Raw genomic sequence first — 72089 nt, forward strand, 5'->3', positions numbered from 1 at the left:
AAGCTTTGCGAAGTTTTATTGTATTAACAAATTAGAATAGGGAAACGCCGTAACCTTTATAGAATGCTCAAAATCAAAAGAAAAATGTCTTAATATGACCCTTTGTCGTAAGTCTAGCGGTTGTTTTAGTCTTCATATATCTTGTCATTACATAAAAATGTTTTTATATCCATATATATATGTGATATAATTTACAATTAGGCTTGATAAAACTTTATTTGTAACGTGTTTGCTTCGAAAACGATTTTTTTTTTAAACTTGTTACTGAGCTCTATGCTTCAAAGTTAGTTATTATTATATTCCTACGAACTATTTTCCCGTTAATACTTTATTACTAGAACATTTAAAACAATTGACATTTTAAATACTTTATACATATTATTTTTATAATAATTTCATTGTGTATGTTTTCTGAGATATAAGTAATAAGATGTTAAATCTTAGAAGTCGATACAAGAAGAGCCCATTGGAAAGTCAAAAAACTACTTTTATACGCTAAAACTTAATTGCATTACGGCGTTACGCTACTCATAAAGTATAAACAGCTCTACCAAGTTTTTTGCTTTTGACTTTGTAGAGTTTTACAACTTTATGAGCAGCGGAACAGTGTAAGTAAATTAAGTATTAAGTCTTGATTTAAATTGTTGATCAATACAAATTTTCTTGAGCTTTACGCTCTTATCTTCTGTATGTAGTAATAATTAAACAATATTTAATTTTTCTACAAATCTCTAACAAAACTTTTTAAGGTATTAGTACAATGTGGTTTTATACTTTACGACCAAAATGTTAAGAATTTGATCGTTATCGATTTAAGTAGTAAAGCTTGTGGAAATTTTGTGTAGACTTAAAAAGACGTTTATATATTTAAGCTACTGTATTGAAATGAAATTTTGTTTTTTTTATGCAATATCAGTACTGGATAAAATAAAAACATTTTTATGTAAAGAATTTTTTTTTTAATACTAAAAACAATTGATGCCAGCCGTATATTTAGAAGATAAACTTATAATAGTTATTACGAATAACAACTGTTTCTATAAGAAAATAAAAGTTATAAACATTATAAACTACTAATCACAATGGCATTGAAAAAAATTAAAATTTGTTTTATTACAGCTCTTATTTTTAAGCCTAACTTTATGTTTTAGTAGACATTTACTACCGTTTAATTTGTGTTTGTTTTTACAAAATCATACTTTTAACCCGACCATATCATTTATAACCAAGTAAATAATTTAAATAAGGTTTGTATTTAGCATAAAATTTTGTATTATAGCAAGTGATTCCGACCTTTTTTATAAACTACGCATCTTTATTTTAGAGTATTATATATTTTTTTGAATTGTAAAGTATAGTTTCATTATAGTACAAATTTTGTAGTTAACTACAAGTTGTATAGAAGCAAAAAAACAATACTTATTGTGTATTTATATATAGTTTAGTACGAGAATTTTTTTTTCTGTAATAATTGTTAAACTATTCTGATAACAGAACATATCCTCAGCCAGTTTATTAAAATATAATGAAACATCATTCAAAATGTAAATGCAAAACCAGGGGTCGGCAGCATTTTGTAACTCGCGAGCCAATTTTCCTATTAGAAATTTCTCATGGGCCGCACCAAGGGCACCACAAGCAGCAAAGGGGCCAAATAGGAGGCTATGAGCAATTAAGGGACCACAAGGGGGCCATTAGGTCATAATTTACTAGATATTCTGGAGTTAAAGTTAAAGAGCGAAATAAAAAAAAGGTCTTAGATGTTTTTAATTGGAGTTTTGAAACTTACACTAGATATTCTGGAGTTGAAGAACAAAAAGGAAAAAGGTCGGCAGTTTTTTGAGTCATCTTTTTGGAGGGGGCTTTTTTAATTTCTTTAAATGGGGCCTTTTGAAAAAATTTGGGAAACCCTGATATAGTGTTTACATACTTTAAATTATCTTAAAAACATTGAACGGTTGTGCAATTTCGTTGTGCTTAGTTTTTAAACTAATAAATTTACTAACGTAAAAATGATTAAAATTTTAAGTTATGTTTAGCATTTTTGTTTTGACTTATACTTGTATTTGAATTTTGACTTCATTTTATTTTAATAAACTGCTCAGGATCTGTTCTGTTCATCATAACAGGGAAACAATTGTTTTTGAAAAACATAGTGATGTAATAAGATATACGGCTTTGAAATTTGTTGTACAAAACTATCATTGTTTATATATTTCAAAAATTTCTTTGCTAAAAGTGTTTTACAACATTTTCTAGCTTTATAGCTTAGTTTTTAACACTTACACTTTTGGCAAATATAAGTGCTGTTATACAGTGCAGGGTTTCTCAAATTTGGTAAGATGACCCCCTTTGGGTGCCATTTTGAATTTTATGGGGTAGTAAGCTGGGGGAAATGTGAACAGAAAATGGGTCATTCAGGTTATAATTTAAAACTTACACTAAATATCCTTGAGTTGATGATGGTGATAAAAAAAGTCTTAGGTGTATTTAAGTATTATTTGTAAAACTTGTACTAGATATTACGGAAACATTTAATACTTACATTAGATCGGGTTTCTCAAAGTGGGCCATTGCTTTTTTATTTCTCCAGGGGGCCTAATTATAAAAATTGGGAAACACTGATATAGTGTATATATTTTACCATAAGCTAGTTCTTATCCTACAATTTTACAAGTATTCTTGATAAAACTCTTAAGTTAAGTGTTTAAACCTAGTTTTTAATGTTTTTTACTTATCTTTATAGTTTTTTCGTAACTATTTGTAACAAGTGAATTTTGCATGCTTTTAATCGTTTATAAGTACGTTAATCTCCGGAAAACTGTTTATATTTTATGAATGTAATCAAAAAAAAAAATTGAAAATGTTATAAAGGGGTATTAAAGTAAATTTAACGCTCGTGTCGTATTATTGAATAACAAAAAAAAGGGCTTAAATAATTGGTCCTAGGTTAGTAGTTATATTAGGGGCTTTAAAATTTAACAGATGTTCTAATAGGATTTAGGACCTGAATCAGGTCACTAATGTAATTGTAAATTTACAGGTCACCTGATGTACAAAATAAAACTTTTTGGTTATCGAGTCGTAGACCACTTGGATCAAGCTTAACTTTTTGTCCAGGACAATTATTACTAACCTCACAGAAATACCAAATGTGCTAAATATTTAAAAATAAACACTTTAAAACTTATTAATAACTAAATCAAAAAGTTTTTATTCTAAAAAACAAAATACTAATTGACTTTAAAAATAAGTTATTAGTCACCTTAAAATAAATAAAAAGTTTCAGAAGTGTTTAGATTTTAGAATTGAACTATCTTAATTTAAATTATGCTTCTTATAAGAATAAAAAATTTTTAGTAAACTTTTTTTTATTTTCGTTGAAATTAATTCGAACACTTCTTTAGTAGATTAAAAAAAGCGGTTAAAAATAAATTGTTTTGGCAGCTTTAAATGTATAACATAATCTAAAACAAAGTTAAAACTCAAACAGAATTAAAGCAAATGTATATATTTAAAGAGTGTTTTGTTAAACAAAGATTGTGTACTTTAGTAAAGAGCACATTCTGTGTATATATTTAAATGTGTTGAAATTTTATCTATTGAGAAAGGTTACTGAAGTTTCAGAATTTTAAATCAGTTGACTGTAATTATATGTATTTTATATTTAAATAAAAAATGTCCATAAGCAAAAAAATATGTGAAAGCTTAAAGTCATAAGTAATTATGAGTATCATAAAGTCAGTTGATTTTTTGATAAAATATTTTTAACTGTCAAGCTACACACTATTTACTTTATAAACACATAAAAGTATTATTGGAAAGCTAATGTTAACTGTAGAAACTATGATTAAAATGCCACTGTATATTTAATATTAGTATAGTAAGGGAAAGTGATAATATAACTAAAAACCAACTATTTTGTAAAACATAATACTGTTATAAACCCCTTTTTTTTCTCAAATAGAGTCCATATCAAATCTTACATAATCATATCATATATTGTGTGCAATAGTTCAATACTAAATAAAAAATACTACTCATATCCAGTGAGTAGGAGTCCAACAATTATCTTCATTATTATTTTTTTTTATGGTAGAAAAACATCAGACTTACTCTTCCCTCTACAAAAATAAACATTTTTTGAAGGTCAAGCGAGCAGTTTGTCATCACCCAACTAACCAAAAAAATAACCAAAAAAAAAAAAATATCTATTTAACAGAGAAAAAATCCCTTCGTGACACTCATTTGGCAAACACTCACAAGGTTAAAGCCTCAACACAAAAAAACACAAAATGTAGGAAAATCATGAAGCTCAAATCCCAAAATAAGCATCCACTACAACAAAAAACACATCAATAATCCAATCATGTGATCACTGCCACCAGTGTGAACTCACAATCAGCTGTTGCAAACTCAAATAAACCAATATCTAATTGAAAGTAAAGTGCTTACCACTTATCCGGACTTCACTTATCTGGATACTCACTTATCCCGGACAGTTTTGGTCAAAAGAAAATTCAAAAAATTTTCAATATTAAACACTAAAATTTTTGTTTGATACAAATATTTAAGCTTTCATGCTGTAAGAAAATTTTATTGATTTTATAAATTCTGAAAAACATAAGAAAATTTTTATTTTTTTAATATTTAATTTTCAAATAAAATATAAAACAGACGTCTATTCTTTCTTATTTTAATAAAACTTCTAACCAAAACTAGTATGTTAGGAGTGATATTTTTGATATGTTAGGAGTATTGACTTTAAACTTAGTCAAAGTTTTTCATTTTTCTTTATGTCTGTTTTTTTTTTTCTTTGTTGAAAAGTTTTCACAATTACTATGTATTTTTTACCATAACACTTTTATTATGCATTGCATTATATGCAGCAGTTATATTATGAAAAAAATATTTTTTGTACTTATCTGGAATTTTGGTTATCTGGACATGTTTACAGAAAAATCTTGCCCAAGTGTCCAGATAAGTAAGCACTGTATTAAGTTCAATAAAAAAAAAACTAGAATAAAGAAATGCTGTAAGTAGAAAAAAATGTAATACTGTTTGTATTTAAAATAAATGTACATCAATAATAATATCAATAAAATAATAAGTATTATAAAAATTTGTTAGTATTAACTTGACATAAAACTGAAAAAAAAAATTGGGTTATGATTAACTTTAGGTGGGCACCAATATCGAAGTATAATTCAATATACAGGAAATTTTCAGTTTTATTTTGAAAGTATACTTATACTACTAAATGTAATTTTAGGTGACTCTTCAACTGTATATAACAGTGTCATTTCAACAATGCGACTTTAAACTATTTTTTATTCTTTTAGTATTATGGTTTATGTAGGTTAAATACTACTGTGAATTAATTATAAAAATAAAGTTGGTCTTTAGGCCTTATTTAAATCTAACTATAGTGTCATTACAACCAAGTGTCATTACAACTAAGCAATATGTAACCTACATAAACATTTTACATTATCTATTAATGTAAAATATAATTTGAAATGACACTTAGTTGAAATGACACTATCATTAGATTTAAATAAGGCCTAAAAACCGACTTAATTTTTATAATTAATTCACAGCAATATGTAACCTACATAAATCATAACACTAAAAGAATAAAAAATAGCTTAAAAGTCGCAATGTTGAAATGACACTGTTAAAGAGTTGAAGAGTCATCTAAAATTATAGATTAGTATAGTATTATATTATACAGTTGAAGAGTCATCTAAAGTTGCATTAAGTAGTATAAGTACATAAGCAGGGCGAAACAAAACTGAAAATTATTTAAAATAAATCTGAAAAATTCCTGTACATTGAATTTCACTTCGATATTGGTGCCCACCTAAAGTTAATCATAACCAAAAATTGTAACATTTTTATACTTTTACCTCTAATTTCTAATAAAATGTAAAAATAAAAAATTAAGCAAATAAAATTAACTATCTTAATCTGAAACAGTAACAAAAAGATAACAAAAAAATAATTTACCAATAAATATAATTTATTTCAATAATTTAAAACAATCACTCTTTCATTACAAGGACATTCATAAAATAAAAGACCCAAACATCACAATCTGATGCCCATATAACATGAATTAAATTTCAACACAAACAAAACATACATACAGAAGCACTCTAGATCTAGTCCTTGTAGTTATTAAACAAAAAGTAATTATATATAAATTTATAAATAAGCTTTTTTGTATTTGAAAATTTTAGTATAGCTTTGTCTGAAACAGTAGTTAATTAGATTTGTTTTTGGACCCCGGAGTACGGCTTATCTGTTTTCTTATAAATAAATTTAAAATAATCTTTTTTTAATTTTTTAAAAGTTTCAGGGACACTAGACCAAAACTTGGGACCCAAGTTTAGGCCAAGTCTTGTTCTAGGTCTTTGGTTAAAAAATTCATTTTCTTTGAAAACCATTTGTTGTGTGAGTGAAAAGAGCTAGCAAGTGTAAATCTATTATGCTCTACATCAAACTCTGTAATAGTATTAGGTATCAATTTACAATTATCTATCTTATCAACTTACAATTATCTATTAAACTATCAATTAAAGATATAAAAACTATTAGTAATAGATATTAGTTTTTTCTTTAGTATAAATACTTTAAAGTTAAACTTTATCTATAAAGTTATTAAATTCTTAGTAATATTTTTTTATCTGTCAACCACTCAGTTTTGTTCTTGTAACATTCAACTCAGAGAATTTTTAAATCTGTCATTAGGACCCTTATGCCATCGGCCAACACATATTTCTGTTAGTCCAAATAGTATTCCTTGAAAGTAGCACTGATATTTAAACTTAATGAACATTTACTCACCCTTCCCCAACTGGGCCAACACAGCAAACCATAGCTTACATGACAAAAAAAAGTTAATAAAAAAAGATTTATTTTCAGTTTAAATAACTACTTGCCTTATACAGGGTTAATAGACTTCAGGCTGATTACATTTTTATAATTGTTCTTTTATCAGAAAATTTAAATTTGTACATTCCAAAAATTAGTTTTAGCATTAAAGATCATGCATCTAGTTTTATAAATAGTCAGTTTAGTCTGTTAATATCATAGGAGATAAAGCACCTTTTTACAAGTTGATATTATTTTAAAGATCATAAATTTAGCTAGCAGTTGCTGTAAATAAAATTCATATTTTATAAAATAAATAGACAAATAGACAAATAAATTCTGACATATTAGAGTACAGAGTCTGTGATCTTAACAGGTTTCTTATGGAAGGAAGAAAAAAGACGATTTCATTAAAAATCAATTTTCTCTTACTGCTTTTAAAAGCAACTGTTCTCAAACGTTATCAGTCTAATCAAAACTTAAGACATATATAGCAAATTAAAGACAGAAAGTGCAATATGTTTCTTATAGGAGGATAAGCCTTAATCTATAAATAAAAATAACAAATAAAAATCTATCTCCTATATTTATTAAAAAAAGCATAAATTTTTTAGAAAATGTTCTTTGCGATTGTTTATAAGAAGTTGTCATAATAATTTTTTATTACAATTTTATACCCAAAAAATTACAACAAGTCTGTTTTATTAAAAATAAAAAATAATCAAAATTTTCAACTACATAAAAATAAGTTATAAATGTTGCAAGGAACAATTTCTAAAAATTTGAAGTGATTGTCTCAAAAATATAAGGAGATAAAATTTTAGTGTACTTATTTATTTACTGACTTGGTTTTCTACTCCTATTAAAAATCTGTTGTACTACCTGACTTTAACCTGCTACATTTTGAAAATTATTTTAAATATGAAAAATCAATTTTTAGCTTGGCTAGAGCTCTACAAATTAAAATCAAATTGTAAATAAATTATTTTGTCTCCTTATGGTTTTAATCAGGAATTGGCAGCCTTTTCAATTTGCCGGCCAGTTTTTTTAGAAAATTGCTTGGAGCAGCACTGTATAAAAGTGTAATTTGTGTGCCACAGTTATTTAAAATATTTCAAGTAATCAATATGAAAATACTGTTTTAAACAAAAATAAGTTAAAATGAGCAAACATATAGCTCTAATAATGACTAGTTTCTAAATTAAGAGCCTATTATCTGTAAGAATTTTTCTTATATTTGGATTTAAAATGGTATGTTTTATGTTAAAAACTACTTGTGGGTTGCAGATTTTGCTTTAAAGACCATATTTGGCATGCGGGCCAAAGTTTGCTGAACACTGAATAAAAATAACACTGTAGGATTAATTAAAAACAATTGAGTAAATGTTATTTTAAACAAAAAAAGAAAGGCCATTGTTTTTTAAACTTTTGTTTAAAAAGTGCATATTTCTATTTTTTTGTTGTTAAATATTTTTTTTTTCTTATAACTCAAAGACCACTTCCTAACCTAACAATGTGATGTAAATTTATGAATATCGTTAATCCAATAAACTTGATATAGTGTTTTAAAGTATTTGCCATTATCACTAAAATCAAAAAAAAAGTGTTAAATATTTGAAAGCAAAGTAGGCTTTCATGCATACTTATTGGTGTTGTATAGTTATTTGGTATTTAGACCTAAAGTAATTCTATAAGAGTAAAAATGTAGAACAATTAATCTGTATGGTAACAATACTAAAGTAATATTTCCAATATATAGAAAAATAACCAATTGTAAATATGACTAAATCTGTATATTTTTTAGTATTTAAAAGCAGCTTTTATTAATTTTACTAGGCTATATTTACAAGGATTTTTTAATTTAAATATCAGTTAAATTTTGAATTTTTATTTCCAGTTTTGATTAAAATATTTTTTGATGGTCTTGTTTCTTCTTAGATGTAGTTTTTTTTTTCCTTTTAAAAGAAATCAAAGTTATTTAACATTCTAATTCCAATGTGTTTTATATTATTGTAACAAAGTGAAGTTTAAATATTTCAATGAAAACTTTATTCCAGTTTAGTGCTTTTAGAATGTTTTAAACAAATCTAGTTGCATTAAATAAAAAACAGTCATATACTTAGTTGTAATCATTTTTTAGAAAGTTTCATAGTATTTAAAATAACTGTTTTCAGAGAGTAGATTTAAATGAAAGGAAGAATTGTTGTATACACTTTAACTGGTTGCCCTCATTGCAAGAGAGCCAAGGCAAAACTCAAAGAACTAGGCCTTGAGTACAGTGAGATTGATGTTTCAATTTACAAGGACCGCAGAGATGAAATGATAGAAAGAACTGGTGTTCACACCCTTCCACAAATTTTTTTCAACGAGGTTTTTGTTGGAGGAAACTCAGAGTTTCAAAGCTTGAGTGAAGATGAGTTAAATGTTATGATAGAGAAAGTAAATAATGAGCCTTCACCTTCAAATGCTCCTCAACCTATTCCTGAAAGTCAAAAAATAAGCAGTTCTACTCATTTAAAGGACATGCCCAATGAAGAATACAGTGAACTAATTCCTAAAATAAGAGCTAGTCAAGTTGTAAAAAGCCACAGCCGTAAAGTTATACACAGTTTTGCCAAATCATTTACAGGAGCAGATCTTGTTCAGTATCTTGTAAGTAATGAGGATATGTCAACAGATAAAGCTATGGAAATAGGTAGATACTTTGTTGAAAATCTCATTGTTTTTTCTGTACACCCTGAAAAGTTTTTACCTTTTAAAAATGATTCTATTAATTTATATCGTTTCATTGAAGATAGTGAATCCAAGGCCCTAAATGCAAAAAAACCTTCATATAAAAAATTTTATTCACCGTCTGCTGTTGGTCTTATGGTAAGAAATAGTATCTTGCATTTATATGATGAGTTTTTGTCTGAAGATGGTCTAAGTGTAGATTATGATGGAATAAAAAACAGTGAAAAGTTTGAAGAGTTTGTTAATATATCTGCTTTGTTACAACGTGTAAACCCTAAAACTATGACACTTGAAGAAAAACTGTCATTTTTTATAAACATTTACAATGCTTTAGTAATACATTCAAATATAATCAATGGCTTTCCCAAAGGTCAGGTCCAAAGGTATAAGTTTTTTAATAATACCAAGTACATAATCGGTGCTATTGATTACTCACTCCAAGATATAGAAAATGGAGTTCTGAGAGCAAATAGAAAAGGAGTTGGTCAGCTTACCCGTCCGTTCGGTAAATCTGACCCCCGCTTGGAAGTTGCACTTGAAAATCATGAGCCATTTATTCATTTTGCTTTGGTTTGCGGTGCTAAAAGCTGTCCGGCAATCAAAACTTACACTTCTCATTTTGTTATGAAAGAACTAAAAATTGCAGCAGCTGGTTTTCTGGATGCTGAAGAAAATGTGTTTGTTGATGGAAACAATGTCAAGCTCAGTATGATTTTTAAATGGTACGCACCTGACTTTGGTAAAGACGAGGCTGAGTTGCTTCAATTTATTTCTACTCACATGACTAATGAGGACAGACAAGAACAAATTAAAAGTTTGGTAGAAAAAAAGTCATTTAAAGTTTCATACTTTCCTTACAATTGGTCTACCAATAAGTAGAAAACAGAACTATGCTTTGTTTTTTTGCAAATATATGTTTTTCTAAGTTTTGTGATTTTCTTATTTAGCACCTCACTCAGCATTTAAAAAATTTGTACGCGATTTATTAAATGAATCTTTGTAACTTATTAGAATTTATTTTTTTATTGCTAAAGCATAAGTTGTACTTTTATAAATTTCCTTTTATTTTAATCTGTCAGTTATTGTTAATAGATTTTTGGTTTTTGAACAAATGCTTAAATGCTTTTTGGTATTCACTAGTTGTTGAAGTTCCCAGATCTATGTTCAAGTCTCGCTTTTAGGTATAAAAAATTTTACGAATGAATTTTAATTGTACTGGATTCGTTTAAAAAAGATTGAACTAAAAGTATTTAACAGTTTAGTTCCCTTAAATCAATTGTTTTTGTAATTAAATGTGTCCTTCATTAAAATTCCAAAAATGTTTTATGAAAAATTTATAGTAAAAAAGTTTCACTCTGAAATACTATTGGTTTATGCAAGTTCTTTTTTTGTGCAATTGCTTTGTATATAAAATCATCATTATAATAATAATTGGTTTCTAATTCTTTATTCGAATTAGAGTACTCTCTTTGTTTTATGTTTTGTTAATTGTTTCTTAAGTTTTCAATTTTCAGGTTAAAAAAAAAATGTAATAAAAATACTTTTAATTTAACTTTTGTGATGAGTATTTTACAGTTTAATAAATGATTGGTTTACGATTAACATTTCTCTATTTTCAATTAAAAGAAAGTATGTCTATAAAATACTTAATTAGAGTTGTAAATTGTTTTACAGAATCTATGAGAACTTTTAAATCTTTTCTGGTTTGTGGTAAAGTTTTACAAACTCTTAGTGTCACCACCATAAAAACGCATGCAGGCTTAACTAGACCGTGTTTTCAAAGAAGTCTTAGGCTTTTCCATGTTTCTACAACACACTTAAAAAAGGTTTATTGATTTTAAACAACTAAAATCTGCAATATTTTTTTTAATAATATAAGTTTGTTTGTTTTGGTTACATGACAATTCAAATTCGGACAACTCAAATTCCAACAATTCAAATTATTAAAAAATATATTTAAAAGACTATATCTCAATAAGTAATATAAATTTGAAAAAAAAAAAAATATTGTAGATCTTATTGATATCTACAAGCCACTTCTTTATTTTTGCAAAGCCTTAAGTATTTTTCAAGATATTTTAAATTTACTAAAAGTAACTATGTTTTTTACTTTGTTGAAGCCATATCTCAAAAAATATTTAATGTTTTGCAAAAATAAAAAATGGCTTGTAGATATTAATAGGACCTAAATAAAAACAAGTTTTATAGTAGTCTTCCTTTGTTGTACCAACATATTTTCTGTGTATTAACGAATCAAAACACTTCAACTGGGTTCTGTAAAAATATAATTACTGTAATGAAAGAATAGAAACATAAAATAAAGTAGGTGTATTCATGTTTTCATTAAAATTAAAATAAAATAGTTTCTACAGATTTTTACAGGTTTATATTTAATAATAGGTAAAATACTTAATATTAAATCCGACTGTTATAGTTAATATTAAGTATTTTACCTATTATTAACTATTAACCTGTAAAAATCTGTAGAAACTATTTATATTTTAATGAAAATATGTATACACCTACTTTATTCTATGCTTCTATTCTTTCACTACAGTAATTATATTTTTACAGAACCCAGTTGAAGTGTGTTGATTCGTTAACACATAGAAACATATGTTGGTACAATAAAGAAGGATAACTGTATAATTTGTTTTTATTTATATTCCAGTGAACTTGTTTCACTAGGATCTTTTGTTAGCGAACGATTAAATCTATATTTTGAACAGTTAGGACCTAAATATGTATTTTTTACATTTGACAAATATACATTACTTTTTTAGTAGTGGCCCTTTCAATTTTTTTTTAGGAATTTTAATTGTCCGAATTTGAATACTCAAGCACACGTTTATTGTATACCAACGTACAATTTTAAGTTTTATTGTAGCTATTTTTGTATGAAAAGTAAGTTATAATTATCGTAAAGAACAAAACTTACATGATCTATTGTTTTCTTTATACCTTAAGCATATGTCGCTCTACTTTATCTATTAAGTATAGATCACTTTAAACCAAATTTAATAAAACAACTTATTGTCAAAGAAGTAAATTGTATTTTAACTGTTAGAAAATTCACATTATTGTAGGGTTTGCTTAAGCCGTATTAGAGTTTTTATTTAAAATTAGTATTTAATTTTTTGTCAAGTTATTTTATTTAAATCACCTCGGTTTAAAAGTCATTTAATTCAGTTAAGGTGATGAAAAGTCATAAGTTTTAAGCAATTACTTGTTAAAATGCATTAAAATACCTTAACTTTTTACTAGTTTCTTAAGTTCTCGCTTTTGTAATTACACTGTATACTACTCGAAAAAATCATACAAAATTAAATTTTAATTTTTAGTCTAATTATAATTATTTTGCATAGCTAAATACCAATAAGGGTTTACAAAAGTCATACAGCTGTGTTTTGTTTAGTCAACAACATTTTGTTGTTATAAGGAACCAGGAAAATTTTAGCAGATTGAAACGCGTTTTTATTTTTATTGAGAAAAACATGTTTAAGCTAGTTTATATTATTCTAATCGAAAACTGATTTTAAAGTTTTGTATTTTTTAAAATTATGTTTTTGAAAACTAGTATTTAGTCTCTTAAGCAAACAAGTAAATACTAGTTTATAAGTTATCATAAGATATTATTTCACATCAAAACAAATTAAAGTTGTAATCACAACCTTGTTTTCAACAAATCCCTGTGAAGTGGTTGCTTAATAACATAATTAAAGTTCAACGCAAACAACCTATTTAAAAGATGAAGTTTACTATTTAGTGAAAATGTAAAATACGATATGTTTTTTTTTATGGCTTATAATATAGGTAATATTGAAAGTCCTGATTAGTAGTGTAGCTTAAATTACTTGATATTTATTTAAATACACTGTTTTGTCTAACTTCTAACGATGTCTAAAAATTTTATTTGTTAATGTTTTTATTTATTTATAAAGTTTCTATTACCGGTAAAAAGTTTAATATCGAGACTTGCTTATCAAAACAAATGACTTATAATTTTTAATTTTGTCGTAATATGTTTATACCTACGATCATTTAAACATACTTCAGTTTTTTAATATAATATTAAGTTTACATATATAATTATTATTATTAGATTGATTTTTTTTGTTTATACATGAGGCATTTTTACGACAAAAAGAGTAAATGTTCAACAAACGCTTTAAGTTTATACTGTACACTTACTAAATACACGCAAACAGCATTATATATACCAGCATTAATCTCTTTAAACATTTTATGCAAACCTAAAATCTTTTTTTTTGAGTAAGTTTAAGTAATATATTTTTTTTCTAACTTTAAAGTACTGGATATTATCAACAAAAAACATTGTACTTTTAACCTTTTTCTTACAATTACAAATCCATATCTTCAATAAACTTGTTTGGCAAAAAAAAAAAAATTGATTATATTTTCAGTCGAATTTCTACGAGGCTCCGGAAGATTTTGATGAAGAAGAAGCTGATGAGGAGCCGAAATTTGCACCAAATGCCCAGCATCCCGACCACGAGGACATCAAGTTTAATTTCTGCGATCGGAAGGCGCTCACTGTTGCTGGGAAAACTTTCAGAATAAACCCGAAAATTTTAGAAGACTTGTTTTATAACGCCTCTGTCAGAAAAAATCACAAACGAATCAAGAGTAAAGACACATTGGTAGTTTTTTGATAGATAATATTTATTTATGTTTAAATTTTATAATTAAAAGTAACAATTGTGGACAGCTTATAATTTAAAAAAATTCACATGTGATTGTTTAAAATATAAATCCAAGGAAAGTGTATTTAAATTTAATTTAATTCTCAATTAATGTAAAAGTGTACATTGCAACTTTTTTGAAAATAATATAATATAGAGTATTCAAAAACATATCCAAACATACTGTATTTAAATATATATAAATTGCTCTTTTTTAGTTTTAGTCCGACTAATAACTGTATTGAATTAATCACACAGCTAGTATTTGTATATAAAATGCCGAACAACATTGAGCATATTAGCTATAAGAAAAACAAAAGTTTCTAGTATATAATTTAGTTATTTATTTTTTTTAATTAGTTAACAAGCTCTCTAATGTTAGATGTTTTTAAAATATTACTTACGATAACTAAGTTTTAGTCATTATATTTTTAGTATTCTATTTCATTTATAAATTTAACTATATTGATATATGACATTATCAGATTTATACTTGTATTCTAATTATATTATCAATTTGTTAATTTTTTTTTTTGTAATAAATCTGATTTTTAATTGATTTCTGCTTGTATTTTTTTCTGAAAGTTTTATAAGTGCCATATAATTTATTTCAAAGCAAAATGAAAACTTTTGTTAAGTTTTTAATCCTAGTGTAAAATAACCAGTGTTTTTTTTACACAATTAACAATTAGTTTTTTTATAATGGTTTATGTAAGTATGATTTGCTTGTAAAGTTTCAGAACATGTTTGCTTATTTTTTGAAGTTTTGTAGCATCTTTATATATTTTAAGTTATAGTACATCTGGACCAAATTCAAAACTGTATTGTTTTTTAATTTTCCTTAAGAAAAGACCAAGGCTACATTTTTTTAGGGATTTAAATCCGTTTGTTTCAAAACTATAAATTATTGACGAAAAAATTAAAAACTGCAATTAAAAATATACAATTTATAAGGAAAGATGAGTAAATTTTTATTTTCGATATCAAAAATCCGCAGTAAATATAATAATGTTTAAATAAAAAATGTATATTTTCATAACATAAACTAAAAGGCTTTAAATATTGACTGTATAACTTTTCAGTTAAAAGTAGAAAAAGATGTGTTTGACATCGTTCTAAATTACAACGATGACTGGGTTGAACTGAAAAGAGTTCAAATTCTGGCTTGTAACAACGAACCACCAGCTAGCATGTGGGTGAGAAAATGGGACCTTCTAAAGCTTCCTAGAATAAAAGTTTGCTTGTAATTCATTTTTTTTTTAGTATTAAAATACTTTAAACTTTAAGCCTGGGATCGGCAGCCTAAAACTCACGGGCAACTGTAGTTTTTTCTTAAGACACAAACTTCTAGTTAGATTGTCTTTAAATTATATCAAGGTTTTTCTATTAATTAAGTAAGATTAATATTGATTTTTTAGAATATTAAATTTAATTGTTTTGCACATGTTTTTTTGAGCAAAAAGTTGTTTTTCACAAACTTCTGTTATGCAGTTTGCAGTTTTTCGACCCATGGTTAAAAACTATAACTTAAAATAGTTTTGAGCTTTTTAAATTTAATAATGATTATTTTTGTTCTACAATAAGTTATTATTAGTTTCATAATGAAATAACATTAATTAAAAAAAAAGATATTTTAGTTCCACTTAAGTTAGTATGAAGTCTGAAATAAATACTTTATTTTGAAGTAATTAGTTTTTTTACATAAATTAAAGAACTTGTTGAATAGTTTTCTTATTTATCAACTAAATATAGATGATTTTTTTTTACAGGAAGAAAACTGATTTTGACAAAAGTACAGGTATGACTATAAAGAAAGTTCAATCAAGTGCTACGTTTAAAAAATATAGTGTTCAAACTATAGAGTGCTATAAACAATTAAATTTTCCTGTATACTATAAATGTTAGTGAATTGAAATTTTAGTTAAAAGGGTAACATTGATTTGCAAATTGTTTTTTTAGTCTATCTGTTTCAACAGTAATATAGTTGTAAAAACTAGATAAATTTTTGTAACAAAAACTTGATTTTTTCTGGCTTTGTAGTAGACTTAAAGAAAATCTTGGAAAAAAAGTCTAATGTCAAGCACTAAGACATTATTATCTATTAACTGTTCTGGAAAAAACTAATTCTTAAGTAAAAACTTTTTTATAAGTTGTTTTTAATTAAATTATGTAGCATATTTTAAAAAGTCTGTTAGCTGCTATTTTGTTATTTAATAAAACTCATCAATTTTTGTGTTTTTTGTATATATAGCGAAATCATCATAGCGAAATCATATGTTTTTGAAATCATCAAAGTTCGAAAACTATTTTAAAATGTTTTGTAATCAATATAATATTAACAATAAGAATGATTAAGATTCACTTGTACTTAAAAATATTTTCTATGTATTTTGTATTTGGTTAAAATTTTTTATTCAATATTGAGTGGTTTCAAAAAACGTTTTTTTTTTTGACAATTAAAGTTGTAAGGTTTCAATTTAAAAATATAGAAATCATTGAGATCTAATTAGTTTACTTTAGTAACTTTTATTAACTCTGATAGGAATTATAAAATCATTGGAAATCTGAAAGTTATTCACAATTAAAATTTTACATAAGGGTTGATCATGCCAATTCGATCATCAGTCTACCGAAAGCTTGTGGTCTGATGATCGAACTGGTATGGTCAACCCTTATGTTAAAATTGAGCTTGTCTCACGGCATGCAAAAGTCCAGGCTTCTGCTCTGCTGACTTTCGCCGATGTTTTTGTTGATTGTATTAAAAGTTTTACACTAAAACTATTTAAATTAGTTTTATATATCGCTATAAGTTTAGGCATGTTGTTCTATTGGCAATTTATTTTAAAGAAGAAAAAGTATTAAGTAGTTTGTACACTTGAAAGTATGGTAAAGAAAATAACTATTCGAAAGTATAAATTTAAGCGTTTGTTAACATAGATCCGAGCGAAACAAGTTCACTGGAATATATAATAATAACAAACCAAACAGTATTTTTTATTACACTAAGACATGTTTGTGTGTGTAAACGGGTTAACACACTTTAACGGAACTATGATGATAAAGAAAATATTCATTTTAATTTCAAATGTATAAATAGATCATTAAAAAACTAGTTATGAAAGAAAGGTTTTTAGTATAAGATACTCAAGTTTCGAGTAAAAGTAAACTTAGTATTGAATTAAAACAACAATTTTCAGTGAAAAATGTTTCAAGTAGATACTTTAGTACTGAAAATATGAATTAATTTTACTACTTTTATTGGTATTTCTTATATTCGCTTGAGGCTGTTTACTTCTTTTGAACTAGAGTTTAAAACTAATATAGTTATAAATAGTTTTTATGGGTTTTAAATACGTATATACTAGTAGTGATTAAGTATGTGTTTTGCAATATGATTGGTAATATATTACCATCCACTTAGCTAAAGATATTTTAGAAGATAGTTACATGATTTTAGCTATTACAAATATATTATATTTTGAAGTGCTGTATCTGACATATATTATTTTACTTAATAATTCTACCGAACTATATATGAGTAACTATTCAAATCTAACGAGAACAATATTAAATATATCTTAATTCTTAGTCCAGCTAGTCTTTTATAAGTAGCGGGTCACGTTTAATAGGATTAGTATTTCCCATTCTTGTTTTTCAATTTTAACAAGAATGTTTTAAGTCATGTAATAAATGATCACTTAATAAACACTAGTGTTAAATGAAAACCAAGTTAAAATTATTCTTTGTAAACATAATTTTTTTAAGCACTAGTTTTTAATTTTATTTGTAAACTTGCCACAAGCTATGCTTAGCTGATTCCTGATCAATTCAATGCTTTTTTATTATAGTCTAAATTTATAATAATTACTTTACTCCCTTCCATTTTAAAAGGTGCAAAATAGTTATAAAGCTTTATGCTAAGATAGAAATTGTAGACTTGTTTAATTTAAACAATAGTTTTAGTTAAAAATACTAAGAAAATAAGTAAGTTAACTATTGTACTGGTATTATATTATCAATAATAATAATGATGTTTCAGTTTTATTTGCTGTTCTTATTATGTTATCTTAGTAATGTGTAAACTAGTTGTTTAGCAAAATAGATTAGAACTAGTCTAATTATACTAAGTTAGTTTGTTGTATGAAAATCCTCTAATTCAGGGTATCACAAAATCATTTTCATAAACGCCTCTTTGGTATAAACTAAAAACTAATCGCCCACATTTATTAGATACCGACATTTTACTGGTTGGTTTATTATACTTTTCCACCGTCTTACTAGCTAACGCCCCTAAATAGGCGATATTTACCACTTTGAAAAACCTTGCTACACATTAAAATATTCCAAATTTTTTAGTTTTTGTAATAGCCGATGATAAAAAGCTGCTAAGTTTGTACCACTTTGTAGTTTTAAAAAGTTGTAGAACCAAAAAGTTTAAGTTATAATAATTTTTTTTTTAACTTCACCTAGGAAAACAACATTTTAATTTCCAAAAATTTATTATTTTACATACATATTTTAAAGCAGAATTAATACAATAGTAAATAAAAAAGACAAAGTAAAATATACCGTGTAAATAATTAAAGACTAAAACCTAAGCTTATCTTAAAATTAATCAACTAATTTCTTTATATAATAAGCAGTGCTACTCGAGGTTTGTATGCTTAGGAACAGTTTAATACAATCTATAAAGCGTTTTTAAGTACATATAACCTTAAATTGTTTATTTAGTGAAAATGTTGTAAAGTAACAAACATGTTTATTTTAAGTATATTAAAGCTATACTACATATATAACTACTCTAAAATAAACAAACTACAAAAATTAACAGTAAATTAAGTATAATTTTTAGCAAACTCAAAATAGCTTTCCTTTATTAAGTATAGATTTAAACACATCATGTTACCAAGAAGAACAGATAAGCTTAAAATACGTGATATCACAAATGAACATAAAAGCTTAATATCTATAAATAATAAAACTTGTAAAATATCCCCATAAACTTTGATTATAAATTTTTTTTTTAATAAAAATACAAGTTTAGTACGTAATTTATTTCGTAATTTCTCTAATAAAATACTCAATTTAGTGAGTTTAATTAACAAAGGTAATATAGTTCTCAATAACTTTGATTATTTTACAATGTTTTAAATATTGTTCAATATAAAAAGGTATAAAGTCCTGGAAATACGTTAAAAGGTATCCAAATAGTGTACGACTCGATAACCGAAAGGATTTTCGTGTACGAAGTCCTAAGACCAAATATTTTGAGCGATCTTATTTTTGTCGTTCAATAAACAATAGTAATAACTACTAATAAAATTACAAAAAATTTAAAACTTATTAATAGACACTTAATTTTACGGAATTTAAATTAAAACTAAACTATTTTCTTTTAATACTTTCTATTTTAATTATCTTCTCTATAGTTTCTAGCATTTTTTAGCTGTTTTTATTTCCATAATTACAGTATAATTTATCATAACGAAATTTAAATTAAGGCCTAGAATAAATAAAAAACTTACTTTATTAATGCTACAATTTGTTAATATTTTTTAAAGCGCAAGTGTTGTAATTGTTTTGTTTATAACTATAATGTTTTTTAATTGAATTTTTTAACTACACTGTTACACTTTTTAATTATTATAGCAGAAACTTTACATACATATGTTAGCTTTATTAGAAATATATTATTTGTCATTAAAAAAACATAGAGTAATACAAAAAGCTTATATTAAATAGTTATTATTGTTGTTAGAAAGTCTTCACGGGCTGCACTATATAGAAATAAGTCTTTATGAGCATTGTTATGGTTTTGATAGCTTTTCTAATATTTATATATACATATTAAATCCAACTCCCTTATTGCATTAAAAACAATTATCTGGTTTTTAACATTAAGTTTTGCAATGAATACTATCACAATTGATTTTTAATAACAAAAAAAAATCATATTTAAAACATTAGTTATGCAATTAAAAGTGGTAATTTTACCTGAAAGAATCTATATATTAAAAAATGTGCAAAACAACCTGAAATATTAAAAAAAATCCTTGGAAAACTACACAGAAATTTTTTCACAAAACAATTAAATTCAGATTAAAAATAACCAACTTAAATACACAATAATAAATTTCTGAATTATTCAGGCTTATATTTAATTGAAAAAGGGTTGCCATACACTCAGACTACACAGAATAATTTAAGCTCTAGGTATGCTTTTTGTTGTAACAACAAGACTCAAAAATTTTTAGTTCATTCTATTATAAATAAACTTTTAATGAAATGACAGAATAATAAAATAGTTTACTTGAAAATCGGACTAGGCTTAAGGTGACCTAAATCCCGACTTTGAACTTCCGTTGCAGTGACAAAATACCAGTTTTGGTCAACAAGATTTAAGGACCAAAAAAATGTAGATAAATTTAAAATTTGACGTTTCAAAAATTGTCTATTGGATTTTTTTGAAGTCTGAATAGTGTAAAATTTAGATCAAATTTTTGCCTTTTACGACACGTTTCGATTCATTATTTTAGTTATGTAAAGTTGTTTTTATTTTTTAGTTCAAAAACTTTTTTAGGATATGGCAAAAAAAAAATTAACTTTACTGAGTATAAATTTTTTCATATGAAAAAAATTTTTCTTTCCATTACCTTACTTATTAGACATTCGAGTACATTAGAAAATTTCCAACTATTTTTTGAGACTTTGCCCTATATAATTTTTTAAATTGTTAAAGTAGCAAGCACCTCTCACTTATCATTAATGAGATATATTAAAAACGAGATAAGCTTAAAACAGTTGTGAGTCACTATCAAACAATTTTTATATAATCAACCTCCTTTTATTGAAATTTTTATTAAATTTTTGAAAAAATATTGCATACTCAATAATCTGCACCCTCAAACTTCAGTAACTTTGTTTACTTACTGAAATATGTTACAAAAACATACTATTTTGTTACAAAAAGTGTAAGTATTTTTTTAAATAAATAATGCTTAAATCTTTTAAAAAATAGTATATGTTTTAAAATTGGTTACCACTTTTTAAAAGAAGAAAAATAGTCTGAGTTACAACAAACTAGCCGGAGTTTATTGAAAATTGAAAAATGTTAAAAAAGCTAAAACTATCATTTTTTAAAATCTTTGCATTTTAAAAAATTTATAAAAAGGTTTATAAAGATAATTCAAAGCTAAAAAAATTGTCTGCGGTTTTGCATTTACAAGGTACCTGAGTTTTATTAAACTTACGAACAAGATAGAAACAGTATAAACCTTATTTAAATTCAAAGTAGCTTAAAATATATTTACCTAAGTAGCCTAAGTGACTGGCAACTTTAAAACAAATTATTAAATTAAAGTTTACTTAATCAATAAAAAAAACTTTAATAACTCTGTATTAATATTAAAAAAATATTTTTTTATTATACTGCAAAAAAAAAGCGTTTAAAATAATCGTTCTTAGGACCTGGCGTACGAAAAACGTTTTGGGAGAATTTTCGAGGACCAGTTTCTCATAAAGTTCTACTGTCAAGTTGTTTTCGTTTCAAAAAGGCGCTCAAGTTGTTTGTGAAAATTTAATAAAGCTGTGGGGATAACGTTAATTCGGTTACATTTGAAGGTTATCTGTAAATGTAGTTGACAGCGCCTTAGTTTTTAATGCTGTTGATCTTGAAATTTTGTTGTTTTTCGCAGAAAATGCCTTTGCTTCGAAGACGGAACAGTCAACGGCTTACGGCACCTTAAGCTTAACAAAAAACAGGCCATAATTTTTCAAAAATATTTTTAACAAGCCTGAGTCAGTGTTGTGGCTACTGCTTTTTTGGAAATATCTTTAAGTTTCTGATTTATGTCTAGGTTTTATAATGCAAAAGTGTTTTTGGGATATTTTTTTTAAAAACTTCTAGTTGCACGAAAAAATATATTCAAAAACTGTAGACTAAGTTAAGCTTTATTTGTACAATTGTACGTTGTTAAAAATTCACACTTTGCTCGACACCAAAATCGATGTTTAATGACAGGTATTAGCCTTAAAACTCGTTATTTTACAAAACGTATTTAGGAGCAAAAATTCTAGTCTTTTTTTTTCTCGTTTTTTACTTAAAAACATTGTATAACTATTTTATCAACACTTTCGAAATCTTTTTTATTTCAATTATGTTAGTACAATGACAAGTATATTAATAAGAAAAATTTAATATCAAAAAATCTAAAAAATTAGCCGTGTGTTTTGTATACACCTAAAAAAATACAACCTTTACTTAAACTAAACATAAAAAAGTTGTATTTAAACTTAAATAGCAAAACATTTGTTTTGAATTTGGGGATTAATTTATATGAAATATATAAAACTTTAATTGCTAGTTAGTGAGAGAAGTATTGTACTAAAACAGATTTGTAACCAAAATGCATATTTATACCGAAATTAATAAATGCAAATCAAAAAGAAGTTTTCAGAGTTATTTTAAATAAATGAATTTTTCTATAGGTTATAATCAAATTTAAAAAGCTTAACATGTAACTTATATTATGTGACAGATTTAAAAAGTTTTGATAAAAAGTAGTAACTTTTGTAGAAGTGTAAAAAAATTAGTGAATTGTCTATGGTAAAGCATAAAGTATTATACTATTCATGCTTATGGTAATGGTTATTGATAGGAGGTAAACTTTGACATGATAAGTTAGTTGTTCTGGACAAGATGTTAAACTGTATCTAAGTGGTGTGTAACTCAATAACTGTAAGGTTCTTTGTGCACCAGTTTCTAGATTCTAGAACCAACAGTCTAAATGTCTTTTTTGTTGTTCAATAAGCTATATAGAAGCTATAGGTTCATTTTCATAGTTTCCAAATTGGTAAAAGTTAAAAAAATAATTGCCCCTTTTATTAAGTATTTCTCTGTTTACTATGAGATATTGTTTATAAAACAACAGAAAAAAAATTCTGAAAATAAAAACCTTACGGTTATTGAGTTGCACACCACTTGGAATCCTTTTAATGTCTTGTCCAGGACATATTAGTTTGTTACCCATTTACTTTTCAACTTTTTTCTAGTAATTTCCCGCAATAACCAAATCAACCCCAATGATACAATACTGCCCTCTTTGGGAAACCCTTGGTTAGAGTTTATAGGTAGAAACTAAAGTTGAAGTTTAATTTTTACAAGAAACAATATTTAAAATTATGTAGTTGTTTTTTCACTTGACAAATAAGTTTTGACAAATATAGGTTTTGTTATAAGGTAAAGTTATGATAGCTGTGAAGTTTTTTTTTACATTAGTAAGAACGATAAAAAACTAATGGGTTCATAACTGTACATTTATCAACATGTCTGCAAAATTTAAAATTTTATAATTAATTTTATGTATTATAGTGCTTTTGGAAATGTTCTATACTTTGAAAAAGCAATTAAATGTGTTAAATAAGGTAAAGTTTAAATGGTTGTAAATTGTCTAATACATTAGTTAGCACAATAAAGAACAAACAGGATAATGACTGTAAATTTAAAAACATTTCTGCTAAACTTGAACTGAACTTTAGAAAAATTGTTTAATTTGAAGTGATTTGCCTGATTTTTACCAGTATATCTTTTTCAAGTGAAAAAAAGTTTTATTCAAATAAATTTAAAGTAAAAATAAATTATTTATGGGTCAAGAGTAAGTTTTTTGATTATTGCTTATATAAAATTTAAAAAAATAAGAATTTTTAATTTAATCACAGCTAATATGTTAAGTATTAAAGATGAAAGTTTAAACTTTGTTTTTAAATTTTATGCTTAAGTTATTGTCTCAACTCTTTAAAAATACAGTTTAAATAATATTCAATGAATTTTTTTCCCTTTCAATTTCCCATAAAAAATTACAATCAAGCTAGTTGGTATTCAAATAATTAAATCTTACTTATTCTACAATATAAATTTTTGAAACATGAGTTTTGTTGCTAGCAAGTAGGTTATCATAAGCCTTATTTAATTTATCATTAAATTTACGATTAAAAAAAATTACTATAATTAAAATGTTTATTCTAACCTTATTAGTTTTAAGAATATTTTAGTTATGTTTTTACAGCTACATTATAAATATATTATGGTTGGAACTATATTTTATACTTTGATAAATTTTGCCAATAATTCTATTTGTCTATGGTTACTAGAAAAACTAAAACCTTCATTAGTGTTTATTGGCTTACTAACTGCCTACTTTGTGTACTACAGAAGAAATTATGGAAAAGTTAGTTTTATAAGTTTTAAACTAATTTATGTGTTTTAAACAATCATGTAAAACTACTATTATGTAAAACTAATAACACTGTAAATATGTTACAGAAATAGTATAAAGTTTACATGAATACCATGAAACATATTTTTATTGTCTTAAAAGTATTCAAACTTTATTGAATAAAAAATTAATAGTGTATTGAAGTTACTAATATATTTATTGTTTTTAGATAAACTAAGAACATCTAACAACTATTTTTAACTAAAAATGTCAAAATGATTCAAATATCTTCTTTTTATAGATTCCCATACTATATTCAAAACCAAATGGAAAATTGACAAATTTGATAAAAAGACATGTCAAATCAATACAAGAAGGATACTGGCCGTTATATTTTCTTCCTAGTGGAAGGTTTCAAACTATACTTGCTGTTTTACTACCTTCTGTTCACAATGAAGTTTACTATGAGAGGTTATAATTAGATTTGTTTAAAGTTCTAGTTTTTCCAGTAAATAATATAATAATCCTTTTTAAACTAAAAAAGTAAAATTTATGATTGTTTTATTAACAATGTAAAAGTATAAAGATATATTTAAAAAAGGTTAAGTAAGTAAAAAGTAGGTATGGTTTTATACATCATGTTATAATTAACTAAATGCAATTTTCGAATATAATTACCTACCTTTAATTTTCACCATTACATAATATTTGTTATTTAACTTGATTCAATACTATTTTAAAAGTAGATAAGAAAATACATAGTTTGTAACATTAAAAACAATAAGCAACAAGTATCTGTACATCTATTAGTTTTTAACCTAGATTTAATTTTTTTATTCTAGACACGAAAAAACAGAAATCTTAAAATGTATAACTAAATAAAGCTGTACTACAAAATTTAATTTAACTATATTTTTTTACACAGAGAAACTGTGCAAAACAGTGATGGTGGACAGTACATGCTAGCATGGGGCTTCAACAAAGGGGACCACAAGACTGAGAAGGTCTTGCTGATATCACCAGGTCTGTTGTCCACTTCCAAATCAAACTACGTACAAATTGTCGTGGCAAACATGCATAAGCTAGGGTACAAGTGTGTGCTTATTGTTAACCGAGGTCTTGAAGTTCCATTGCTGGTAATTTGCTTTTATAGATTAATAGTTTTTACCTTTTAAAAATATAAAGTAAAATGTTTGTTTTTAGATTTTACAAAGTAATTAGTAATGGTTTTGTAGATTACAAATATTGTTTGTTTAAGTTATTTTAGATAGTTAAAAAAGGTTTACAATTTAGTTTTAAATGGTAGTTAAACTTTAAAATATATTGTTTAAAATTTGCTACTATAATTAAATTATTGCTTTTATATTTAGTTTTAGTTTTACTGCAATAAGTACAAATATTTCTAAACTCTTATCTTGTAAAATATATAAAATCAACTGTTTAAGAAAATTATCTAATACTGATTGCAGGTGAACTTTTGGCGGTAAGCTTAAATCCATCAATAATCCGATCTCTTATTGATTTGAAATATATTGGTCTCTTCCTAAATGAAATTTTATCCTTCCTCTACCAATGTACAGACTTTGGCATTTTCTGTTATATTTTTAAATAGTAATGCTTTTTTGGTTGTCAGAAGTAGCATATTTGTAAATTCTATTCAGAGGTTTTCTAGTAGAGTGAGTGCTACTGTTATAGTGCGTATTAAATGTACATAGGTAGAACAACCCTAAAATTTTATTTTAGAAGAGACCAATATATTACAAAAGCAATAAAAGATTGGATTATCGATGGATTTAAGCTTACGGCCAAAAGTTCATCTGCAATCAGTATTAGAATAAATATAAATTAGGTAGAAGTTTTTAAGACTTAACTTCTATCTTTTACAAATGTAAAAGTTTTAGTTTTAATGTTCTAGATTAGGGATGGGCAACATACAGCCCGTGAAGTGAAAATAACTGGCCATCAATATTAACAAGATTTAAGTAAATATGGCTTGCAAAAGTTTAAACTGTGGCCCATAAGCATGTAAATCTGGTCTGCTTAACCAAATTTCGAAGCTTAAAAGATTTTAAAGGTTATAAGAAAAAAATACAAAAAATAAGGCTTTATATAAAACTTAAAGGAAATTTAAAACTAACAATTTAAAAAGTAAAAAAACAATAGTCACATATAATTAGTGTTTTGTCAAAATGAATTGGTATTTGAGTAATTTTTGTGGTATAAATAAATTTGAAATGCTCCTGCCTGCTACGGACTAAATTATTTCATGTCTTGCCTGCTAACTAAAAACGTTGCTCACCCCTATTCAAGTTTCTAAGATTTTTAAGCCAAATGTATGTAAATTACAACTGGTTTGCAAATGAAAATTTTATAAATTATTTATAATATTTGCTTTAATTTAAAATAAGCAATTCTTAATTGTTTTTATTTGCAATTGTTTACTTACTGACCTGATTAAATCTAATATACTTTATCTAATATTTTTTACATACACTTTGATTAATACTTAAATGATTATGATGTATAATGTTTTTTCTTATACTATGTTACTTTTTGCCTTTAATTTTCCTTTTAGTTAAAAAGTGTTATTAAAAAATATACTTTATGTTATTGAATAAAATAATTTTAGATGCCTTGTTTAGAAGTTCATATGAGAATTGTATTTTAATTTTTGTTAAAAAAACAAAAGTTTTTAATTGAACTATTTTTTTAACCACATTTTCTATAAGTTTAAATTACCACCTTTAAATAAAAGAATGAAATCTATCTTATCCCAGAAAAGCAACTATTACTCCGAGTAGCATTAGCTGAATATTGATTTGAAATATATTGGTCTCTTCCTAAATGAGATTTTTTCCTTCCTCTACCAATGTACAGACTTTGACAGTTTTTCTAAAAGTTTATAATTCTAAAGTTTATAAATTTCAGACTCCTAGAGCTTACTGCGCTACTCACACTATAGATTTGTCACACGCAATATCACAAATAAAATTTGCTTGTCCGAATGCTAAATTATATGCAACAGGGTTCTCATTAGGCGGGTAAGTCTTTGTCTTTGTTAACATACTATAGTTGGTAAGGATAAAAACTTGATTTATTTTTAAACTAATTTGTTTTATTTAAGTCTAAATGTATAAAACATGTTTAAAAAAAGTTAAGTATTTGGTATTAATTTTAAAATAGCTAATTTAACTACTATTATAGCTAATGATTGAAAGATCTTTTTTTAATTCAAAAAATATTTAGTTAAATATTCGGAATTACTAAGTATATTTTGTTTAAAATACCGTGATAAGACTGTTACTTAAATTGAAATGAAAATTTTAAAATAATAATGTTTTATTTGATGAGTAGCTTTTTTTTTTTAAATATGTTTTATTACTTTTTTATAAAACTTCAAATATTTTCAAAAACCATTTATGTTTCAACTTGTGAACAAAAAAGTTAAACATATCAAAACTGATATACAAACAACTTAAAGTAACTGAGTTTGTAAATTATGTTACTAGTTTAATTTAAGTATTAAAGTTAGTACAATGAAGTTGATAAAAATATTAAACTATTCATAATATACTTGGAATCAATTTTAATTTTATTTTTAATCAAAAGTTAAAGTTATTCTTCATGTTTGTTTCTTTGTGTGTCAGAAATAGTTTGGAATCAATTTTACTAGTAGTGATTGGTTTTTTATCTTTTTTTTTTTTAATTATAAACCAGATGAAATTTTAAAAAGTTTTACTATTTTTACAAATTCTAGACGTTGTACTTACTTACTTCGTTACATAAAAAAAATAATAGAAAAAATAATCCTTAAGACTTATACAACAATAATCAAAATTTAATTTATGAACATACATACTATTATCAGATAAATTTTCCACTTGAATAATAAAATTTAATTTTTTCCATTGAATATTGTAAAACGATAAAAAGTTTGAAAGTGAAAACTTACTTATTTCTTATTTTCAAAGTTTGTTCGAAACGAGGAAGTAGAGTTGTATGAAAATAATCATTTAAATTCTTTTACATACAATAATTTGAAGCACTTATTTATTTTAAAATACTTGGTTTATTTGTTTAGTTACAAAATCTCCACTTGTTTTTGATGTTTTAAAAACGTGAATTATTTTAAACTAAACTTATGATTTCTGTTGTACTAAATAGTTTTTAATAAGTAATGGTAAGCAAACTTATTCTCAAACTGTTTAACTTTAAAAACTTAATTTTATTTTGTGTATTAGTTTGTTGATTGTTTGTTTTTTCCACATTTTATCATAGTACTTTTGTTCTTTGAAACGAGATATTTGATGGAATAAAACATTAACTTTATATTTTATTATCTAAATTGATATCCATTTAGTAGCTTTTTTTTTAAACCCATGTCACTTTTATTTCCGTTGTAAGATTACAAAAAAGTTTTAGTTTTATTTACTTTGAACATAGATCTATCATCAAAATTTGAACAAATTATACAACTCTTACTTAAGTTTGTAATAACTAAAAAAACTATTAAATGTATTTTTTTTTATATTTCTTAAGTTTTATAGTTATTATTTAAACCAAAACTAACAAGTACTAAGTAAGATAAATCTTGTAGAACAAAATTAGTATAGCAATAAAACTACTAGCTTATAATATAAAGTAAATTATACTCTTTCAAAATGGTCAACTTAAGTTTTGTGCCAGTATTATTAACAATAGTGGTGTTAAATGTAGATTTACCGTTAACATTTCGTCACATAATTATATTCAAGTGACATTGAACCGTAGTTGTATTGCTTTACTATTAGTTATTAAAGTCAAAAAAGCATTAATAACGGTAATGTTGTGCCCATTATATAAAATGGTTTAATTTTTTTGTTTTCACAATTTTATTAAATTTAATTTCAACTCATCTTATTTTATTTCATATGTTTTGAACTTTTTTAAGACATTTTTTAAGCTATCATGTAAAAAAACTTATGTATCTTCTAGTACAAAACTTTTTTTAAACATTTTTATAAATAGAAAAGCTGCCAGTTTTTTAATTAGTTGTTAATCCGACTTTTTATTCTAATCAAGTTTTTACGAGGTTTATTTAACTTTTAAAATCTTGTTCCGTAAAGTAATTATTAATCATGAAATTTAAGTCAGACTCTTTGTACTTTTTACAAATCTAGGTTAAACAAAAACAAATTCTTAAAACTTTTAAAACATTGGTAAATACAAGGAAGCTGCTACGATTTAAAGTACTTTGTATGTATATACGAGGTCAATATTTGTTTTTTACAATAGTTTTATTTATATGTTTTGGTTTTAAGAAAACAAATAGAGAGATCTCAACTACTTCACATAAATTGAATAAGATTTATTTAAGCACTGACGAGGTCTTTGACCGAAACTTAGTCTGTAAAACAAATTTTTGAAAGAATAAATTCATAGTTTTATTTAATTACAAATAGAAGTTGAACTCTGATTATGGTTATAATTTTTGTATGAAAAGATATTAAATTTTGTTAGGTCCAACTTAGTTTTAAAATATCGTTTATATCAGTAGTCGTCAAGGTGTATACTGGTGCACACTAGTGTGCACGAAATTTATTTTGGGGTGCACAAAACTCATTTATGGGTGGATAAAGTTTTTAGACTACAAAAAAAAATCCAGTTTTTATTCTAGTATTTAGCTAGTTTAAGCGACATAAAAACTATTAAATAATACATTTTAAGAGTACTGTACTAGGAGTTTTGTAGTGATTGTGGAGATGTTTTCAATTAATAAGTATGTAAGAAAAAGCCATATAAACAAAATATCATTGTGCAAACAAGGTAAACCAAATAGAAAGGTTCTTTATAAACAGGATCAAATGATAAATTATAGTTTTAGTTATTAAAAGGTTTGCATGTAAATATAAACTGAGTTATCACTTCAAGGAGAAATGCATTAGTAAAAGTGTTTACATAGTGACACCACTAGCGGCACTTATTAAAATTAGATCTTGGGGTGCACCAATTTTATTTTTTGCATTTTGGTGTGCATAGATTCGATTAGCTTGACGACCACTGGTTTATATTATAATTAGTTTGAAAAAAATGTTTTACTTTGATGATTTTGTTTTTTTTTAATGCTTGATGAATCAAAATTGTTAAGTAATCAAAAAAAAACTTATTTTAAATTTATTGCTTATTAGCGTTAGTTGTTTATAACATAAGTTTAATTTTCCAAAATATTTTTTATTTTAAACATCAAAACATTTAATAAATTTTATTAACCATCTATGTTTAATGTTTATAACTAAAAAGACTTCAAAGGGCTAATAATAACGGCCATTAAAAATGTTTTTGTTTACTATAGAGATTTAATTTAGGTCAGGTAAAATTAAGTAATTAATTGGATCAATAATTCGTTGTGTGTAATGTACTTTAAACACTGTTCAACTAAATTAAACAAAAACAAACTTAATTTTACATAGCTTAACTGGTTTGCCTTAAAAACTCAATTTTGTTTTTACCTTTTGTTTTTTTACGTCATTTGTTAAACAAGATTTATTGTCATCTTGCTATAACTAAGTTTACACGCTAATAGCTTGAAGATGTTAGTACAAATTTTAAGTGCTCTATTCTAAAAAATACTACTAAATTGTTTTTTTAAGCATAGTTTTATACTTGAACTTAAACAACTTTAAGCTTTTATTGAGACCATAACTGGGTTAAAATAGTGCATTAAAAGTGTTAAATTAATAGTTTAAAGATTTTACTTTTAAGTATTTGGTTTATTAATTATAAACCTAGTATTAAAATTTAGTTTATTGAAAATTAAGAATGAAATTCCAAAATATTTTTAATAAACCTTAAATCAATTACACAGCTGTAGACAATGCTTTAGTTTATTAAAAACTATAGAAGTTGTTTTTATCGAACAAAGTATAAATGTTGTTAAAAAACAAAGGTTAGCTTAAATCATAGTGTTTAAACCTATTGTAAGCATCATTTTAAATACTTTTTAATAGTAGTTTCAGTTACTACGCTATAAACTATAATACTATCCTAAAGTCTACCAAAACTTTTTGAAAATCACAAATTTTCCAAAAGCGTGATACTAGCCAACTACTTATCGATGGCGGGAGAAAACTCGGGTGTTGAAGGCAGCTTCATTTGCTCGTCACCGTTCAACACCGTTGCTGCGTCAATGAGCCTGGAAAAATGGAACAACTGGTTGCTGTATGGCTACGTGCTCACCCAGAAGCTAAAGCAGTTTTATTTAAAGTTGGTAGTTTTTTCTGTAAAATAAAAAGTGAACTTATTGAAACTCTTTTATATAATTTAATTTTATTTTACATGCTTCTGAAAATAAGCTTTTAATTTTTTAAAGAATTATATTGTAAATGTGATAAATGTCAGAATATGCACAAACATATTATCCTATTAAATATCTTCTATTTATTTCAGATATTTAATTAGATACAAAAAAAATTAAGAAATAATAAACATAACAAACAGTTTTTCAAATTTGAAGTACATTGTATTATCTTTTTTTTTCTCATTAAATAATTTAATTTGCAGAATATTCTAAGATAATAGTTTTACTGTGCTAGAACTATACTTTAATCTTTTTTTTATTAATTAAAATTACTTAACATCGTTTAAACAATCACCGTTTTGTATATTAGAAAAAACATTTACAGTCAAAATACATTCAATTTAATTAAACTGTAAAAATAGAACTATTTAAATTATTAATTTTTGTTATTATATAAGTAGTTGAGTTTTTACATAGTTTATTTTTTTCAAGCATTATTAGTTTACATGATTTATATTATATGTTTGAATTATATGAAAGTAACAAATTTTAATAAAATTTTCAAATAACAGATCGAGGGATATGTTTAGAAATGTTGTAGATCACAATGCTATTATGAGTTGTAACAGTATCAGACAATTCGACTCACTTTTTACCATCAAGTACGTTTTTGAGTTTTAACTAAAACGAAGTAAATTGAATTTATTGTTTACAAAATTTTTGTAAGTTTATGTGGAATTGTTTAATTAAGTTTAAGTAAAAAGAACAGCACAGTAGGAACATCGATAAGCCTAGTACCATAAATCTAGGCTAATGCGTTCCTTGCAAACTCGACACAAATATATGCTTTTTCACAGCAAATAATCCACTTATTTTTTAAAAAACACAACCTGTTCTAGTTGACTTCAGAAACTTAACTAATATAACTTATCTGATTTTACTTTTTTTAATGATTTTAGTTTTTTTTGATTGTTTGTATTTTGATCATTTTAAGAAGCTTGTTAGTGCGTGCCCTCAAAAAAGCGTATATTATCGATGTCCCTAAAGTATTTTTAAAGTGTTATAACCATCGATCTACAGTTATAACTTCAAAATAAGTTTTCTTATAGAAAATAAGGACACATCCTTAAATTGAGATTGTTAAAAATTGAGAACTTTTTCTTTAATGATCAATTTGGAATAATTTTTCAAAATTTTATTGATTATTGTTTTTAAATTAACATAGATTCAATGTTTATATTTTGTTTAATAAGTTTTTAACACACGCTTGAGTTATAAATCTTATATTAGTTTTAACTAAATTTACTCTTAACATTTTAAAATAAATTCAATAATATTTGTTATGTTTTAATTAAAAACTAAGGTTTTAAATTAATAGAAACAGTACAAACACCTATTTTCAAACGTCTTTATAAACCTCTTTTTTTTTCTGTTTCAATTACTGTGCACTTTTAAAATAGACTATTGTTTATTATAAATTAAATTTTAAAGACTAAAGTTACTATTTATAAGAAGATATTCATTTAATTTTAATTGATATGTTTTTTAAAACTTTGAATTAGTAATACTTATTTTGATAATAAGTCTTATACAGTCTTACCTTTAAGAAAGATTGAAGTGAAAAGTAATTTCTGTTAAATTGAACGTTTCATATGTTAAGATAGAATGATTAAAAAAAATTAAAAGTACATGTTCACCTGAAATTTTAAAGTCAAGTTTTTTCTTAACTTAAGTTTGTGAATTATATATAAAGCCTTTTCAAGTTACGATTGTTTATAAAGATTTCTAAATTTTATCAGAAAGTTGGTTTTTTTATTTTTATGTAAATAAAATAATGCGAACACAATGAATTAATAAAAGTACAAGCTTCAGCTAAGTTTAGCTTACAATATATTGTTAGATTATATATACTTCAATATAAAATCCAAGAAATTAATTCAAGCAAGAAAATATATATCTGTGTTTAAGATGTTTAAATATAAGTTCATTAGAAATGTTCAACAACTATTTATTTATTTTTTATAATTTTTGCTGCTTTAAAAATAAATTAAGAAAAAAGTAATTGCCTTTTTAAAATGAATAAATCACTGCGTAAAAATGAAAGTTTAGCTAATGTATTTTGCGTAGGTGTACAAAGTCTATATTACGAAATAAGTCAAATCACATGGCATTTTAACAAATGTTATCTGTGCAAACATGCTTTTAGCGAAGATATTCTCTTTATAAATTATTTATTTGTATCTTGTGTTTACTTAGAAGTAAAGATCTTGTTTAACAGTCTTTCTCTTTAAAAGGATTTGCTGATATAAATATTTAAAGTCAAAATATTCAAAAATAAAAAACTGTTTGTCAAATCTCTGAAGAAATTAAAACTTGAAATGTGAAACTAATATCTACATTTATAGTACGCTATATGTTAATATGAAATTAAAACATTTTCTACGTAGTTTTTTCCGCGTTTAGTTCAGCAGAAACCTTTGAAAATTTAATTTAGTTTAAACTAAATAAATAAAATTATACTTGACTTTTATTTTGTATTTTTTTGAACCTCAGTTGTAGTTTTATTTAATCATATTTTAAATACCCAAGAGAACATTCTTTTTGTTTATAAATGTTTTCGTTTAAATATTAATTATGTTTTCTTTATCCAAAAATTGATACATGTTCGTTAATGTTTCAAACTGAAATAACAAACGTTTATAGATTTTTCATGTTGCCCTGTTAGTATAATTCAAACATTACACACAAACTAATTTTTTACGTTTAATGTCAGAACGTTCGGATATGAAACAGCTGATCAATACTACGAGGCCGCTCGATTAACCGAAATGAAAATAATGCGGATAAAAAGTCCGCTTTTGTGGATGTATGCAGATGACGACGCATTCATACCCGACAATTGTTAGTTGTTTAACTGTTACTTAACAATGACTTCATCATCTAAAAACTGTTAATAAAAAAACTTAAGCTCGTTCAGTTTAAATATCTTTTAAGCTTGTAGGTTTTCCGTATTTGGTAAGAACGTTTGTTATATCTTGGTGTTCTAAAACGATTTATTTTAGGTTTTTACTCGTGTAATGACTGTATTTAGAAAATTTTACAGCTTTTGGGTCTAACTGTTATAAGAGTATTTTGTTAGCGTGACGGTATAATTTTTTAAAGCTTTTTAACAACGCTGATTGTTGTTTTAATAATTAAACAACTGAAAGGTTTTTCTACAAATTTTTAAAGCTAATTGGGGAAAATTGTCTGTTTTTTTTTACTTTTGCATATAGTTTTGAAATATTTATGCTTTGAATATTATGAAACTGTAGTTTTGATCGATGGTTTTTTAATTAAGTGAGGCATCTACATATATGAATTTTATATTCTTGTATACTTCAATTTAAATTATTTTTTTTAAATGGTTTTTTAAGTTTAAGAAAACACAGACACTAAAGCTGTCAAAAGAACAAAACTAAACGCAGAGTTTTTAAAAGATTTTTATTTAAGTTAGCTTAAAAATTTATGTACAATTTAAATTTTAAAGTGACAAAAATCAAATTAATCTTTAGTTTAATTAAAAGTTAAATTTAAGATCCGCAAAGAAAATGTTGTAGTAAAGTTAAAAGTTTGTTAAGTAATTAAAATTTAAAGTCTACTTAACATTCTCTAATTCTGAATATTCTATTTTTAGTAAAGTATAATTTATTTTAAATTAACAAGTTAATTTTTTTTTTTGCTGTGTTTCATCACACATTGAATTAATAGTGTTTTTCTTATTTTACATAAATATTAGCAGCTAAGTAATTAACTTCAATATTCTCGTAAAGAACGAATTGTTAATTTTTTATTAGTTCTTGAAATTATTAATACAGCCATTTAAGAAAAGCTTGTTTTTTAATAAAAGAGAAATGTTTTTTAAGTTTAAGAAAACACAGACACTAAAGCTGTCAAAAGAACAAAACTAAACGCAGAGTTTTTAAAAGATTTTTATTTAAGTTTGCTTAAAAATTTATGTACAATTTAAATTTTAAAGTGACAAAAATCAAATTAATCTTTAGTTTAATTAAAAGTTAAATTTAAGATCCGCAAAGAAAATGTTGTAGTAAAGTTAAAAGTTTGTTAAGTAATTAAAATTTAAAGTCTACTTAACATTCTCTAATTCTGAATATTCTATTTTTAGTAAAGTATAATTTATTTTAAATTAACAAGTTAATTTTTTTTTTTGCTGTGTTTCATCACACATTGAATTAATAGTGTTTTTCTTATTTTACATAAATATTAGCAGCTAAGTAATTAACTTCAATATTCTCGTAAAGAACGAATTGTTAATTTTTTATTAGTTCTTGAAATTATTAATACAGCCATTTAAGAAAAGCTTGTTTTTTAATAAAAGAGAAATGTTTTTTAAGTTTAAGAAAACACAGACACTAAAGCTGTCAAAAGAACAAAACTAAACGCAGAGTTTAAAAAAAAAATTATTTAAGTTAGCTTAAAAATTTATGTACAATTTAAATTTTAAAGTGACAAAAATCAAATTAATCTTTAGTTTAATTAAAAGTTAAATTTAAGATCCGCAAAGAAAATGTTGTAGTAAAGTTAAAAGTTTGTTAAGTAATTAAAATTCAAAGTCTACTTAACATTCTCTAATTCTGAATGTTCTATTTTTAGTAAAGTATAATTTATTTAAAAATTAACAAGTTAATTTTTTTTTTGCTGTGTTTCATCACACATTGAATTATTTTTATTTATTTATTTTTTTTATTTATTATTAAGTGTTTTTCTTATTTTACATAAATATTAGCAGCTAAGTAATTAACTTCAATATTCTCGTAAAGAACGAATTGTTAATTTTTTATTAGTTCATGAAATTATTAATACAGTCATTAAAGAAAGCTTGTTTTTTAATAGAAGATAAATGCGGTAGTTCTAAAATGACTACCTTTTTTTTCTTAGTAAAGCAAATGATTTAGGTATTTACAAAACTTAATTTTGAGAATATAGGGAATTTCTAATTAGTATCTTTTACTTGTAAAATAGTCCTAAACATATTTAAAAAGGATGTAATATATACTTGTTCGTTTTTCGCTATTTATACTTACGTATTGAAATTTTTGTAAGTTTTTTATAAAGAATATTTATTAAAAACCCTGAATTAGTTTTAGTAGATAAAAGCTTCCATTTAGCAAATAAATTTCAAGTGTATTGTACACAACTGCAACATAAAGTTTAAAAAACTTGTGAAATTAGTATATAAAATATCGTAGAAAGTTGTTTAATTATATAATTAAGTGCTTAGAAAAGTGTTTTAAAGAATTATTTTTTTAGTTAAAGTACCTATACTTTTTTAAAGTTAAATTTAAAATTTTACCTTTTAATATGGAAATATTTTAATTTTAAATAACAAATTTTAATTACAAACTCTACTAATTTATTTTAAATATATAGTATTATTATACTTATCATTTTTTTTTGTCATAACAGCGACTCCGTGTGACGCCATCATGAAATGTGATCATGTTGCGTTGGCAGTTACGTCATCAGGCGGTCATGTAGCCCATTTACAAGGGAAAAACCCTTTTGCGAAACCCTACTACGTAGATATGATGATGCAATTTATTGAGGCCGTCCATATAGAGAATTTAACAATATAAATTTTTCTATGGGAGAAGTATATTTCAATTGTGCATTGTAGCGAGGAGAATCAAATACCAACCAGAATTTATTTTGTAAACAATATTATTTTTCTGTAGATAATTTTTCTAAAACTTTGCAAAATTTAATTTTTATAAGTTTATAAAAGCTGTAGTTATTTTTTATGTATTTTTTTAAAGTAAATTTTTACACATGTTAGTATATTTGTGCATCATCTGTTCTAAGCAACTAATTTTATACTTTCACAAAAGGAAATTCAAAAACAGTGATTTAATGAAAACTTTAAGCATATTTACATGTAAAAAATAGGAAAAAATAATTGTTCTCCACAACCGAATTTAATTATTTATTTTACTTGAAGTGTTTTATTATTAGACCTTTATTTTACATACAGGTAAAAATATAAATATTTTTTATTTACGATAATCAACTTTAAAATTATAATTTCATAACAGTATGATCACTTTGGTACATTTCTCTTTTTTTTTAAACAAAGCTTACAACAAAAGTATTGATATCATTAATGATTGATCAGAAAATTTTATAACAAATATACATTAAATTGAATCTTAATTTGTTGAAGTTTTTACTCGCAGTTTATAGCCTTTTCACTTTTGTACTTTACCCAGCCTCTTAAAACGTGTTTATCGCATAGTGAGATTATATAAGTTTGCCATTTTATAATAACTAGCTATTGGTAGCCTTACATGACTCAATTTCATGATAATGTTTTATGCCTTTTTAAGATTTATTGCTGTCTGTTATCGCCTTTAATTGGTTTATTAAAAATGTGTTCTTAATTTTTCAATGAACTACAGTAAATACTGTACGTTTTAATAAAATGTCTTAGTTTAAGTCTTAAAAGATGTGTTTAATAGAAATGTTTAGTTGTTTACCTAATTTTTTAACTTTAAACTTAGTAATTTAAAGATCCAAAATTTTGCATTATTATATTCCTATAAAAGTCTAATCAACTCTTAATGTTCTGAAAGTTATTTACACATATACATTATTTGTTAGCTTAAATAAAAAAGATTAATTAATAAATTCTAACGTAGTTTTTTTTTATATTCTTTATAGATATTTATTTTATTTCCTAATCTTTAGATCTTTAGATAGTGAGTTCAGGGTTTATTTGTTAATATTGTTTACATTTCTTAAATTCCACATGAAACAGTTCAACTTTTTTTTTAATGTTTTAGAAAATATAATAAATTAATTATGAAGTGTTCAAAGATTTATTAGTTTTTTAATTTTTAAATAACAATTTAATTTTTCTTATTTTTATTATAACATTAATATACATAACTTCGAGAAATTATTTAAACTATGTAGTTTGAAAAAAAACCTTATATTTTATTATTTAAGTTAAATGTTTAAAATAAAAACAAATTACACAGTAATCTTCCTTTATTCTACCAACATATGTTTCTGTGTGTCAACGAATCAACACACTTCAACTGGGTTCTGTAAAAAAATAATTACTGTAATTAGAGAGTAGAAGCATAGAATAAAGTAGGTGTATATATGTTTTCATTAAAATAAGATATTTTCTACAGATAATAGTTATTAATAGGTGAAATACCTAATATTAAATCCGACTGCTATTAAATCTGTAGAAAAAATCTTATTTTAATGAAAACATATATACACCTACTTTATTCTATGCTTCTACTCTCTCATTACAGTAATTATTTTTTTACAGAACCCAATTGAAGTGTGTTGATTCGTTAACACACAGAAACATATGTTGGTAGAATAAAGGAAGATTACTGTATAATTTGTTTTTATTTATATTCCAGTGAAGTTACTTTATTAGGATCTTTTGTTAGCAAACGATTAAAACTATATTTTGAACAGTTAAATGTTTAAAAGTTATATAAATAGCTTTTATCATTGTTGCCAAAAAACTTGGAAACCTGAATAACCTGGATTTTGACAATTTAGGCTAAAAAACCTGGAATTTGCGAAACTTTGAAAAAAAAACCTGGCAACCCTGTTTTATCTATTTTTCTAAATTACTTTTCGTGACTAAGGTAGAATTTTATTTCAAAGATAAACAAAAACAATTGCATTTCAAACAAAAAGTTTATCTCTCAAAAGTAAATTAACTGAAGTTATAGTTTTTTTAAGAACTTTTTCGATCCCGATAAATAAAAAGCTGTACCTTTATAAAGCAAAAGTCTTAACTTACTTATATGTTTGTATCCGGACGCTCACTTTCCTGGACAGTTTTTATTTAAAGAACTATATATTCAGTTTTTTAAATATGTTTAAACAATTTTATTTAAAATATGACTTAAAATTTATATTTATAGTTTTTTTAGGATAGTTGATTAAAATTATTTTTTTTAGAAAAGGAATGTATAACAGTTTTTTTATGTTTGATTTTTAATTCAAACACTTTTTGTTTAAGATAATGTGCATGTCAAATTTTGCTTATTTATAAGTTTTACAAGTTTGACACACTCAACACACCAGGTTTTAGAAATGGACAAGACATAATAAAAAAACGAGTTGCACTAACCATTTAGAATAAACTAGAAGTTTTTGAAATGGCAAAGAAACGATTAGCCAAAGTCTTTTATAATGGACAAGTTTAGCATAAGCAGGTCGATTTGGTACGATTTGAAGTGAAGAAAAGTTTAAAGTAGAATTAGAGGAGCTGAGCTATTTTTATTTATTGTACATTGCATAATATACAGCAGTTATATTATTTTAAGAATATCTTTTTTGTAGTTATCCGGATATCTTTACAGAAAATTCTTGCCCAACATGTCCGGATAAGTGAATAAGTACTCTAATTTAAAAATAAACGTACTTTTAATTAAAAGTATTTTGAAAAATTTAGTGTATCTAAATTATATACAAAATGCGTTTTTTTTTAATTTTAAACTGTAGTTATAAAACTAAACAAAGTTTTATTTACCATTTTAAGTTTTAGTTAATAAATTTTACAAGTATTTACATGAAAACTTTTTTTTTAATTTAAAAATGTTGATATATATAAAAGTAACAAGTAACAAAAAATATTGTAAAAAAAGCTGAAAATGTATTTTAAATTTACACAGGGTTGCCAAAAAACCTTGAAGTTGACTATTTAGGCCCAAAAAACTGGATAGATGAACTTCGAAAAAAATTTGAAATTTTGAAAAGTTTATAAATGTAATATATGAATTTGGTCTCAGTCTACCGAAAGCTTGTGGTCTGATGATCGAATTGCCATGATCAACCCTTTGTTTAACTGTAATTTATGGAATTCAGATTATATATAAAAAATCTATCAAATATAGTTTTTTTTGTAGTATTTTTAATCTAATTTATCATAAAGCACATTTAAAGTAGCATTTCAGTTTATTTTCATAAATTTTATCCTAATTAACACAGTTTTTTAGCTTGAACTTTATTTTGTATTAAAAATAAACAAAAAGGCTTGTATTTTTAAAATCCTAGAAGAAACTCAAAAAACATAGAAAAGTTTAAAAAAACCCTTTATGTAGTAGTTTTTCATCCTACGTTCTTTCTACAAACTTAAGTTTATGTTTTTATGTTTAGTTGTTACAAAAATAATTTACAACATTTATTTTATTATAATTTTAAAACTTTTGCTTTCATGATAATTCAAATTCAAGTAAAAACATTTAAGAGACAACACCTCAAAAAGTAAAAGGAAGTTAAAAAAAGCTCCTGAAGTATCAATTAGTAAGATTATAAAGTTTTAAAAGTAGAACTTCATAAATACTAAATACTGTCTTGTTTTAATAAGTTTAAAAAACACTACGGTCTAAATAATAAAATTATAATGGTAAAAAAAGAAGTAAAAATGTATTTATTAAAAACATATTATACAAAAATTCAGAGTTATCAGAATTTGAATAACTTCTACAAATGTTCTGTCAACGCTAATTTTATAAACATTACTAGTTTGCTAATATATGTCATATTAATTCATAAAAAATAGCTTTAGCATAGTTTTGTAGGAATCACTTACAAAGGGAAAAGTGCTAGTTTTAAATTTTTAGAAGTTTTTATTACTTTTTTTTTCTGGTCGTTTTTTACTAGGACAATTTTTGTATGCATCTTAAAACCTAAATCGTAATAACCGTTAATATACAATCAATTTTTGCTTTTAAAAATCTAATAATGTTTACTTTACATATATAGAAAAAACACATATGATATTTTTATTTAAACTAAATAAGTGTTATCTACAAATCGGATATTTAAACATATTTACGACAAATATATTTTTTTGAAATATTTAAGCACTAAATTGACATAAAGTACATTTCCTATTTCAATTTTAATATAAACAGTTTTATAGAAGTTATGTATTTTACCTAAAAAAGCGGGTAGTAATTTAAAATCATGTTTTTGTTTAACTAAAAATTGCTATAACAAAACTATTCTGAAAAATTTTTATGACATTTTTATAGTTTAACCTAAAAATTTTTTTAAATGTGCGACAACATTAAGTTTTAGTTTAAAGAGCTTTTGCTGGTATAAATGCATCCTAGTAGCTTCTATTTTCACCAGTTGAAACTTATCAGTACACTGTTGCACAATAAACAGCGCTATGTCATATTTTCCGCACAGTTTATTTTGTTTACCGAATGCTCGCTTTAGTTGCTTATCTTTGCTGCTATCACTTATCGTTGCTGCTGATAAAAAAATACACTATTCTCTTTTAAAAATTTTCGACACATTGCGGAATACGATATTTAGTTTTTATCATTAAATGTTCGACCGATGTAGATCATTGCATAGGAGCTGTTAAATTTGTATATTATACATTTCTTTTCGTAGTTTGATAATTAGTCTCTTACGTTGAGACTTACCACATGCTTAGATACAAATATTATTATAAGTTTATTGGGTAATAGACAGACTCCGTGATCTATTTTAATTTGCTTGTCATTAAGTAGGATTTTCTGCCTATTTAACTACATGCATTTTTTCCGATTTGTTAGGTTTACTTTTATTATCAAACAAACTCAGTATGTGAAACTTAGTTGCTCTTTTAAAAAGAGACCTAGGTACAAAAAAAAACGACTGTTAATGTCTACTGTTCAACTAGATGTGCAGTATTATTAGAATTTTAGAATGTACTTTTTTAATAATTTGTCGTATTTTTTTAATATAAACAGTTAGTTTCATTGTTATTATTCTACTTGGTAAAGTTTAAAGAATTATGTTGGGTTTGAAAATAAAAAACAGAGCTTGGTTTCTTATTGTTTATACAGTTTCATAACTTATTTGAATAGCAATTAAATCAAGATTTCAATAAATTTACTTACACAAAAGTATATGTTAACTATTACAAAAAACGCTTTATTACTATTCTAAAATACAAATTTTATTAAAATAGAAACTGCTACAATCTAAAATGGACCAATTCCCTTCGAGTCCAATCAACATACTGAGCATCTTAATATATAATGTAAATATAAGTATACTATTAAAACTTACTAAAATCAACCTTATACAACCTTTTTTTTTTAGTAACTTTCTGTAAAATATCTTTCAATTAAAACTGGACCTACCAAGATGGCTCTGGTTTTTAAAAGTCAAATAGTATTTAGGTTTATAACTTACTACAATAAATAGCTTACTATCTAGGCTTTATAAGAAGACACAATGGGATTGCAAGCGGCTATTCACTTATTTGATAACTAAAATTTGAGTAATAATTGTATTTTAATAATGCTTCAAGTTTTTTAGAAGTTATGTAATTTCGAAGCGATCTTTTATAGATCTTATTTATCTGGGTCGGTTATACCTCCTTATACTTGACAGTCATGTTTTAAAAGTTTATTTGTTAAGAATAAAGTAGTTACATTATTGTTTATGAAAACATTATGAAATTTACATCTTAATTATTATAATAATAGTTTATTAAACAAAAACGAAAATGCTCAAGATTTTTTTTCTAAAGATCTGGTTGTACAATCTTTTATTAGGTGGTTGCTAGATTGGTCGATGGTTGCAGAAAATTATTTTAAGTTAATAACTCATTTTGTAAGTTACTTAAAAACGGTAGTTATTCCTTTTTACATTTAATACTTTTAAGTACTTTTTGTAGATATTGTATACTACGAAAAAAAAACAATGTTTTAGCTTTTAATTATTTAAAAAAGTGTTATCTTTTGTGAATTACAAGTTTTAAATTTATTTAACTTGACAATAACTATTTTTTATAAAAGCTGAAAAAGAATCTTTATAACAGTTCACAGAGATTTCTGATATAAATTTTCTTAAAATGCAAAGTTTAAAAATCTTAGAATGCGTAATATAAAAAATATTAGAAATTGTTTAGAAATAATTTTTCTTATATATTATTTAAGTTTGTAATTTTAGTTATTGATGCTTTATTAAAAATGTAGATCAAAATACGTCTAAAACAAAACAAACACTGTTCAACGTATGTTTCAAGTATAAAGTTCAACCATCAAACTATCAAATGATTTTAGAAGGAAACATAGTTTTTAAAGATAGTTTGATGCTTAAACTTTATACTTTAAATATTCGTAAAACAGTGTTTTTTTTATCTGCTTTTTTATAAAGCATCGATAACTCTAATAACAAGTTTTAATAATTTATTAGATAAGCTATTTTTTAATATTTTTGATATTTTATAAATAAGTATAATAAACATCAGAGTTTTGAGATAAAAGTACTTTATTAAGTTATAAATTTTAAAAAGTAGTTTGTAAAATAAAACAGATACAGAATTAAGCTTTGCAAGATTTACTTTCAAAAACAAATGTTATACAACTACAAGAAGATCTTTTTAAACTTAAGCAATGAAAAAAGGGAGTAAAAAAATTGAAGATTTAAGATCTACTTAGATATGAATATTAATATCAATAAAAACAAATTTAATTTTTTATGACTTTTTAAGTTATTATTTCAAAATTACATAAAAGTATGATCATGTAAAGAAGTTCTTTGTAAGGCTTTATTTATGAGATAAGATGGAGTGATAGTATGTAAAAAAGTGTGAAAAAAGCTACTTAAATTCAACTGTCGTTTAGTCATACAAAAAGCATGATCAAAAAATAAAGCACTTAAATACTTACTGAACAGTGTAAGAGTTTATTAAACTATTATACAACCATTTAAAGGAATATCTGCTAAAAAAAGTTTAAAATATGATTAGAACACGTAGAATGAATTAAAACATAATGTATGATAAAACAGTTTTTATATTTAAACATTTTTTCATAAAAAAATATGGTACAAATTTAAATCTTAACTTTAAAATTATTCATAAAGTTCCACATGATACAATTATAACGCTTTTAAAATTTTAATATTTTTTCTACATTTTCTTATTTATTTCTAAAGCTAAGTTTTAAACTAAAAATATAACTTGTTGTTTAGAAGCTTTTCTAACTCTTTCTCTCTGCCGACTTCAGTGACAAAAGTACATCTCGAAATGCCACTTCTACAAGCGAAAATGTTCGCATTCGACTTGTTGATCACTTCAATAGAAGCATCGGAACAGTCCCTGACACTCCTGCTATGGTATATCAGGTTGACATTGTTGAAGAAGTCGTAAAATGTCTTCATTTTTGCGTTTTTCAAATCAAACGACATTTGCTCGTCCGGTTTATTCCACTTGAGAAATACGGCAACTTCTTCTTTGTTTTTAACAACTTCGAAAAGTTCTGCTGACATGTACCTACAGAAGTTTTATTAACTACTTCATTAAAAATTTCCAAATTTATTACTTTTAAGTAAATATAAATGTTAGCTTGATATGTTTTCACTGAGATTGATCAGTGCTAAGAAAGGCATTCTACTGTTAAGTGTTAATTACTTTTTATAGTAATTTCTAATATATAAGTTTTATACACAAGTTATAAATATCAAAATTCAAAAATTATAAGGTAAGTTATAACAGAGTTTCAACACATTTTAAATTTAAATTAAACAATTTTTTTAAGGTTTATCGATATTTTTAAAGATTTAACTAAAAAGAAAACAATATTCCTGAACTTTAAGTTAGGCAATACATGTAAATTAAAACAAACTTGATATAAGAGATATTATTGTGCTTTTTTGCAAACTATATACTTAACTGAAATTTTAATTAAGTTATACTACTTATCATAGTATTACCATTTGCTTTATTATTTAGTTTAATTAAACTATTTTTTTCTTAATTCAAGTTAACAACATATAAATAACTTAATACATATACATACCATTTTGAATTTCTTTTTCTTTTAAAAACTTGCTTTGTTTATGTTTATTCAACAAATATTTTGCAGAAATATTTCAAAAATAAAATAAAAAATAGAAAGTTTTTTTTATAGACTAACAAAAACTTTATTTTAAAGGATTAAAGTATAAATCTAATTTTTAAACTCACTGTTCCATTCTAATGATTATGTGTTCTTTCACCTTTTTCAAATAACCAAGCTTGAAACAGTCGGTTTTCACCGGTTTGAACCTCATGAATTCCGCCCTCATAGACTCAAACCAGCTGATAGCGTTCTCTATCTTTTTGTCGTCATCGCTTATGAAGGAGACCCACGGCGTATTCACTCCGTCGTCTGTCATTCGGTAAAATATAAAATCTCTCGGGAAACCCATGCCAATGCAATCGAACGCAGCCCTGAAGCTCATGCATCTGTTGTCTTGCGGATCGAAGTTGGCGTCTTGGTGCACTTCATGCTTGAAAGTGTCCAAGTTTTGAGTTTCTTCAAACAAGTTGTTGAGCTCGTCTTTGCCCCGGCACGCCTGGCTTTTCGTGGAATTTCGTGGCGTGCAAGTCACTGTCGTGTATTCTTTGTGTTCGTCCTCAAACGTAAATATGACGTTTGACTCGTTTCTGAAAAAAAAAATAAACTTTAATAAATCATACTTAAGTTAATAAGAGTTTTTACTGCATTGCATTACTTTTAGACAATAAATATTAGCACAACTATTATATATTTTATCAAGAACTTGAGGTTAATTGCCTAACAAATGAGCAGGGTTTGTACGTATTATTTTCAAACTGACATTTTTTTGTTTGGAAATTTTACCACATCTTTGTTGGTAAGTGCCCAGTTGGACTTATAAACAAATTAAACAATGTAGCCTTTGTAGTGTAATGACTATTTTGTATATTTTTACAAATTCAAATAATTATAAAAGATATGACCCTTATAAAATATAAGATGAATTAAAATTTTCTGAACTTGAATTGTACTTTAACCACTACATACATATTTAACATTATACTTCCAGGGTGCTAGCTCACAGAGTGCTGCGCTTCAAAACCCAAATGCTTTTAAGTTTTAAAAGAAATGCACAATTTAATAATCTATTTACAAAGAAACAACAGATTCTCAAATTTATTTTAGAAAATCAGAAGTTTTTTAGCATTTGTACTGAAGAATTTTGACATTTTTCCAATATTTCTTTAACTTTAATATAAATAAGGCTAAAAAATCACAACAATAACAAGAAAATTCTTAACTAAATTACCAACTATAAAAAATGGGAACGTGTCAAATATGAACGAAGACATTTTTGAACGAAGGGTCAAATATGCACGAAGGGACACTTTTGCAAGAAAACTTTTTTGCACAAAGGAACTTTTTTGCACAAAGGGTCACTTTTGCACAGAGAGTCATTTTTGCACGAGAGAAAAAATATATAAATATAACTATAAGAAAACTTGTTAAATAAAGATAGATTAAAAAAAAAAGAAAAAAAGTTACCGACCGAGGGTAAGGGGTAACAGTGATAATAAATAAATTATATAAATTATAAAAAACCACTAAAAACAAAAAAAAAATTTAATTATAAATAAACTAATAAAAAAAAAAAAGTTACTGACCGAGGGTAAGGGTTAGGGTGACAGTGATAGAAAAATATAAAACACCTAATAAAAAATATTGATCAAGAAAAAGAACAAGAAAAAATAAAAATAAATAAAAACAATAATTATAAAAAATTTCAACCCGTACAAAAATGTCTTTGGGCAAAAGTGACCCCTCGTACAAAATTGACGCCGTGAAAAAGTGTCTTCGTGCTAAAGCAATATTTGACCCTTCGTGCATATTAGATTCCTACCTATAATTTTTTTTTTAATTTCAACCATTTGAACTGAGAAAAACTGCATTTTTCCAATACCAAGAAAAAAACGACTTAGTTTGATTTGACTTGAATTAGCCTAACGCGTATGAACCCTGCTTACAACAAACAGTAATAGTATAAAATAATAAACTACAGGGCCTTTCTCTAAAGCAAAATTGAAACATCTTGAGTCAATAAAGTTCATACTTATTTTTACCATTCTTACACTCATAACAAAAAGTATTTTGTAAAAAACTAGTTATAAGTAAGTAATTGAATACAAGGAAGCTGCAATAAAAAGAAAATAACTGACAGGCCAAACCAGCTTTTAAATTATAAAAGAGACAAAACTAAATGATAAAAATTTTAATCATGAAATACATAGCATAATTTTCAAAAACAGTTTCAATTTAGAATTAAAATAAAATCTGAGCCTAATTAAAAAAACAAAAGTCAATCACACCCAAATTTTACAAAAAAAAATCAAAAACTAGACCATAAAAGCAGCACAGTAATTAATTATACTTTAAAATAACTTGATGAAACAAACAATCACCTCAAAAAAAATTAAATAAAGTGAACATAAATTTTTGTGCTTAAATAAAAACTTTTCTAAAAAAGTTTTACTTAAAATAATAACTTTTTTTTTCCCAAAATAAATAAAAACTTCAGGTTAAAGTATCTTAGCACTGCTAATACAGTTACTTAAAATTAAATTTTAACAAAAATACCATAAATCAAAAAAATATATATACATTTTTACAAAACCATGATTTTAATAATAATACCATACTTATAAACAATTATTGAGCTTTATTAAATTCAAAGATAGATTAGATAAGTTTATTTCTAAGGATATTGTAACTCATAGCAATTCATGCATATCATCTCAAAACATATCAAACTTAATAACTTAAAATAAACCAATTTAAAAAAGGTTATTTCTAAATGAAATAATAAAGGCACCTTATAAAGATAAAACCTACTTTTTAAAATCAATTTTTTTAATTAAAGTTAACAAAAGTTAAACTTCAAAAATACTTAATACAAAATGTTATACAAAAGACTTCTCAACAGGAATTAACTTCAAGCACATGTTTTGTCTAAATTTTTAATCAAATATTGGTTAATTATAAAATTGTATTTAAAAGTTTACAAAATCTGTTTTAACTTATAAAAATGCTGTGCAAAAATTATCAACTTTTATTTATCTTCTCAAAAATTTATTTTATCAAAAGTTTTACGTTTTGAAATCGTTAGAAACACTTACTCTATTTTTTTGACACTGTGTTTTTGATATTCAAGAATATACGCTAAAACATCACTATCCAGGAGAAATGACACACTATTTTCCAAGTCTTGATTGTTAGTTTTTCTTTTATCTAAACCTGATGTTCCAGGCATACTTTCTTCATATCCTGTTTCCATATATTCTTCTTTGATGGTCTGCGCTGTTTCTAACTTGAGATTCATAGATGCTAAATTGCTCTTCAGAAAGTCTTGGTCTAAGGTAGAAGTTACAGTGACTTTGTGGTCATCACCTTTTTCTATTGAACTTTTAGGATCAAGAAGTTTCTCGATTTTTTGGTGTAAAATGTCAAGAACACTCCAATACTTAGCTAAAAAATAATGATATTATTTGTTTTTATATTAAAACATATTAACTTTCATAAAAGCTTTTAAAGTTTAAATAGTCTTAAAGCATTCATTGTTTTAAAAAGATTGTCAGCAAAGTTTTATTTTTTTTTGTCAAATACTTAAATAATTTAAAGTAAAACTATTATTTTATTAAAAATACGTATAAGAAATTTTAAATTTTGAAACACAAATAAAAAGTAAATTTAATATACTTTGTATTTCGATTGAATCTGAAGTCAAATGAAGCTCAATACAACTGAACTTAGATTTGATATCTTTGGCAAATTTATCTACATTTTTCTTCTGACTCTGTATAGTAGACTTCTTTATTGATACTTTTAAGATATCAAATACCTGGAACATCATAAACAACTAAATTTATTTCTGAAGTTAAAAAACAGGTTTATGTGTAATATAAAGTTCATAGATACAATATTTAACATAAAATCTAAAACAAAAACAAATTTTTTATAAACTATATTTTAAAAAAATTCTTAATATAATTATTTAGTTACCATGATAAGTTTTTATTATAGAACATATTATACTAACTTGATTTTCTTTAGTAACACTTAGTGTTTCACCTTGAAATACTTGTTTGAACTTTATAACAGAATCAGCCACTGAAATATTGATAAATTATAAAGATTTATTTTGACTAAATAATTGACTAAGAAAAAAAGTATAAAAAATGTTGTTAAGAGCTTTATAGTACTACTTAAAGAAAGAATAAACAAAAATAAAAGTATAAAAATATACTCTATTAAAAATATTTTATTAACAACTTGTTCTAAGTTTAATCATACTAAATTTAAAAGTAGTAGTCTTAAGTACCTTCTTTCTCATCAAAAACTACAAGTGCAGTGTCAGGTTGATATTCACTCAATGGAAAGAAGACACAATCAACATCACCTCCATGATTTTTATTTTTTTGAAAATGAATGATAATTTTATCACTTGTAGTTGGTAATTTGATTCCTTTTACTAAAACAGCTGACATTTTTAATTAACTAACATTCCTTAACAAATAGAACTAAAATTATTTTATAAAATAGAGCAGTAATATTTTTTTAAGTATGATATTGATTAGATTTTTATAAAATAATAACTATTAAGATTATAATAACTAATCTGTTAAAAGATTACAATAAATGTTTATTTATGAAACTATAAGTGTAATTGAATTTAAAAAAATCATACTTTCAAATTTTTATCAAGTTTAAACATATATACAAACAAAGTTTTAGTTACTTGCAGGAATTATTTTTGTATATATAGTTATGAAAAATTGTAAAAATCATTTAGTATTATTGACCCTATCAAGTTTTTTATTATAGTACTTAATTTCTAAATCTCTATCTAAAATCAGTTGTCAAAAGAGGCTGCATGTTGATATTTACAATAAGATACCTTAAAACTTAGCATTTTTTAAACGCTTAGATTAAACATTTAATTGTAACAAATTAATAGCATAAAGCATGTTATAAATATAAATCAATGGAAAAATACTTAATCTGTTATTAACTGCTTTATAAATTTACTAATTCACAATTTTTTTCATAAAAAAACTGTTTCACTCAGTTAATCAATGATTTTAATGACATCCTCAGTTACTTTATCTCATTAAATTCAAGTTGATAGCTTTGATTCTTACTTATGCTAAAAACTTAAGCTAAAAATTATATTAACTAATTTAGTAAAATTTAAAAAAAAACAGAAGTATATACTAATTTGTTCAATCTCAATCACTTTTAAAAGAATATTTCTAGCAATATGCTGCTAAAAGCAATAACATTAGCTATAAACTGTTTCACAAATAGTATAGACAAAATTTATACAGTAGTTCACTGCTGCAATTCAGTTCATATCTACAATAAATGTGCATGGACAGACGGATATGAATGATAGTTTTGTTGTACCACAGGGAAGTTTTTAAGAGACAAAAGTATGCAACTCAGTTGGGTTACTCATACTGAATGAAAAAGAGAAGGAATATATACTTGAGCAGAACAAACGTAGACTTTATAGAGGTGTTGGCTTAGCGAATATAGAAAGTTAGTCAGGTCAAGTCTTTGAACAGCTTTGAAAGACCTAGTAAGGTGTTTAACAGATTTGACTTTTAAACAACTATAGATTTAAATCTTCTAAGAACTGTATTTTTGATATAGAAGTAGAGCTTTGCAAGGAAACTTATGAACCATATAAAATTCAAATTTTATTTAAAACAAAGCTTATGTATCATGAACAATCAAACCACCCTTGATATGTTGTCAATCAAATACCAAAATCTTTCAATAAAATATTGACAACCATATACAAGGATAAAATTATTTAATTAGAGTAAAATTACAGTACTAGGAAGTATTAACCAAAAGAGGTCACAAGCACAAGCTGAAGTTACACTGGTAAAAAAAAACACCAAAAAGAAAAGGTAACACATCCTATACTTCACCCCACAACTTTGTTTACTGGTAGAAAAAAAATCCGCATATGTTTTTCTGAAATTATTTTTCAAAACTTTGGCCAAACCCACCCCTTTTAAACAGAAAATTGTAGAAAAGTTTGTACTTGCAATGCCAAACATGAAGAGCCAACTAGTTTCTCATAACTTTAAGGTGTTAAAGGATATAACGGAGAAATAAAAGCTATGCAACAGTAAAGACAAATGCATGGTAGAGGCAGCTGCCATTTATAAAGCAAAAGTGGTAATGTTTGAGATATGTAGAGTCATCATGTTTATTATTGAAAATATGTACATGGTATAAATGCTCTTTCAATAACAATAAACAAAAAATTAAAACTACACTTTCAAAACATGTTTGGGACTTGAAAGAAAGGTAGACTTAAATACTAACTGTAAAACTTAAGCACAGGCAAAAATAAACCAATCTTAAAACATTTTGAATTTAAATTGTATAATTTGATAGAAGTTGCAGGAAAAAAATTTTTAGTTACAAAATAAACACAAATAAATATAAAGAGATACAGCTAGCTTAAACTAAAGTTTAATAGTAGTTTTTTCACTGGACAAATATAGATGTTTTTTAAGGTAAAGTTCATACATTAGTAAATAAATATATCTTTCTTGGTTGAGTTTATTCACAAACTAATTACAAGAATGATAAAGTCTGTAACACAAAACATAACTAAAACTAGGTAAATACTTTTACATCTCCATTTTTTTTAAACAATTTGTTACAACGTAAACGCATTTTTCAGGTCTAAAATTCAACAAAATTAAACTCAAAAAGACAAAAACATTTCAAAAATTACGATTAACTTAGTTCACTAATAAATGATTTGTTAAAACAAACTACAGCTTAAACAAACAAACTGTAACAAAAAAATTGAGACTTAATCTTTACTTTTCTTCACTCAGTTGCTGAATACAAGCATTTAAAAACTTAATTACTTCACCGATTTGAACTTTTCAGCTTTGAAGAACAAAACCACACGTCATTCATCTAACCATCTTGAAACTTCACTTAATTTACTCATAAATATCTTTATCATATTTTTGACTTTAAACAAAGTAGAAGGTGCATTACTGATAACATTGAACACTGACGAAATACTGCTACACTTATTTTCCAAATACTTGATACCAACCAACAGTTCGAATTTTTGAAAGTCAATCTCTGCCTCCTCATCCAAGATCACTTTGAACAGATGGCTGTTAGACTAGTCTGCTGCAAAGTCAACTACAAACTTTAGGATGTCACCATTGGACTGAAACTTATTCATTAGACCATAAAACATTAATTTACAGTGAATATTCCAACTTGACAATAAATGAATATAAGCAACATTGGTGGCACAAAGCTTTTGAAAAGCATCGTAAAGTCTTACACGGAAACACTGCAAATAATCCGATAATTTCACACACTCATCCCAGTCACATTGTTGTTCGCAGTAAACTTTGGCTGTCTGTTTGCTTCTCTGTAGAAAATATAAGTCAAGATTATATAGATCAAAGCAAATCCGAGCCATTCCAGTTCAACATCAATTTCGAAGAAAACCATTAGTACAAAAGGAAATTACACAATGCTTCACAAAAAGAATCTTCCTTCTATAAAAACATATAACATTAAAACTTTTCTTGACATCTTTTTCTCAACCTTACAGAAAAGACAAACTTTTACAGAGGTATGTTTGCCTTTCTTAAATAAGGGATACTACTTAGAAATTTGCAAACAGTAGGGGTAAATCTTCTCAGAAACTTACGCTTTTGAGCAGTTAAGCGACCTGATCCATCAACTTTGACAACACATTGATGGCAGTCTTTCACTTCCACCACCACTCCACTATTCCCCCACTTGCTAGGAAAATTATCTGTTCGATTCAGTATCACAACATGGTCACCGCAATTTAGTGGTGGCAATGAATTTGTGTTCTCACTTATATTTTCCAGAGACTTAACAAAACAAATACTGAGAGATTCTTCCTTTTTATTCCAAACGTCACGCCACATTTTTGAGATCTGCGGGTTATTGTAGGTCATAACACTCTTTCTGACGTAAGGTAATGACTTCTTTAAATTTTGTTGCAATCCAGTCTGTAAAAATACGTTTTTCTGTCCCTGTAGCTCCTTTTTCTTCTTCACGTTTTTCTGCCCAAACATATTTTTTCTACGACCTCGGCTGCAAAAGCCATCAAAATTTTGTGTATACAATCCACCAACTAGAAGTGCATTTGACTCATCAGCATAATTTTGATGACTTTGATAAACTTTTTTACAGGACTTTATCCCGCATTTTTTACAGGCAAAACACTCAATATACCTCATATTTTTACTGCTCCAAACAAATTTATCAGTTGATTTATTACATATGCTACAAGTTGTTTTACCACTTGGTTTTTGTGTGGTTTTTTTAAGGATTTGTATACATTTGGTGTGTACAATCCACCAAGTAGAAGTGCATTTGACTCATCAGCATAATTTTGGTGACTTTGATAAATTTTTTTACAGGACTTTAACCTTAACCAGCATTTTTTACAGGCAGAACACTCAATATACCTCATATTTTTACTGCTCCAAACAAATTTACATGTGTCACAAGTTATTTTACCACTTGGTTTTTGTGCGGTTTTCTTTGAGGATTTGTATGAGAAAACTGATGCTGTAACAGCGGGTTTTGACATTGCATCACGTGCCACCTCTTTTCCTTCAATAAAACCGATTGTCTCATTGACATTTTTCTCATCTAGATTTTTCCATCCTAGCACCTCTTTACAGATATCCTCATCGGCTAAACCTGTTACCATGACATCTTTTAGGATAATGTCAGTAAAATCTATCATTTGATTACAGCCATCCTTTGGGCATTTACATGTGTACGAGCATGTACTAGCTTTTCCCTTTAAACGGGCAGCAAATGATCTAGTGTTTTCAGTCAAATCCTGTCTTGCACTAAGAAAGTCTGATCGTCGTACAACAACTGAAACAGGAATAACTGCAAGCTGCTAGATCATCCTTAAAAGCTCTTGCTCACTTACTACATCTTCATGTCCCTTCAGAATAGCATTGCCTAAATCTTCCTCACAGCACTGGTACAGTTGACGGCGTTTTTCTACATCTGTCATCTCCATGCTATCTTTAAAAATAGTCCACTTTTGTACAAATATGTTCCAACCCTCTTCGTTGCAGTCTGTCCCTATTCGAGGACGGTCCATCTTTGGAAGCTTTGGTTTTGAAGAATTTGCATTAATGTGTACATTGTTGTGAATGATAAGCAAAGAGGCAACTACAGAAGCATCGGCGTCTTGTGTTTCATATGTGCAACTCTCAAGAGGGCATTTAATCACAGGCATTGTTGATTAAATTCAGCTTGACTTAATCATAAATAAATATATCTTTCTTGGTTGAGTTTATTCACAAACTAATTACAAGAATGATAAAGTCTGTAACACAAAACATAACTAAAACTAGGTAAATACTTCTACAATTAGTTATGAAATTTTTAAAACATTAATCAGAAAAACAAAAACAAACAAGTATATAAATGTACTTTTAAAATGTGTCTGCAAACTCTGAACTGTTTTTATAAAGAATTGTTTGTGTTAGACAGGGTGGTTGCAAAAATTTTTTGAAACTTTTTTTCAAGGTCTATTAAATTTCTTTTAGGTTTTTAATAATACTGTAATGATACTTTAAACATTTTCTATAATTAAAAACCTAAATAATCCTTATTTCAATGATTATGTGTATTTTTATAGTTTAGCTTTGAAAAAATTTGTTCAAATTAACTTTAAGTTCTCCATATGTAAACAAGTAAGTAATTTTAAAACTCCAGTTAATGATTCACTTAGCTTCATTAAATGGCTTTGATTACAAACTTTTTTGTACAAGTCCCACAAATGAAAATTATGTTATTGCAAGTTAATTAAAACGACTTCGAAAACCTGCACTTAGTTTGCTGTTTGCATATTTGCTGAGCTTGCATAATTTTTCATGTAATTTTTAGTTTTAATTGTTAAAAAAGTTTTTTGATTTAAATGTTATATGATTGGGTGAAGCAGGTTATGGATAAGGATTAAAAAAAACTAATATGGTGACTCAGCAAATATGCAATTTAGTTGCAGGTTTTTAACTATCCGGTTAATTGTAATTCAGCATAAAGTGAGTTACTTAATTAAGTTTAAATTACAAAAAAATGTTTTGTCCTGGACAAGACTTTAAAAGATATCCGTGGTGTGCAATTCAATAACTGAAAGATTCTTCGTGCATTAGGTCCTAGGACGAAATATTTTGAAAGACTTTTTTTTTCGTTTAATAAACTGTAATAAAACTTTGACTATTTTAAGTTAAATTGTTTGCTGAATATACTTTAAAACTTTTTTCTGTGTTTGTTTAAACAAGAAAAAGAAAAAAAACGTTTAAAACGAACCATTTTGTGTGTTCTAATTCCATTTTGTTCGTTTGCATCATCCGTTTTTTATCCTTGTGTTAAGAAACCATTTCTGTTTGTGCATTGTGCATATTTTATGGGTAATTTTATAGTTATAAATAAATTTTCCTTTTTATTTTAATTAACGGTTGGTAACTATATTTCATTTCTAAATGGTTTGAAAAAGTTTTTTTAATAAGGTTAATTTTCAAAAGTTAATAGAGTTTATCATTTTTAACTAAAATGAAAATATATTTAATCAGTGTTTAGTTTACACATAACCTAGTGATTTACCGGGCTCACAAAGTTATGGTTAACCTTAATATCTAGTGTAAGTTTCAAAAATTACATCAAATACGCCTACGACCAGACTTTTTGTTTTTCACCATGAACTCTAGAATATCAAAAGTAAGTTTCAAGTTTTCCCTTAATATTTAGTTTAATTTACAAAACAACCCTTAAATACGTCTAAGACTTTTTTTTTTCGCTCTTTATCATGAGCTCCAGAAAACCTAGTGTAAATTTCAAGTTTTTCAATTGTGTCTAGTGTAAGCTTCAAAAATGTTCTCGTAATATCTAATGAAAGTTTCAAAATTAGCATTTAAAACACCTAAGCCCTTTTTTTTTTTCTTTTCATCACAAACTCAAAAATATCTAGTGATATTTTCAAAAAAATTTTGTAAAAACTAGTGTAATTTTTAAAACTCCCTTCAAATATGTATCATGTCTTTTTTTTTTATACACCCTACGCAGACCACTGCTCTAGAACTTTTTAAGTAAGACTTTAATAACTTAAAGTTACAGGAGTTAACACGAGTAATGAAAGTTCAGTGATTTACGGGATTTATTCAGTGATGTAACACTAGGATCTGGCCAAATCTGTTTTTTTTTTTGAATTAGGTTCCGGCCGAATCAGCTTAATATTTTCAAATTAGAATCCGGCCGGATCCGGATCTAAAAAGGCATTAGATCATTAAATCAACTCTTTACTTTATTTTATGTGTTTTATTTCCTATTTGGTTTTTGTTCATTAATTGCTCTGTCTAACTAAGCTAAGGTTACGTCAAAAAGTTAATATTAATGATGGTTTTGTTATTTTTTTTTTACTTTTTACTTGTATTATTTTATTGATTTGAAATTTCTAAAATGAAATAATTTATTGATGGCAGGACAGTCTTTTTTATGTAAACCTAGCTCATTGATAATAAACTTCTTTATTCTGTCCCTACAATCATATCATCAGAACTGAAATGGAACCAATAGGCACGTCAAACAATTGCTGCTTTCTTAATATTCTTCTTTATTTAGCTTACGTAAGTTTAGTATATAATATTTTATTTTTATTACATTGTAAGTTTAAAAAGATATATTACATTTATTATGGTATCTTCATTTGTGCTTGAATAAAAATCAACTACATAGAATTTAAATAGTTTTCCATACTGTCAAACCCCTTAATGACTTTAAAAGAGTTTTCCAACAGACAAGTTGTGATTTGTGTATTTTTTTAGTTATGGCTCTTTCTGATCTATCTTTACTTAGACTTTTTAAATCGTTTTTTTCTGGGTTATACAGTCTACAATCGGTATAAGAAGGGAAGTACTTGGTCCTCTGTAGATATAAAACCGACCTAAGTTACTAATTTATGTCTTACCTCTTTTTTTATGATTTATTTTTATTTCTTAGAGTTTATATCTTTAACTAAGTATTTGTTATACTTTATTCAACGACAAAAACAAAAGTGTTCAAATATTTAGACCTCAGACCTGGTGATCAAAAAACTAGTTTTATCTAATTGCACACCACTTGGATACAATTAAGGTCTTGTCCAAAACCTTATTAGAGATTTTGTAAGATTTTGTTATGTTGTTGACTAATATTTTCTTATTTTGTAATGACTTGGCTTCAAGTAATAAAGATTATTTTTAATCAGCCTTAGAACAGTTCTTATTTAAATAGTATTTTTTACAGTTTCAAATAAGTTATGAACATACTAGGTTTTTTAAGCTTGACATTTTTGATCTGTATCTTGTTTTATAATTTATTTCTAGAAAATTAAAACTTTAAAGTAAAAATAAAGCTGTTTAAAACCAACTTTTTTATTGAAAGACTTATCTAAAATATAGGCAATTATTAAGTGTCGTCCTTTACAGATTTTATTTTGAAAACAAGTTTTTTACTTTTAAATTGTTAAATAATGAAAGTTACGTTAAAATAAAAGTATTTACTTTTAATTCAAGTATTATAAACATTGTTTTTTAAAAAGTTTAGTTATACGTAAAATATTACCAGCGTGTTTTTGTAACTTCAGACCTAAAATTTGAATATGTATCGGCAAGAAAAGTTTTAAAAATAAAAGAAACTTTTTAATTTTTTATGATCTAATTTCAAGAATGTTCAATAAAAGCGTTATTTTTCTTAAAAATTTTTCAAACTATTCTTTTAATTATTTTAAATTTATTTGTTTTTTTTACTAATAACACAATCTTTCTAACAAATAAAAGAAGTATTTCTTATTCTTACAATCTCAAGAAAAAAAGAGGTTTTACTACAGCTATTTTTTTCTAATACGAACTTAAAAAGAAATGAAACTTATTCATTTTAGTAATTTTGTAAGTAAAAGTGTCTGTAAGTTTTTCAAATAACTAAATACTTTGGTGTGTAGCTCGATGACCGAAATTTCTTTTTATTCACAAGTCTTTTTACTAAAATTTTTGAACGTCAAATTATTTATCGTGTTTAACTATCTTAATAATAACTTGTTTTTGTAGCCTATATTTAGAGAAAAACCTTTGTTCAAACTAAATAAAACAATTCATTTTCAAAAAAAGCTACCAGAGTTTAAAAGGTAGGTTATTATTTGCCTTATGCTTTCTATACTTAAAAACAGGTTTTAAATACACTAAAAGTAAAATAAATTTAACTCATACTACGTATATTTTTGCGTTATAACAGCTTGTAGTTTTAAGTAGATGTAAAGTTTTATTAATACAAAAAACACCTTTACTCAACTTTTAACAAATTTTTAAATAAAACCTTACAAAGTAGAATTTTCGACAATTATTATATATAAAATAAATAAAAACTTACTCAGTAGTAAAAAAAATGCGTACTTGAACCATTTTCTGCTAGTAACATTAGATTCTAAAAAATCAAAGTTTTTAATACATAGATTAAGCTGTATAGTTCAAATGTGTGTTTTACCAACTTTTTAATGTTTACTGGGTAAAGAGCCAAAAATAAACACTTTTCTTTTTATTTTGCAATTTTTTTTTAAATTTCCTAACCAAAATTAGCAAAAACTATTAAGAACATTTTTTTTTATTTTTAAAAACTTACCCGAGAATTTCTAATTTTTTTTTTTTTTTCAATCTTTTAAATTTTTAACGTTAAAAATATTCGCTTTTGATTAAAATAAAACTTATTTAAATGACCGTAATCTAACTTGCATAACTTCAGTTGTTAACGGATGTCTAAAATTTGAAGCTTTAAGTTCATTAAAATCTTGGTTTTTTGACCCAAAAACAAGATAAAACTTTTTTTATAACGTATTAGCCACTGTGTGCTTTTTATATTAGACAGTGTAAAAATTTACTACTGGTTAAACTAAGTGAGTATACGAAGTTCAAATATAGTATAACCTAAAATAACTAGTTTTTTTAACCAAAAATAAAGTTTATAAATACAAAAATTTTGAAATTTTACAAAATAAATCATACACAAGTAATCATACTTATTAAACAAAGTTCTAAATCAGAGATTTTCAAACTGCAGCTTTCAATGCAAAAATGCTGTACACAGAGTATTTTTGTAGCTAAAAGCTTAAAATTAGTAGGTTATATATTATGAATTTGTTAATATCCTTTGTTTATTTTATAAAAATTTTCGTTTGAAATAGCATGTTTATATTGGTTGCTATAACTATTTTGAATAACTGCGGTCCGTAAACTACTTTTTTATTTAAAATACGGCTTGCAAGAAAGTTTTTTCTTTTGGAAAATTGAGCTGTGACTTAATAAAGATTGCTGAGCCCTGTTTTAAATATACTCCGTCAGTGTAAATAAACACGAATGAACAAAACAGGCATAAAAAACAAATGTTAGATACCAAGTTGATGATTAAAGTCTCAAAACAGCAGCGGTCGGTGGTCTTTTATTTTTAAAAGTCAGGAATTACTTGCAAAATTCTGTTGTGAGTCACAGTAGTTAAAAAATTATAAGTACTAAAATAAAAATATACGTTTTTTAGTCAAATGTAATAAAATAAACATTTAAATGCACTAACTTTTGCTAAAAGCGTTCGTAAATTTTTTATAAAAAAGCTGGATTCAGTTGTGATGAACTTGTCTTTTAGCTAAAGATGCATTGAGGGGATAGAGATTTGTACTTAATTGGTCGTAATTATCTAAATAATTCCTTGAAAGTGTGTAAGATATAGACATGGTTTTAAAATTAAATCAGGTTAGTATAGCTTAAAATTTCATTCAAAAATATAGAAAAATTAGCTTTTATTTAGTAATTAATATGTCATTGTTAACTTTAACGTCCGAGAAAAATATTAAAAAGGTTAAACTTCTTTAAAGCTGTTATTTTTGTTTAGTTTTGTTAAATATATTTTTTTTTACAAATTTTTATAAACATATCTGATACTATTTTTCTAATTGTTGTAAAAAACCTTTGGAACTGCCAAAACACGGCTCAAATTTTAGATCCAGCTTGAAGTTTTTTAGCATCAAAATGACTTGTGAAAGAGCTTTTCTTTTCAATATAAATAAGTAATTTTGCTCTGAATTCTGTTTCGAGTATGCAGTTTAGAGTTATATTAACTCCCATTTATTAATAAACGTTAAGAAACTGTAAAAAAATCAATTGATAAGAAATGTTTTTTATGCAGCAAAGGATTTTCTTCACGTCAAAACCACTTTTAATACCAGGTGGTAAAGATACAACTTAAATAAAAGTATAGTATTTTATCAATTCAGCTGCTTTTGTAAAGCAAGCTATATCAGATTGACAACAAGACATTTAAGAAAAAGGATAAAAGAGCATATAGAAAGTAAAGATTTTTTGCTTTACAGGAAAGAAGGATAATGTACCAGTCAAAGTTTTTAATGCATCTAAACCAGTGGTCTACAAGCTATTCGAAATCTGTGCACCCAAAATTGCAAAATTCTGTGTACCCCAATGTGCAAATATCTAGCTTAAGTTTCAAATTTCCCGTAATAGCTAGTGCAGAGTTTCCCAAAGATTTCTCAAAAAATGACTATAAAATTTCGCTTAAGAACTTTTTTTTTGCTATTTATATTCAACTCCGGAATATCTAGTGTAAGTTTTAAAACTACCACTAAAAACCACGAGCGTTAACTTAGCTCGATTAGCATTTTTTGATATTTTTAGAAAATGTCCAAACTTTAAATCCAATTATTTTCCTTATCTTTAAAGCTAATTAAGATCTTTTTATTAATTCCAGAGAACGCTCCTTTGCCTTAAACTTTAAAAAATCCATTGGATTGGGGTTTGAATTTTTGAGTTGGGCTTTTAGAAAAAATGTTTTTTTTTTGGGGTTTTTACTCAAACGGATGTTTAAGCCCAAATATATATACTTTTTTTTATTATTCTTAGTTTGCTGTGTTCTCAAGAGTTTTTTTTTTCAAATTTCAAGTATTTTAATAGTATGTAGTAATATTCCTGATTGTAAATTTCAAAGACTTTCAATTTTTTTAAACTTATTTTAATACACTTAATTATGACTATTTTAAATGGTTAACGTTTTTTTTTATCTAAACTGTTTTTATGTAAGACATGACCCATGTACGTTGTACTAAAATTGTCATTATTTGAACATAAAATCCCTCACAAAAGAAATATGAGGGATTTCGGGACACGTTCAAAATCCACTCGCGTTCAAAATCCACCCAATCAAAATCGAGAACCGCTTACCGATCGAGGGTTGGTTTTTGATAATATACCGGGATTTCATGTTCAAATAATGACATTTTTAGTAAAACGTACATTGGTCATGTCTTATATAAAAACAGTTTAGATTAAAAAAAAAGCGTTAACCATTTAAGATAGTCATAATTAATTAACTAAAATATTTTTTTTTTTTTGCTACAGTGGCCGTTAGAAAATTGAAGGTTTTTAAAAACTACAATCAGGAATATTAGTACATATTATTAAAATATTAGAAATTTGGAAAAGAAAAAACAACAATCCTTGAAAACACAGCAAACTAAGAATATAAGTTTAAAAAAATTGTATGATTTGGCTAAAATATCCGTTAGAGTGAATATTCCAAGAAAAAAAATTATAAGGGGCCTCACTCAAAAGTTCAAACCCCAATCCAATGGATTTTTTAAGTTAAAGGAGCGTTCTCTAGGATTAAAAAAATCTTAGTTAGCTTTAAAGATAAGGAAAATAATTGGATCTAAAATATAAACATTTTCTTAAAAATTGCAAAAAATGCTTATCGAGCTAAGTTAACGCTCGTCTAAAAATCCTTGAGAATTTTTCAGGTTACGGCTCATGCATCTCAAAATAAACTTCATGTACACCAGTACGCACACTAATAAGACCGTTGATCTAAACGTTAATCCATTGCAGAACGTTTGGTAAATAACAAAACATGTGCAAACAGTTATAATCTAAATAAATTTAATATTATTGAAACTTGTAGTTACGAATTTGATTAAACTAGAAGATATTTTATCAAGGTAATCTGTTTTAGGTAAGCAAAAAGAAATAGACTATACTGTTTATCTATGTTCGTAATACTTTATAAGGCGTGTTATTTCCGTTATATTTATGTATAGTTTTACTGTAGGTTGTTAATTACTATAATAATGTAATTTTACTTAAATGATTTTAATTGTTTTGTCTTTTATAACTTGATTACTATATAAGTTTGTAAAACCTTAAGTCTCATTAACTTTGTATCTACTGATGAAATCATATTTTATTCAATAAACAATATATATTTAGTTCTTTTTAATTTGTGTCTTGTATACCTTCTTATATAACTAATGGTCAGCCTTGTTCCAATATTTCATTGTTTTAAATTAGAAATGTTTTGTTATCTAGGTTTAGTAGAATATGTTTATTCATTACAATAAGTAGTTATCCACAAAGTTGAGGTTCGGAGCTTTTTCTCAAAATAAGATCTTATTTTTTTAATCAAGATCATGCCGGATCCAATTAATATTTTTGAAAAAAATTCAATTCCTATCATTTTTGCAGACCCTTTTTATTTTTCGCACTGCATCATAAACTTCATAATGAGTATTCAATTACGATGAATTTTGTGCTTTTATTTTCCAAAAAATGCATAACATACGCAAAAATTTGTGATCTACCGGATACAGTTTCATTTTTTAAATTTGGTTCCGGCCGGATACGGAAAAATAAACTGGATCCCGGCTCAGGTAGATAACTATGATCATTGTCTTCATAAAAATATAGATCAATAAAAATATATAGTTGGTAGGGTATTTTAAATAGTCGTTAACAAATATTATGCATAAATTTCGATAGGATAGCAAACTGACGATGCACTTTAATTCTTTTTTTTTTTAAATCGAATCCTTTATTAACTTGGTCAATGTTATAAGTTCAGTTAAGACCTTATCAGGGTTGCCACAGATCAAGATGAGATTTTTTGACTTTTTACTAAAATTTTCCTGGCTTTTAAAATCAAACTCTTAATTTAATCTTGTTCTAAAATACATAATCAATCACTTGAAACTATATAAAGCTTTCTATCTTATTTTCTACAGGTTAAAACAACATTTTTTTTTCGCTGGATTCAATCATCTAAATTCCATTACATCACTTGAACCATCTAGTTGTTCAATATGTTAATAGAAAAATTATATAAAGAATATTTTATTATTTTTACCAAATGAAGGCATTGGTAATTAAGTAATTTTGTAATTTTCTAGGAAAACTTTACATTTTAAATTGAATTTAAAGGATTTTTAATTAATTATTTGGATTTTTAATTAATTTTTTACCAATGAGGATTTGGAAAATACGGAATTGACAAATCTGACGTTTTTTTCAAATGTTGTCAAATTTCCTGACTATTTTTCGAAAAACCCATTTTTCTTGACTTTTATTTTCAATTTTTTTAAAGTTTTTCCAGACTTTCCTTGACGTTGTGGCAGCCTGCCTTATTATAGAAAAATAGATAACACACAAAAACTAAATAGGTTATAAACAAGAATTTATTCAACCAACTTTAAAGAGTCATTCACACGACCAGTGTAAAATCTAGATGGTACAAAAAGCTAGGTTTAGCATTATTTGTTTTCTTATTAAAAGTTAATGTTACGATTTAAGAGTAAAAGCCTAACAACTGTACATAAAATAAAAATTCATGAGCGCTACTGGTAAAATTAACTAATATTTAAAAAGAATTAATTCTGCACATGTCTTCCTTCTCTAATGTCTTTCTTCTGTTGCATTCTTGCCAGCACTCGTTTGGCATCACAATCAGGAAAGTTGGACATGTTGTAATAATCAGGTGATATATCCAGTAACCTGAAATTATAAATCTATATTGTAATTTACTAACATTTTTTCTTTAATATAAAAGCTTTATAAACTCTAAGCTAAACAATTGGTCAGCATAAAAGGAACAAGTTTTTTTGTGAAATATATTTATTGTAATAACTATGCTAAATAAGGAAATAAAGAAACTGCTCATTAAGAAAACTTTAAAAATACAACCTTTTAACAACAATGCTCTAATCATTAGACTAATAATGCGCTTCAAAATTGAAAGTTTAGTGGTTTGAGCTTGAAATTTTTGCTTGACGGTATAAGTTAGCCGAGCTATGCTCTAAGAAAGTATGAACTCTGAAATACAAACTTTCAAAAAATGTAAAAAAAAAGTTTAAATTAAAAGATAAAAATGCGTGAAAAAAATGTAAAACTCACTTATTCCTTAGCAAAGATTCACATGAACTAAATGCTTTTTTTTTTAACTGACAAAAATAACTCTTAAATTTACACTTACGTAAACAAATAGAATATAAAAAAATTATGAGGCAAAAAAGTTAACTGACCATTCGGCTTTGATGTCCGTGCAACTTCTAATATAGTTTTTAGTGGTGAGGACAAACTCGTTGTACAGAACCCACTCAGGTTTGTGGTCAAGACAGGTTGAGGGGTGAAGTTGTACCATCTGGTTGTCCTTCACAGTCAAATAATGTCCTGTACGCTCCAAGTGCGCCACCTAACAATTTATACTTAGTTTATACATATCGTTCATTTAATTTTATATAAAACTCGTTTTTATTTAGTATATCTAAATTCGATTATGAAAATAATCATGTTCTTGTATTGTAAAAACGATAGTTGTAACAAAGGATTTTTTACATGTAGCAATAAAAAAGCTTTTGAATATATAAATTCAATGCTGCAATTAACACTTAATGTTTTTTTACTCTCTAACTTCTCAAGAAAGTTTATCAATGTAACATTTTTTTAAAACTAAACTTTCGAAAATAAAAACTAGTTCATGTGAACTAATGATAATAAGTGCTAAAAATACAAACATGTTTACCTGCATGAAAAATCCAGCGCTGAGAGCCTTGCGAATGTTGACGTAGTAGTCACGCGAATTGAAATCAGTACTGCACCTGGTCAATGAAAATCTGTCCATAATCCTGGCAAGCTGCGTGCGAACATTGTCACACTGCGCCATCGAGCGTTTGTTTATAAAATTATCAAAACACCATTGTTCGGCCATTGTTTGGTCTGTTTTTAATTATAATAAAAAGTATATTAGTTAAAGAAAATTATTGCTATATTATTTCAGTTCTTGGATCATAGTTTTGTTGTAATCTCTAAAAATTTAGTATATTAAGTTTTATGGATTCAGTTATATAAAACCAATATTACGAAGAGATAGGGTAAAACCATCTTTATCAAGGTTATATGTTTTTAAAAATTCAAGGACAAATTTAAGAAAAAATATATAGTTAATTTTAGTTCACAAAATTTTATAAGAAACTTGTTTAAATAAAAACATAACAAACTTTGTTTATAGGCGTGATAGACGTTGAGCATGGTGAGGTGGTCTCCGTCGATGTGGGCGAACCTCATCTTTGCCTCGTCAGCTTGCTTCTTCGCATCACCGGGTCTCACGAAACATTGCGGTACTAACACATTGACAAGTTGCACACTCACACGCTTGCCACCCTGCCACGTGCACGTCGCACCCACGTCGTCGGTTGCCGCGGCAACCAGCGAACTGTCGGGGTGGTCGGGTAAGGGCAGGGTTGGGTGGCGGGCGCGATCATGTGGAAATTTTTTCTTCGGTTAGTTTAGTTGCACAAATTTTCCTCATACACGCTTTGATCAACCAATAAGATCTACATGGAACCATGAGGATTAGTGGTTGACCGAAACCGTGGTTGCGCGCTCACCTGCCGCCCAACAAGTTGATCGGACGGAAGGTCAATGCACCTCTACTACAATCTCACAACATCAATTTGAAAGAAACCAGTAACATAAAAATATTACTATAAATAAGTTTCAATAAAATATCATTTATTGATGTTGTGAGATATTTTTTAATTTTAAGCTTTTAAAATTATACTCTAAATGTTTAAAAAAACTAAAAATCTGACAACGAACAACTTGAAACTTAACTCACCTGACAGCATGGCGGTGATTGAAAGTATTTCATTTGAGCAGTTGTAATCGCAACTGGCTACCAGCATCTTACTCAGCTGCGGATCGAGAGGAAATTCGGCCATTATAGATCCGAGCTCAGTCAGGTCTCCGTCGTCGTTCAGCGCTCCCAAATAGTTGAGAAGTTCTAACGCCCTCATCAACGTTTCTGGTGCTGAGTTAAATTGTATAAAAATTAATTACATGTATATGAAATTTAACAAATATTTTTACTCATTTATTTAAAGATTATTTTAACAATTAATCTTTAATTTCATATTATGATTTTTTAAGTGTTTTAAAACAATTAGAAAAGAAATCAAGTATTACTATTTATTTATAAAAGTCAAAAAAATAAATATAAACCAGGAGGGTCCATGAAATCGAAATGAACTAAATCATCAATTCCAAGCTTTTTTAGATGAAGAACAACTGAACCCAAATTTGATCTCAGAATTTCTGGGTATGTGTTTTGCTGTAATATATTTAAGTTTAAGAATTCATAACTAAAACTCTACAGATTTATCTAAACTTAATTAAATGTACATCTACCCTGAAAAATAAACTCTCGTAAAACACAGTTTTAGATAACTGGTACTTAAAAAAACTAAACTATTGTTAACAACTTCAATTTTAGTACTTAGATAAATATTCAATAACTATAGCAGTTACATTCAAAGAAATAAATAACTAAACTTTTATTGATACATTATTTTAAAATTTTTTAAAAATATCATACCTGCATTTCTTCTTTGTAAGCTTTTTCAGTGTACAATCTGAAGCACTTTCCAGGTCTGGTCCTTCCACCACGACCTGACCTTTGTTTGGCACTAGCTTGGCTGATAGCAGAAACCAAAAGTGACTCAACACGAATCCTTGGATTGTAAACCTGTTAAAAAGTTAATTGAATTTGCGACATAACTTATCGTCTAGCATAAGAAAAACTATAAACTTTAAATTTAAAATGTTTAAATTAAATTTGATAACATAATGCTATTTTAAAAAACTCGGCATAAATGTTCTCGTAATAAATTTTACTAATCACTCACTAACAAAGCTAGCATTGATTAAAAACAAAAACAATATATATTTATAATTTAATCATAACATATACCTTCTGCTTTGAAAATCCTGGATCGATGACAAACACAATTCCATCGATGGTAAGTGAAGTTTCAGCAATGTTTGTGGAAACAACAACTTTTCTTCCGATGGCTCCGTTGGCGCGGTTTGGTGGCGCCTTCTCGAATATTCGCTGCTGATTGGCTGGGGTTAGGGTTGAGTAGAGGGGAATCACCTTCAACTGGCCAACCTCAGGCCCCAAGTTATCAACGTCTTGTTTAATTCTTCTACAAGCTTCGTCAATTTCCTGAAAGTGTCACATTAAAATAAATTAATAAACATGCTAAAACCAATATCTTTACTATAAATAATAGTATTAGATTAACAAAATTCAAACAATACAGTAAGGTCATCGATAAGGTACACACTTGTAACCCAGACAAAAGTCTATTGAAAGGTGTATTTTACAGTTTTGGGACTAGCTTATTTACTTCAAACCTAATAAAAGCTAACATTTATTTATTAAAAAAAAAATACAAAGAGACATCTTATGATTTTTTCAAAAAATTACTTTTTTACACTTGCCTTATTCATAAGATCATGTTTTTGTTATTTTAATTTCATTCGTTTAATAATTTTTTTTGACCTCACTAATTTTTGAGATTAAATGCGCTCCTTATCGATGTCCCTAATGTATTTGCTTATTATCAAAAGACATACTATGTAAGAAAAAAAATAGTGAACTGCTAGGAAACTTTTAAGCTAAGCTATTTCATGAAATAAGAAACAATCAACAAACTTCCTGTCCAGTGAGAAAAAGCAGCATATCGCCCTCATCTTCTTCGCACAAATGAATCTGCACGACAGTTCTGATGGCAGCTTCCAAGTAGTCCCGTTCTGGTTCTGGAGTATAAAAAACCTCTACTGGGAATGCTCTTCCGGGTATTGAGAGTAGTGGAGCACTGTTGAAATATTGCTGGAATTTTCCTGCATCCAATGTGGCACTCATAACTATAATCTGAAAAAATTTATGTGTTTTTACTGAAAATTTTAAATTTCAAAACATAATTTAACTATTCATAAAAGTTGTTATTAATACAAATATATGACATATACTAGTTAAAGAACTTTTTCACTTGACAAAATATGTAACAAATTTTGAAAAACTATTTGCTATGTTCAAGAAATGGAATTTTTAAATATATTACTTTTCTAATGAAACCTAGTTCCAAGTTTTAAAGGTGGTCTTTAAAATTTTCGCATTAACACAAATAAAAAAACTTTTTGTTTAAAAACTACGTGTTTAATAACCTAAAGCAATTTTTTTTTATGTTTCCCAAAAACTGGATTATATCACATTTATATATGTTGCTTCGTAGTTAAACACTGATTTGGATTTAAAGTTTAAACTGTAAATTTAAAATAGTCTTTTATCTTTTGAATTTATTTAATAATACTACAACAACAAACCTTCATATCAGGACGTTGCTTACAAACTTCCTTGATCACACCCAAAAGTATGTCAGTGGCAAGCGTACGTTCGTGAGCCTCATCGAGTATTATTATGTCATAACGTTCCATTAGCGGATCAGCCATTGCTTCTCTTAAAAGCATACCATCAGTCATGTACTTCAGCAATGTGCGAGGGCTCGATTTATCTTCAAATCTGAATCGATTTTATCAGTTAATTTTTATCGTTTTGAGTTTCAGGATTACAGTTTTTAATCAAAAATCTTTACATAACTATGAAGAAATATTTAAACAAGTAATAAAAGTATAGCTGAAAGCTTAGATAAAAAAATTTTATTGATCTGTTTATATATACTATTTTATTAGTCTAACTGTACAAAAAACTGTTCACTTTTTCTCAACGGTTCAAATAATTTATAAAACAATAATAAATGCAGTTGATTGAAAATGTTAGACTTTTAGAATATAATTAGCTTTGAATATCATCAAAATTATATTTTTAAATTTAAAAACATAAATTTTGAATAAGCTATTTTGTGGAATTAGAAATACAAAATACAATATATCAATAAACGACAAGCATACTCACCTGATAGTGTAACCAACTTCTTGTCCAAGTTGCACATCCATTTCATTAGCAACACGCTCAGCAACACTCATGGCGGCCACCCTACGGGGTTGTGTGCAAGCAACACACTTCTTTCCCTTGCCCGCCTGAATATTCTTCCTCACATAATCCACACACCATTGTGGAATCTGTTTTTATTTATAATTTTGTTTCTATGATACCAGTGATGTACAGTTCAACCTGATGATTTTACTTTTACAACTGATATAATTTTTTTATTAAAAACAATATTGACCAAAATCATTCATAAATATAACACTTAGTCAGTTTTTATAGTATTTTAGAAAAAAAAAATAAACGTCACATAGTTGAAATGAAACATAGCTTATAAAAGAAGTTATTCTTCATGAAAAATCAAAATAGAAACGTTTTGAATAAATAAAAAAGCAGTGTTATCTTACAAACAAAATTACTGCTTAATAACATAATAAATTATTAAAAACAACACTATTAATATTATTACTTGTTTTTATTACCATTGACATAAACGCTAGTGATTTGTTCATAAAACAATTAATGAAAATACTAAAAAAGTAAAGTTACTATTGTAACAAAGGACACAGATAAAAAGATGTATTTAAGAAAAACTTATAGAAGTATAAAAAGCATTCAGTATTATTTATTAATTACTTTAAATAGTAATTTAAAATAATAATTCCAAACAGAATATAAACAAATAAATTTCAATTTTACTAACTTTAATAAAGAAAGTTATGTAAGCTCTATTAAAATTGGTAATCAAAAGCATGTTTATTAATATTAATAATCTTAGAAAAACTGATTAAAAGTCATTTGAGTGGTTAAATTACTGAAATCTAAACTAAAGCTTAAAAAGGTTGATTCAATTGTTTTAAGTGGTATACTATCAAAATCCACCTGATTATTTTTTTATATTTTCTTTATTTATAAATTTATTTTGTATATTTTAGGCATTTTTTAAATTTATTTTTATTTATTTTTCACTATCACTGTTACCCCTAACCCTTACCCTCAATCGGTAAGCGGTTCTCGAATTTGACTGGGTGGATTTTGATCAGGTGGATTTTGAATGTGTCCCATTTTATATAAATGTTAATATCACCTGTGTAGTTTTACCAGATCCAGTTTCTCCAACTAGCACAATAGTCTGGTTATCCTGCATTAATTTTTCGAACTTTTCTTTGTAGTCCCAAACAGGTAAGTTAAGCCTCTTTTTCAAGATTTCCTTGTATTTTGGTGTATATGGCAAGTTTGTAAGTGGGTTCATCACTTGCATCTACATATTTTAAATGTAAAGTTTAGATTGGAATTATATCTACTATAATACTATATATGAAATAATACTATATACCATGGTTTCCCAAGCTCACTTATGTAACTACTTATTTTGGCAGAGATTTTAAAATTAATCACTCTCAAGATGTTGCATAATTAGGAAACCATGCTATATATATATATATATATAGAATTAAGTTATTTAACTTAATAAATTAAATTTTTCACACTGAGCCCACCTTGAGGGCTTTATTAATAAAAAGGTTTATTTAAAGATGCAAAACTCGAAGAACTCAAGTTTTGTGATTACTCACTCATCAGCTTCAAAACAAGTTTAAAATAAAGCACAAAACAAAATCACTAATGAAGGAAAAAAAAAAATTTTCATAAATAGATAATGACGTAATAGATTATTTCAAGTAAAAATACCTTTTTTTTGTAATTTTATGACAAAAATTAAAAAAAAAAGTAAATTTTCATCAAAAAAATTTTTTTTTTACAAAAAAAAGGTATTTTTACTTGAAATTTTTTAAAGTCACAAATAACGTTTTTTTGTTATTGTATAAAGAATAGACTGTGAAAGTTTGAAGAAGATTGCTTAAAAAATGAAGGAGGAGATAGATTTTGAATGCATTAGTCTTTTTTCGCCGTTTTAGTTTTCCTTCCCCATAAGGAACCTGTTATGCGGCCCGACTTTGGCCGGTCATATCTCAAAAACTAATTCGAATTTTTAAAAACGGTAAAAAGCATCTTGAAGCTTAGTAAAAACTCTATAAAATAAGATCAACTTGTAAAAAACATGGTCTACCCCCCCCCTATGGCCTTAAGCATCTTAAATATTGAAAAATTAAAAATAGGGAGTTTATAAAAAAAAATAATGGAGAAGATTCAAATAACAGTAATGGAAGTACTATAAAAAAATTAAAATTATTGGTTAAAAAATGAAAAAAATAATTCTAAT

At 25.8% G+C, this 72089-nt stretch overlaps 5 protein-coding genes across 7 annotated transcripts in view; 3 read left to right on the plus strand and 2 right to left on the minus strand.

The window, feature by feature from the left end:
* Positions 1–9054: 9054 nt before the first annotated feature.
* On the plus strand, positions 9055–10997 carry LOC145838009 (uncharacterized). Its single transcript, XM_082945525.1, has one exon. The coding sequence runs from the start codon at positions 9064–9066 to the stop codon at positions 10486–10488; it is 1425 nt and encodes a 474-aa protein (XP_082801651.1). The 5' UTR covers positions 9055–9063; the 3' UTR covers positions 10489–10997.
* A 290-nt stretch (positions 10998–11287) lies between these two features.
* On the plus strand, positions 11288–16536 carry LOC145838614 (uncharacterized). Its single transcript, XM_082946234.1, has 4 exons — positions 11288–11435; positions 14034–14270; positions 15395–15547; positions 16082–16536. Exons 1-4 carry the CDS (start codon positions 11289–11291, stop codon positions 16091–16093), a joined length of 549 nt encoding a protein of 182 aa, XP_082802360.1. The 5' UTR covers position 11288; the 3' UTR covers positions 16094–16536.
* Positions 16537–24380: 7844 nt separating this feature from the next.
* LOC145837907 (phospholipase ABHD3-like) lies at positions 24381–38456 on the plus strand. The gene is made up of 8 exons (XM_082945395.1): positions 24381–24538; positions 24828–24997; positions 25452–25662; positions 27455–27567; positions 31595–31768; positions 32375–32464; positions 34576–34703; positions 37269–38456. The coding sequence occupies exons 1-8, from the start codon at positions 24395–24397 to the stop codon at positions 37436–37438; spliced, it is 1200 nt and encodes a 399-aa protein (XP_082801521.1). The 5' UTR covers positions 24381–24394; the 3' UTR covers positions 37439–38456.
* A 6248-nt stretch (positions 38457–44704) lies between these two features.
* Positions 44705–50167, minus strand: LOC145838507 (uncharacterized). Of its 2 annotated transcripts, none has more exons than XM_082946115.1 (6): positions 49986–50167; positions 49704–49774; positions 49364–49505; positions 48784–49132; positions 45817–46278; positions 44705–45123 (listed from the first exon to the last, which is right to left on the minus strand). In XM_082946115.1, exons 1-6 carry the CDS (start codon positions 50149–50151, stop codon positions 44799–44801), a joined length of 1515 nt encoding a protein of 504 aa, XP_082802241.1. In that variant the 5' UTR covers positions 50152–50167; the 3' UTR covers positions 44705–44798. The 2 variants fall into 2 exon arrangements, with proteins under 2 accessions (XP_082802241.1, XP_082802242.1); XM_082946116.1 differs by having other exon boundaries at positions 44964–45123; positions 45849–46278.
* Positions 50168–64249: 14082 nt separating this feature from the next.
* Positions 64250–72089, minus strand: part of LOC145837963 (putative pre-mRNA-splicing factor ATP-dependent RNA helicase PRP1) — a 9470-nt gene continuing 1630 nt past the window's right edge. For both annotated transcript variants that reach the window (XM_082945465.1, XM_082945466.1), the window contains exons 4-15: positions 70956–71129; positions 69836–70002; positions 69247–69442; positions 68576–68794; positions 67829–68083; positions 67454–67603; positions 67081–67189; positions 66698–66889; positions 66078–66200; positions 65603–65796; positions 65103–65272; positions 64250–64575 (exon numbers count right to left, since the gene is read on the minus strand). In XM_082945465.1, the coding sequence (XP_082801591.1) occupies positions 64452–64575; positions 65103–65272; positions 65603–65796; positions 66078–66200; positions 66698–66889; positions 67081–67189; positions 67454–67603; positions 67829–68083; positions 68576–68794; positions 69247–69442; positions 69836–70002; positions 70956–71129 (2073 nt within the window). In that variant the 3' untranslated portion in view covers positions 64250–64451. The remainder of the gene's footprint in view (positions 64576–65102; positions 65273–65602; positions 65797–66077; positions 66201–66697; positions 66890–67080; positions 67190–67453; positions 67604–67828; positions 68084–68575; positions 68795–69246; positions 69443–69835; positions 70003–70955; positions 71130–72089) is intronic.

Source organism: Thalia democratica, chromosome 6 (assembly GCF_965202585.1).
Source record: "Thalia democratica chromosome 6, ktThaDemo2.hap1.1, whole genome shotgun sequence".
Classification (NCBI taxonomy): Eukaryota; Metazoa; Chordata; class Thaliacea; order Salpida; family Salpidae; genus Thalia; species Thalia democratica.

What these genes read in the sequence shown, in the direction of transcription:
- LOC145837907 (XM_082945395.1), top strand. Translation starts at nt 24,395, where the DNA reads ATGGTTGGAACTATATTTTATACTTTGATAAATTTTGCCAATAATTCT. An exon ending in ACAGGGTTCTCATTAGGCGG is followed by an intron (nt 27,568 to 31,594) that starts GTAAGTCTTTGT and finishes ATTTTCCAAAAG; the next exon opens with CGTGATACTAGCCAACTACT. An exon ending in CGCATTCATACCCGACAATT is followed by an intron (nt 34,704 to 37,268) that starts GTTAGTTGTTTA and finishes TTGTCATAACAG; the next exon opens with CGACTCCGTGTGACGCCATC.
- LOC145838009 (XM_082945525.1), top strand. Translation starts at nt 9,064, where the DNA reads ATGAAAGGAAGAATTGTTGTATACACTTTAACTGGTTGCCCTCATTGC.
- LOC145838507 (XM_082946115.1), bottom strand. Translation starts at nt 50,151, where the DNA reads ATGTCAGCTGTTTTAGTAAAAGGAATCAAATTACCAACTACAAGTGAT. An exon ending in AGATTCAATCGAAATACAAA is followed by an intron (nt 49,133 to 49,363) that starts GTATATTAAATT and finishes ATTATTTTTTAG; the next exon opens with CTAAGTATTGGAGTGTTCTT. An exon ending in CACAGTGTCAAAAAAATAGA is followed by an intron (nt 46,279 to 48,783) that starts GTAAGTGTTTCT and finishes TTTTTTTTTCAG; the next exon opens with AAACGAGTCAAACGTCATAT.
- LOC145838614 (XM_082946234.1), top strand. Translation starts at nt 11,289, where the DNA reads ATGAGAACTTTTAAATCTTTTCTGGTTTGTGGTAAAGTTTTACAAACT. An exon ending in CTACAACACACTTAAAAAAG is followed by an intron (nt 11,436 to 14,033) that starts GTTTATTGATTT and finishes TTATATTTTCAG; the next exon opens with TCGAATTTCTACGAGGCTCC. An exon ending in TCAAGAGTAAAGACACATTG is followed by an intron (nt 14,271 to 15,394) that starts GTAGTTTTTTGA and finishes ATAACTTTTCAG; the next exon opens with TTAAAAGTAGAAAAAGATGT.